This window comes from Cydia pomonella, chromosome 10 (assembly GCF_033807575.1).
Source record: "Cydia pomonella isolate Wapato2018A chromosome 10, ilCydPomo1, whole genome shotgun sequence".
Taxonomy (NCBI): domain Eukaryota; kingdom Metazoa; phylum Arthropoda; class Insecta; order Lepidoptera; family Tortricidae; genus Cydia; species Cydia pomonella.
The window spans coordinates 21,112,936-21,185,024 of record NC_084712.1 but is presented as its reverse complement, the minus strand read 5'-3'; the positions used below and the strand labels follow the sequence as shown (position 1 = coordinate 21,185,024).

Genomic DNA, 72,089 nt, shown 5'->3' with positions numbered 1-72,089 from the left:
ACTTGTTTTTTTCTACTGCAAGAGAATTTTAAATCAATGTCATCACTTACCATTAGGTGTGATCGTGGTCAAACGCCTGCCTATCCTCTATAAAAAAAAGAAAAAAAATGTCATATTTTAAAAATAGTACCTAGGCGACCGAGGTTTGCTCGGTTATAACTATTTATTGTAATATGGTGGTGTATAGGTGATAAGCTTAACTAATTTTTTTTACTAAATTAAATTGTCTAAAATAATAAAAATATTTTTTTGGATATATCACCATACGATAAATGACTTAGTGTTAAAAAAATTTTTTATGGTTGTGGAGGCAAACGAGCAGATGGATCACCTGATGGTAAGCGACTACCGCCGCCCATGGACACCTGCAACACCAGAGGGGTTGTAAGTGCGTTGCCGGCCTTTAAGATGGGAGTACGCTCTTTTCTTGAAGGTTTGAAGGTCGTATCGGTCCGGAAATACCGCAGGCGACAGTTCATTTCGAGACACGAGGACGCAACTAATTGAAGCTAGGGGTTATAGTCCAAGATCCCAGAGCCGCCAGACCTTACTTATTTTCTCACTAAGTACCTGGGCGACCGAGCATTGCTCGGTTATAACTATTTATTGTAATATGGTGGTGTATAGGTGATAATCTTATCTTATATCTTATATATTTTTTTACTACATTAAACTTGTCTAAAACAATAAAAATTAAAAAATTATATATAAACTTGAACATATAAAAAAAAAGTTAGTCACCGGGCGAGATTCGAACCCGTAACACTCGTTTAGCAGTCCGCGTCTTAACCCGCTGGACCAGACGGACAGTGGCCGGCAACACGAAATTAGCGACCATATTCTGCATCGAAAGAAAAACGCATGAAAACTCGAAAACACGCGTTTTCCCAAACATAAGACTAATCTAGAATATCTAGATCGATTGTTTACCCCCAAAAACCTACATATACCAAATTTCAGCAAAATCGTTAGAGCCGTTTCCGAGATCCCGGAAATATATATACATATATATATACAAGAATTGCTCGTTTAAAGGTATAAGATAAAATGTATGGGGTCCTTGCTATATTGGCCTGACGGCCATTTGTCCGGTACAAGGTGCTAAAGGTTGGTAAAAATATTACTAACTTTTCTCAATATTTTATGTATGTTTTAGAAAACATTGTTAATCTATCATTATAATTTTTTTGAAACTGCAACTTTCACGTCTGTGATTCCGGTTGGCTCTGCGTCTAGTATTTTCACAAAGAGACAACCATCAGACAAAACAACTGAAAACAGCGCAGCTCTGACTGTGCAACCGCTTCTTGAGAATTTATACGTAACGAAGTACCTCAAAGTGGGTCATATTTTATCGTGCGGGAGACCGCATACGCTACATTGGAGTAACCGAAGTAGTTTAGGCAAGGTGGTGTAAGGCTGTTTAATGTGCTGTACGGAACGGAGCACAGTCTCGGGGATCCGATTTACGCTAAGAGTTACTAATAATTTTTAATAAAAAAAATGACTTCACGAATCAGTTTGAATTGCCATTTAAATCGCTATAAGTAAGCTTATAAGAGTTATACGATTGTATATGCAGATGTCAATCACAATTATCAACTCTGGCCTCTGGCCAATTGGGGACGTTTTTTTTATTGTGATTGACATCTAAATATACAATTTATAGATTGGAGTGTGGTACATCCCACAATAAAAAAGGAAAACATTAACAACATCAGCTTAAAAGAGGTGAGAAGTTCCCTCAATAAGTTTCAAAACTCGCTTACAACTTATTATAATTGGGTGTCTATCTAATATCTATGTTGGAGTGAGCACTCTAAGCTTATTTCTCTATGGTATACCTAGTGTGTGTGGGGACATATATACATACTTAAACATATACATCGACCGACGTCGTGTCCGTTATAGAAACAGTGAAATTGTTCTGATAAGAACAGTTTATAGATCGATCGATTGACACTCTGCGGTTAAGCAGAGAAACGGTGACGTTTGCTCTAACAAGAGCAGTTTTATGTTGCCCTGACAAGGGCAGTTTATGCATATGCGGAGCCTGCAGCGTCCTCTTCGTGTCTTCTACCAGCGAGTATCAAGCAGCGGAGCAGGACACGGCGCACCGACGACACGATGTGCACCCTACGGAGGCCGGCCGAGAAAAGGACGGGATCCTTGCTTCTTTCACACCAAAGTACTTTGGTGTGAGTGGCCTTTCCATCCTTTTTGGATTCTTGGCGGTATCTAGTCGCCGCCCGTAACAACGGGCGGGTCTTTCTTGTGCCCTTTTCAAGGGCGAGGGCTTCTGGGCCATGGCCGACCGGTGGCCGATCATGGCTTTGTTGTTGTTATTTTTCTTCTCTTCTTCTAAAAAGGCTGCCGGGGCCATTCCGGGCTGCCCAGGAGCTCGATCAGAGCGTCGACCTCTTGTTCAGCGGGGGACGGCGTGGTTCTGGTGGCTGGAGCCGGCGTTGGCGGCGAAGGAGGAGGTGCAGCGGAGGGTAGAGCTGGCGCTGCCTGTATTGCGGTGGCTGAGGGCACTGGCTTCTTTTTCGTCGGAGACCCGGGCTCTCTCGCCTGCCGCGGTCTTGACACCCCCCTTTGGGTGGGGGGGTTTGCCGGCGCCATCAGGGTTGATGGCGCCGACTCTTCCACCGTGGGCTTCTCGATCGCGGCGTTGGTTAGAGGTCCCGGGCGGGACGGGGCCGGGAAATAGGATTTCCCGGCTTTCCATAGTCTGTAGGCCTTCTTGTACGCTGGGCAATTCTTGTGGTTCCCAGGGTGGGGGCCCCTGCAGTTTTTGCAGGTGGCCTTCATGTCGCGGGGCCTGGTGCACTGCTCCGCGCGGTGGGGCTCGGCGCAGCGAACGCAGGCAGCTTCTTGGTGACAGCCGTGGGAGGAGTGGCCAAAGCCCTGGCAGCGGTGGCATTGTGCGGGACCCCTCTTCCCGCGCCATGCCTCCACTTTCACTCCTCGGATGTGGAGCAGCTCTGACACCCCGTAGATGCTCGCGTGGTCCCGGGCGGTCCCCGCGAGCTGCACGAAGTATAATGAGCCCGGGCGTCCCGCTCTCGCGCAGATCTCCTTGGCATATTCCACGGGGTGTCCATGCTTCTCCAAGGCGCCCATTAGGTCGGTTATCGGTGTCTTTGCGGGGAGGCCTCTGACGGCAACTTTAAGCCGCTTCTCCATCTCCAGCCCGTAGATGTTGAAGAGCGGCTTGATGACGTCTGTGGTCTCCCCTTTCTTCTTTGCTTCTTCGATGGAGGCGATCGCTGCGTCCTCCATCTTCGTCAGGTGTCGTATGATGAGGCGGTATTCCGCCTCCGAGCGGGGTTCGAAGCGGATGCCCTCCCCTTTCGGCTTAGTGAAGGGCGGTTCCCCGAGCTCCTGCGTGAGGTCCTCCAGGACCCTCGGCCAGCTCGGTAGTATGTCGGCAACGATGGCGGGGTATCTGAGTTTTTTCTTTTTTTGTGTACCCTCTCCATCGTTGCCGCAAGGCTGCTCGCTACTATTGCTCTTTTTAGTAGTCATTGTATTATTTTTTTTGGGTGCAGTTTCTATTTTTTTTGTTTGTTTTTTGGCAGCCTTGCTGCCGGAGGTTGCGGTGCTCGGGACTGTTGAGCCCGAGGGGAGGGCTACGGCGTCCGAGTAGCTGGTGCTGGGCCTAGGTCCTGGGGCCTGGGGATCCGTCACTGAGGCTTCGGTGCGAGTTGCGTCGCAATCGGTGGCCTTTTTAGGGCCGGGTGCAGGCTGCGGGGCGGCTCCTGGTCGGGCGCGGAGTCGCGGGTCTGTGGGCGGCGAGATTTTCTGGCAGACCCTCTTCGGGTCTTGCTTTTCAGGTGGGCTGCTCTCCGGCTTCCTCTTCACTGCCGAAGGTGTTAGGACAGTCGGGTTCTCCTCCAGGAAGCGGAGGAATGCGGCGTCTTCTGGAAGCAGCTCTACGCGTTGTCCCAGAGCGTGCCCTTGCAGCCTGATGTAGGCTGCCATCCACGCCTCCATGCCTGGAGACATGTTACCGACTTGCGCCAGTCGAGCGACTAGGATGCGATCCCGATCCAGTAGCTCGAGAGGGGCAAGTCGGAGCTGAGCTTCCCGCGGGACCGGCGAGAAGGTGCGTCCAGGGGCTGCGTCGGCCGAGTGCCACGGCTTTGGGGAGCCGTCGGCGGGAGCGGTTGTTGGGGCGTCCGTGATTTCGGCGATCTCGTCGTCGAAATCGGCGTCTGGCTGCGACGTCGTTGGTGTAGGTGGGTGCGAAAACCCGCTTTCCGTACTACCTACCGACCCCGCGCGAGCGGGGGGGTTGGTTTCCGTAGGCGGGTTTCGTGCGGGTGTGCGGAGAAACTCGCGTTTCGAACTACCCACCCTATCCGAGGGGACGGGGGGGGGTCGCGAGTTTCCTCGTTGCGGCTGCGGGTGGGATTGAAAATCCACTTCGTCGAGTACCCGCCCGACCCGGAGGGGTGGGGGGGTGCCTCGACCCTTCGTGCATCTTCGGTGTCAATCGGGTGTGGAGATCCACTTGCGACGCATCACCGGCCGTGGTCCAAGCTGCAGTTCCTCTCCGGGCAGGGTCTGGTTCCGCAGTTTGGGCGACCGGTTTCAGGCTTCAATGGGCAGCAGGCTATCTTCTCCGGCGAACCGGGCGCATTCCGACGAGACTTTTCCTCAGGAAAAGCGCGTACGAGTGGCAAGAGGGCTGTGCAGGTGCGTCCGAACAAGGTGGCTCCGGTGGCGTTCCAAAAGGACGGGAACGTTGGCTCGCTTTATTTTATAGGCGCGCGCGAATGCCGCAGCCACGCGCCGCAACCTCGCGCCCGCGCACCTCACCCCGCGCGTCCCGCGCGGCTACTATTATTTATCACGCTCTTTCCTGTATATAGATCTCTTTCTTACATTTCTCTAATTTTGTATAAATTACGCGCATTTTGTAAATAAATTCATTCAATCTTGTACATAGCTAAAAACGTCTTTCACTCCAAGAACCTTCTGATACCTGCCTACATGGTACCTACATCACCATAGTGGTGACCACCGACTGAGCAGAAGAAATCAAGCAAGAAGCGTTCCAGATCAAAACTACGCTCGAGGACCTCGCGCTGCTCGCCGACAAAATGATGGAGCACACGCCATCATCATCGAACCAAATCGCCGCAGTCGCTCCTCCCGCCGTCATACCACCTTCGTTACCACCGCCACTACCTCAACCAACTGCGTCAGCTCTCGACACGCAATACCTCATCGGCGAAATAAGAAGACTCTCACTCGAAGTCGCCGAGCTTCGCTCGAGACCGCGTGAAAACTACAATCAACGCTACAGCCGCTCAAGCAGACGATTTCCATCACGTACCCGTAACAACTCTCAATCGCAAGATCGAAGACCGCGTAGCCCAAGAAACTCACCACTGCCGTACTGCCATTACCATCGACGTTTCGGCATGGACGCACAGAAATGCGCACAACCGTGCAGCTTCAAGCCGATCCCGCCATCATCACCAGCGTCGGAAAACTAAATGTAACGCTGGCTGCGGCGGAAACCGGCGTTACCACCAAATCCCACCGCCTCTTCGTACGAGACCGAACCAGCAAACTCGTCTTCTTGGTAGACACCGGCGCGAACATCTCCGTTCTACCAAGGACACCCGGCACGAAGGCGCAACCACTTCCATTTCAACTCTACGCCGCTAATAACACCGTCATTCCTACCTATGGCGAGAAGACGCTAGAACTCGATCTCAACCTACGCCGACCATTCCGGTGGAAATTCATCATCGCTGCAGTTTCGAAACCCATCATCGGCGCAGATCTCCTGGACTACCACCACATCGTCGTGGACATCACCAAGAGAAGATTGATCGACGGCAAGACCCTACTGTACACTAACGCACAGCTCTGTACTGACGCTAACATACCTACCGTGCGCAGTATAGACGTGCAACAGTCGTACCACAACATTCTTGCCGACTACCCTGGTACCACTCGCCTAACATCCATGAAACTCAGCCCGAAACACAACGTCGAACACTTCATTGAAACAACTGGACCACCACTTCACTGCAGACCACGTCCAATCGCACCGCACCGCTACGAACTCGTGAAGAAGGAATTTGCCAACATGATGGAGCAGGGCCTATGCAGACCAAGCAAAAGCCCTTGGGCATCACCTCTTCACGTGGTACCTAAGAAGAACGGCGAATTACGTGTGTGTGGAGATTACCGACGGCTTAACGCAATCACTAAGCCCGACCGCTACCCAATCCCACGCATACGTGATTTTACCTACCAACTCGCCGGCAAACAAATATTCTCAACATTGGACCTCAACCGCGCATACCAGCAACTACCAATAGCAGAGCAAGATGTCGAGAAGAGCGCCATCATAACACCATTCGGCCTATTCGAATTTCCGAGAATGTGCCCCGGACTCAAAAACTGCGGACAGACGTTTCAACGCTTTATTCACGAAGTACTACGCGACCTTGACTTCGTGTTCCCATTCGTCGACGACCTACTTGTTGCATCGGCCGACGAAAAAACACACGAGCAACACCTACGCGCCGTACTACGCCGACTCGAAGACTACGGCATAACAATCAACCCGTCGAAATGCGTATTCGGTCAGCCATCGGTCAAATTCTTGGGCTACGAAGTCAGCAAAGATGGCATACGACCGCCTACCGAAAAAGTGCAAGCAATCATCGACTACCCTAAGCCGAAAAACATCGACGAACTTCGAAGATTTCTCGGCATGTTGAATTTTTACCGCGAAAACATCAAAAACGCCGCACAGATTCAAGCACCGCTCTGCAAATACCTACACAATGCGAAGAAGCGCGACAAGACAGAAATCAGCTGGGACAACGAAGCCGACGAAGCATTCAACGCGTGCAAAGTGAGCATACAAAACGCCGCCTTGCTCGCGCACCCCTCCCACCACGCACCGCTAGCAATCTTCTGTGACGCAAGCGACAAAGCCGCGGGAGCTTCGTTAAACCAATTCGTCAACGACGCTTGGCAACCACTTGGCTATTTTTCCAAGAAATTCTCCGACGCCCAGACTAGATACAGCACTTTCGACCGTGAGCTACTCGCTATCTACCTAAGTACGAAGCACTTCAGAAAAATGTTCGAAGGAAGAGAATTGATCATATTCACCGACCACAAACCGCTTACATACGCATTTACGAAAACAAGTACAAACAACGAGTCACCGCGCCGCACTCGTCAGCTGTTGTATATTAGTGAATTTACAACCGATATACGACACATTCCTGGAACCCAAAATGCCGCTGCCGACGCCCTATCTCGCATCGAAGCCATCTCCTGTCCATCTCCGATCGACTACAAACTACTGGCAGAAGCGCAAGAGCGAGATAGCAACACAATCAAAACACTCGCACAGCAAGATAACTTAATAATAAAACAAGTTGAAATTCCCGGAACTACCTACAAACTATTCTGCGAAACATCAACGCCGCACTTACGACCTTACGTACCAGAAGAGTATCGCCGTGCCGCTTTCAACGCAGTACATAACATCAGTCATCCCGGAATCAAAACGTCACGAAAACTCGTCGCACAACGCTACTTTTGGCCCGGCCTAAATGCCGATGTAGGCAAATGGGCAAAAGTATGCGTACACTGCCAAGGCGCCAAGATTCAACGACACACTTCAAGCCCTCTTTCAAGTTTCCCGCCAACCGAACTACAAGGTTCGAACATATACACATCGACCTTGTAGGACCTCTACCTACGGCCGCCAGTGGACATCGCTACTTACTCACAATGATCGATCGCGCAACTAGATGGCCCGAAGCGATACCTTTATGCGAGATCACCGCCGAAGACGTCGCCAAAGCACTATACGAAGGCTGGATTTCCCGCTTCGGCTGCCCCGCTACGATCACGACCGATCAAGGACGGCAATTCGAAAGTCGAGTATTTGCGTCACTCCACGCCTACTCGGCATCGAAAGAACCCGTTCAACGCCGTACCACCCTGAATCGAACGCTATGATAGAACGTTTCCATAGAAGTCTCAAGGCCGCACTCAAAGCTAGACTACAAAGCGAGAAGTCATGGATCGACACAATACCTAGTGTTCTACTTGGACTACGAGCCGCACTACGAACAGACACCGGTGTAAGCCCAGCCCTACTCACTTACGGCTGCAGTGTACGATTACCCGGCGAACTATTATTACCTACGCGCGATGACGTCACCATGGACTCCGAATTCGTCGAGAAACTTCGAGCGACACTACAAAGCCTAACGCCGATATCAACGATCCCACATAGCACCAAGAGGCCTATATTCGTCCACCGTGACCTTCAAACCTGCGAACAAGTATTCGTACGAGTCGACGCTGTAAAGAAGCCGTTACAAGCACCTTACGACGGACCCTACCGAGTACTAAAACGCAACGATAAAGTATTCACCCTGCAGCTACCTAACCGCCAGATGAACATTTCGATCGACCGCCTAAAACCCGCATTTATCATCGCCGACACCGAGCAAGATATACCTACATCTACGAGCGCAACAGATATACCTACAACTACAAGTTCAACGACCGCAACGAACATACCTACGACAACATCGAGTACTACGCAACCTACGCTATCACCGAGTTTACCGACATCACAAGACACCAAAAACGACAACAACAACAACCAACAACAGAAAAAAGGCATCCTGAAAAGAAGAAACGGACCCGACACAACCACGACCACTCAAGTAAGCACAAGCACAACACGCCGAGGCCGCACTATTCGCCTGCCGGTACGCTTCGCTTGAGAGGGAGCCTGTGGGGACATATATACATACTTAAACATATACATCGACCGACGTCGTGTCCGTTATAGAAACAGTGAAATTGTTCTGATAAGAACAGTTTATAGATCGATCGATTGACACTCTGCGGTTAAGCAGAGAAACGGTGACGTTTGCTCTAACAAGAGCAGTTTTATGTTGCCCTGACAAGGGCAGTTTATGCATATGCGGAGCCTGCAGCGTCCTCTTCGTGTCTTCTACCAGCGAGTATCAAGCAGCGGAGCAGGACACGGCGCACCGACGACACGATGTGCACCCTACGGAGGCCGGCCGAGAAAAGGACGGGAACGTTGGCTCGCTTTATTTTATAGGCGCGCGCGAATGCCGCAGCCACGCGCCGCAACCTCGCGCCCGCGCACCTCACCCCGCGCGTCCCGCGCGGCTACTATTATTTATCACGCTCTTTCCTGTATATAGATCTCTTTCTTACATTTCTCTAATTTTGTATAAATTACGCGCATTTTGTAAATAAATTCATTCAATCTTGTACATAGCTAAAAACGTCTTTCACTCCAAGAACCTTCTGATACCTGCCTACATGGTACCTACATCACCATATGTGCATAACATTTTGAATACATTCGCTGACGAGTAGCTACTTCGGCTGCTGACTTTACCGAAGACTCCGTCTCCTTTAAATTAGGTGTTGAAACTTTGTTTTGAGTCGCTGCAAACTTGGTTCGACGTCTTTGGCTACCTCTAAGAGGCCAATTCGAATATACAGTGATATCGGAATTATATTTAATTGGTATCCTAGCCAAGATCACAATCGTTTGCAGAAAACAAAAAGATAAACTTAAATAAGCCATCAAGATGGTGTGACCAAATATCTACCTAGAGAGACATCACACTAAGTAACGGTTTCCACAAAGCGACCGACAGGGAGAAGTGGAGAGGTGACGTAGGAAAAAGCAAGCAGAGTCACGATCCTCAGCAGTAAGGGACCGACTTAGAAGAAGAAGAAATAATGTATGGAAATATTAGCGTTTCGTTTTCTGCAAACGATTCTTAACTTCATATTTTTCAGTGACTTCTACTTATTATTATAATAAATAATAAGGGTGACAGCTGGTAACTACAGTTACCAAAAGCAAGTGAGTGGTTAGGCACCCTGATGTCATTCAGGTATCGTGCATTTCGCTCGTAGGTACTTGTTTGTACTTGTATGTGTTGGCGCGGGCGAGAGACATGATAACTGAATAACACGATGGAGCTTGGGACGGATGTTAGTGTGGGACTGGCACCGTACCAACTCTAATGGACTAATGTATGTTAATCCTTCTTAAAACTTTCCGGGATCAGGGAAAACCAATCATACACGAAAACGCGATTAACTCTGCTTTTACCTAATTCCAATTACCACAAGAACCATCAATGTCTAACACCACAATTTATTTTAAAGGTGTTCACAGCTCGAGTGCTCATAACGGAATGATTCCGAACGAACGACAACTAAAAACAAAAGGCGCCACTCGACCGATGAACCAATAGAAATCGACCATTGAAACGTCACTCGAGCAATGACCGATGACAATCGTACAAAAATAATAAATATTTTAGTTTAGGTTTTACTAAAAAAAAAGTATTATGTTGTATTGTATATTGTAATTACATAAATAAATATATTATAAACTAGTAAAAAAAAAAAATGGACTTAAATGTCAACGGGAATGCATTTTTAATCATATCGTACCGTTTTGCAATTTATATAATTAATTTAATTACAAGCAAAACATTAATATAGTTAATTATTACTAAAAATATCGTAAATGCTTACATGTTAAAGCGAGCGGAACGGCGGAATGCGTCGAAATATTGAAACGTAATAAATATAAAAGCCGTGTTAGACAGTACTATTTTGTACCATTTGGCGTTGAAACTCCAAGTCCATGGGGTCCCAGCGCGCATAAGCTTTTTGCAGAAATCGTGATGCATCTGGTTGACGTAACTGGTGAACGAAGAGCTGGCGGCTTTCTCGCACAACATATCAGCATTGGTACAATGCCTCAAGGGCCTATTTTAGATTTAAGCTAGTCATTTGTTTATATTTTATGTATATATAGTTATTGTTAATAAAAGTTCGTTTTATTAATATCATTCCGATGTCAGTGTACATTCGAATTGGCCTGTTAGTTTAGTATACCTAGTTGAAATAGCTGTACTTGGATTAATTAAAATGTCTGCGCTCCCAAACTATAAGATGGAGACAATATGAGCATCTGAAGTTTATATAACGTTTGCTATTATTTAATACATACCTAAGATGTTATAGAATAGTGAAGTAGCTGGGTCAAAATTATTTTCGGTGTCTTGTTTTTTCCCCAAGAATGTGACTGAGTGTAGCTTTTTGTATGAAATGTTTTTTTTTTACTTAAATTATAAATTATAATCTACAGCTAGAAAGACATGCAATAGCTCTCGGCTTTAATTATTTATTTGATTGAAGATACAAATACAAGCGTGACAGAGTGGTCAGAAACAAGACATCGAAAACAATGTTGACCCACCTAAGTATTCCAGATGATATCTATAGTATTTTTTTAAGACAGAATTTTATATATCTATTTAAAACTTTTTTTTTCTTCAAACTTTACCTTTTTATAGAACTTTTTTGTTTTTCAATTGGAGAGATTGAAGTTTTTTTTATAAAAAATTGACTTCTACGGTTTTTACCTAATACAATTATATTTCTTTTAAGAAATGTTATTTAAACAGTAAATAAGTTTTACAGGGTGTTTATTTAGTCACCTGCAATCATTTACGGGCTGAATATATAGGTCATATTGAGGAACTTATACTATGGGGCCAATACCGAAATCGCGAAAAAAATCTACTCTCCCATAGAAAATGTCAAGGTCAGTCAGCCAAAATGTATGAAACCGCCAATTTTTTTTCGCGATTTCGAGGTTGGTCCCAAAGTAAAAGTTGCTCAGTATGACCTATATATTCAACCCGTAAATTATTGCAGGTGACTAAAACGACAAGGACGTCTATGTATATTTGTATCAATGTGTATTCAAAACGTGCATTTCATTAATTTCAGTGGTTGTACATTTTTTTTTGTGTTTGTCATTCATTCACCGTTACTTCTGTTTTACTCATTTCCTCAAAGGTTAACTGGAAGAGATTCCATACAGGGATAAGTTCGCCTTTGTTGTATTTAATTTACTCTGTAACTGTGTTTTTCGTGTTTTTATTTCTATGTACAATAAAGTATATGCATACATACATACAACCTGTACTGAGTATTACTAAAAATATGCTACCAGTTTTATTTTTATTTTTTAAATTTCCAATTTAAATTTTCAAAGTTTAATCCCACAGGTAAATACATAAGATTGACGTGCCAAGTTTCCTTAAGGTAATGGTACTCTTTCAACAGCCGGAAGGTAAAAAACCTTTTTAATTAGACTTGGGGGGAAAATAGTCCCGGCGAAGTTTGTTACGTTAGAAAGAAGGAATTGAGCAGTGGAGTCCCCTGAGTACGGAAGGGGTGAGGTGCGTTGGGGTAAATTCAGTAATTGCATATTTCTGTTAGACAAGTACTAAATACTTCTAACCTCATTCTCTGTATGGTTATAAAATTGTTTTCCACTGCCAACCGAAGGTTTTTCTTATCTTTTCAATATAATCCCGGCTTAAAATAGTTTGAATTTTAAATCTTTTTTTTTTTGTGTACGCACGTTTTGTTTTATGATAATAACAATCTATTCGTTATATTGTATATCTATTTTTATGATTAGTTGAAGTAGAAATTAAAGCTTATTTTATTTACTCCAAGTCGTAATTTTTAAATGTTTGTTTTAAACTTTGGTGTGAAATAATTTATTTTGGTTACAGTGTTTCCCCTTACTATACTATGGCGACATTAGATGTAATAAAAATATCGGAGAACGACACTTAATTTATGGCATTTGTCTCACTCAAACAGACACCACACAAAAAATAAACATCGACCTAGAGCATGTCGGGCCATGCTAGGACGTTTAAGGTTCCGTAATTACCTGTTTATTCCGATAGGCTGCCTAAAACGGGGGCTTTGAGCGGGTATCATATCATATTCTAGCACTAAGGATCACGGAGAGTTGCTTGAGACGCCGATGTGGTGAAACTATGTATAAGGTAAGGATTCCTTTTTGTCTACTTTACTATACTATTGAGCCCAATGAGATGGACAGAATAAATTCGTTCAGATCTTGATGTAACGCTCCACGATGCCCTACATTCGGCGACAGATAGAAAGAAGTGGCGGCAGATTGTCAAAGAGAAACGACCCTCAGTGGTGAGGAGGAGGATTTGTCTACGGAACTCAAAAACATCGACAAATTGATCAAACCTTTCCTTCCACATGATCTGGCGATCTTGACCAAAATGAACCACAAAAAATATTACACTTACCCCAATGCACCACCCAATCCTCTTACACGATGACGGTCCCTGATTAGGTTTTCGTCCTCCGACCGTTATTCCGTGATAAAGGCAGCATAATGAGACTCGGGTGCGAAATGGACCGCACGCTGCGAACACACTTATTTACGTTTTCCATTATGTTACATACCTGTCTCCGATCTTCAATCAAAACTAAACCTTAACTCTAAGAAATATGTTATAAATTAAATTAAAGATTTACCAGACACCCTTTTTATTGAATTTTGTGTGATATTAGATCAACGAAGTCGTTACCTGGCATTCATTAGATTCCTATTTTAAGAGCATGGAGAAGATGACAAGAAATATTGCTTGTACTTTGTAGAAGCGATGAATGAGATAAGCACCTGTATTATACGAGTGACATGTTCAAGCCCCGTTATCGTCGGGGATAGTGCAATACCGCGCAACTAACAAAGTCGTAAAGTCCCGGATAGACGTGCGAGTAAGTTCGCGAACTTACGGCTCGACGACCTTTTTCGCTCGTGTGTCAGCCTAAGTACGTGTACTTTACAAGCAAAAAAAGTCGTCAAGCCATAAGTTCGCAAACTTACTCGCCCGTCTATCACCCACTTAAGAGTTCGAAATTCAAACAATGTTCAAGGTAATTGGACCTTACTGCATTTGTTAGTTACGCGGTATTGCACTATCCCCGACGTTATGCTTCTTGCAATTCATTAAAAATAAGGGTTGGTAAAACTGTCTTCCATACGGGTCCCTAACTTCACCGTTAGTGCTCAAGTTCGCCCAAGTATTAGAATAATAATTTTACTGAGAAATAGGTATCCATTGAAATTATGTAAATTAAATTCCGCAGCTCGTAAAGCTAGTTTAAAATTAAAGATAGTACAAATATTCTAAAACAACCTAATTTTGCAACCTAATTAAGAAGAGTATAAATGACATTATCTATGAAAAGGTCGGTGGCGTTTACGCCATTATCAACGATGCTCCCATATTATAAACAAACGCCGCGTTACGCAGTGCGGCGTAAGCGTCATCGACAATAAGGTCCCTTTTCATAGATAATGTCAAAGGTTATCACATCGCTGGCTAGCTGACTGTTAGTTGGCAGTTACTTATTGGCAAGTTGCTGCGGTGTATGAGCGCGATAAAGCTATATAGCAGTGTCCCACTCGCACTCCGGAGTGGCATGCGAATCGGTATTCAGTGTGAAGACCGCGGTCGACCGGCTGAGTAGGTACAGTCACGGGCTTTAAGCATTGAGCCAGTTAGGGTTTACTTTACATTGGACATTTCATACCGTTAGTATTGTCAACCAAATTAGCTTGAACCCTAAGTGGTTCAACAATTAAAGTCCGGCACTGTACATAGGTAGTTGACGCCAAAAGGTAAAACTGGTAGACTGCGAACAAATTTCCTCTATCAGCGTTTAAAGTCAAGAAGTTTACAAACTTAGTCAGCATTCGAGATTTATAACTTGAATTCAACCTTCCTTTCGGCCATTCCTTATTCCAGGGGCCGATACTAATTGAACAATTTGATAATGGAACTAGGGATGAAAATTCCGGGAAAAATCAAATGTATTTTCCGGGAATTTTACCATGTTTCGCTTTTTTCGGTTTTTCCTGTTTTATCCCTTGGAGAGATAGGCCGTCAACTCCCGACCGATTATGTCATTAAATTTCACATTTTATAAATTGAAATAAAATCAAAATTCCAATAAGTAACTTAAAAACGACATGTGCCACTTGAAGAATTATTCAGAAAAAATAAATACGTCATACACAATGCCAGTGATGAGTGATGACAGTGTCAAATATATAAAATGCCAGAAACTAACACATTAGACGTGCAACCTTAACCGTCCTATTTAAAATCTCAGTTAAATTCTGGAAAAATACAGAAGTTTAAAAAAACTTGTTTTTTTCGGAAGTATTTTAACTGAAATTTGCAATGTTTTTTTTTCGAAAGTAACTTGAATAAAAAAGTCGTTTGGAAATTTTCCCGTATTTTTCCGGGTTTTTTCAACGCTTTATGGAACTTTGGAAAAATATAAAATTTCATATTGTATAAATCTGCCGGATCTTGGGGTGCAGAGGCGAAGGAGTTTGTATGGGAATGGGGTCGGCGACTAAGAGAAAGGGGTTGCGATCCTCGCTCCGCATTGTAACGTAACGCTGCCAGTGTCGTGGGGACTTTTGGGCCGGCTGCGGTCCGGGGTGGGGTCTTGGTCTAATTTTAGTGTTAAGCTTGACAAAGCTTGTTGCGGATTATATCATTTGTTAGTAGACGAAGCAGAACATGACAAAATTCGCAATACATTGCATATTAGAATAAACTTTAAATTGTAATAAAAATCAAAACATAAGTTATTTTTAAAAGTCACTGAACAAATGTTGGTCAGTTTGAGGAGTACAGCTTTTAGTTTTATTTATTGCTCCTGTTATAGGCAACATCCGGTATAAATTAAAAACTGAAATATTTACATGCCATATACGAAAGTAAAAGTGACCAATCCCTCCAGTGTTGGAGGCCGGGTTCGAACTCGGCGTTTTCAGCTTACTTGGCTATCGTCCTGAACCAGGTTACCGCGTCACAGATACACAGATGGGATAGCCACTGGCCCCTTTCACAGATACACAGATGGGATAGCCAGATACACAGATGGGGTAGCCACTGAGGGATGGAGGGCTTGGGCACTTTTTCGTTTGGGTATGCCATATAGGTACACCAGTTTATAATTTAATATGATTTTCACCTTATTTTGATACGACCTCGAGTCATGTCATCAGGTATCTTAAGCGCACTGGTAAGTGCGAGCGAGATGCGTTACCGGTTAGCGTTATTGTGTAAAAAAGATAAGGTTATACGATTTTTCCTGTGGACAACATAAAACAAACGGACTTTAAAGTCTAATTTTCGTAGGTACTTTATGCTTATAGGCATGTGATAATCTTTTTTTACTTAAATATTGTATGATGAAAGTCATAGAAATGTATTATAATCGTTAACTTTTGTAATGCCCACAGAAAAGTTGGCGGTTTTCCTAAACGTTATTCAACCAATTGTCTCATATCATATAGCATCCGCTCGCACATATTGGTACGCGTGAGATGCCTGATGACATAACTCAACATATCCAAATAAAATTAAAACCACATCAAAATGTTAAAACAGAATGGTGTTCACGGTCTCTAAAGCTTGGCAAATTTTGCAATTTCCGTGTTCGGAATTGGAATAAATCGTGGTCAACTGGATTACACTTGAAAATGACGAGCGACTGACAAACCTATTACGGTGAGTAGTTTAGTGATGTTGACAGATCGATATCGAATCACTACCACTATCGATTATAGAATTACTATCTAATAGGTATTTGACGACCTGTTTGGACTAGTGGGTGACCCAGGTTCAAATCCTGGTAAGGGTATTTATTCGTGTGATGAGCACGGAATTTGTCCTAAGTCGTGGAATTTTTCCATGTATTTAAGTAATTATATAAGTATTATACTATATCATCCTGTTCCTGTTTCCCTTTTAATTGTTGTTGGCCACATTGTGGTGATTTATTTATATTCGTAAATGTGTAATATATGCCATTTATTTATGTATGGTAATGTATGTAGTCTATACTATTTGCTATTTACTATTTATGTATGTAGGTATGTGTATAATAATAATATTATTATTTCTGAACTTCTCTCTCACTACATCACCTGCTCACATTGCTTGTTTTTTTTTAAATCGTCTCCAATATATCGCCCTATGGTTGTCTGGAAGAGATCGTTCTTTAGCGATAATGTTCTCTACCATAGTTTAGGTTATGTGCTTAATTTGTATGTCATGTTCATATTTATTTTCATATTAGTGAACATAGTAGGTAAGCTAAATAAGGACAATAAGGTTTGTGTTGTGGGCACTACACGACTATATAATATATAGTATATAATAATACTTATATACATAAAAAAATCATCCATAATTCAGAAACAAATATTTGTGATCAACACACAAATGCCCTTAACAGGATTCGAACTCGGGACCCACTGCTTCGTAGGCAGTCAATTATCAACTTCTTGCACAAGGGAAATTGAGATTTCTTTTTTATCTGGTGTATCATTAAGTGTGCAGATATAAGAATTAAACCACTTAAAAAAAATTGCTTTGAGTTCTTGGTTTGTTTTCTACGGACAGTGTCAGTTATTATGATATATTATTATTTGTAGTGGAAATTAATATGTAACTTACGATTGTCAAGTAGATATCTCTTGGTATAAGTAGGACAGATTATTGTTTGTAGTTTACAGTTTGTCTTTTTTAAATATTTGTCAAATCTAAGGATTGTGAAGTTCAAATGCCGAAAATTGACATTAAATTTCTATACGTAAACGGGTTAATCAATTCATTATTATCGATACATATCACGTCCCATCACTAGTCACTATAGAAAGAAACTAACAAGTCAAGTAACGATTAAAAATGGTTCGCAAGAAATTAGAGTTCGAGGAGAGACCAATATGTAACGCAGTTACTGTTTACAGATCAAGAGGGTAAGTACCCACACAGATAAAGATAAAGATAGTTTATTATTATTCAAGTAGGCATATTCCGATGCGCTTATGAACTTCAAATAAAGCTACACCGGCTCTAACCCTACACCTCTGACCCGAGAAGATTTAAGTCCCTCCTAAATTATAGAAGGGTATCCAAATATGGGACTGGCAAGAAACTCGGCGGGACGTATATTTTCAAATCATTACTATTTTTGTTCCCGATCAGTCAGTAGCGGTAGCATTAGTGACCGCTGCACAAAAGAAACAGACTTTGCTTAACAGATTAGAGCCCTAGCTAAAAAAATCATTTCATATAATTCATACAATACACTTACTTAATCCGTTGGCTCAGCAATCCAAAATGAAACTTGGTCTCCGACACAAGACAGCGCCTCTCGGACCCGCGCCACTTCGCCAATTGTTGTGTCGGAATTCGCGCAGATCCGCCTCCACCATGTCGCTCCAGCGATACCTGGGGAGCCCAACAGGACGTACACACACAGACCACACGACCAGACGTACTCGTACATAGTATAACTCTGTATCTTAAGGTATTGGTATTATAAGGTATTATAAGGCAAATAATAATAATAATTTAGCCTATATACGTCCCACTGCTGGGCACAGGCCTCCTCTCATGTGCGAGAGGGCTCGGGCTATATAGTCCCCACGCTAGCCCAATGCGGATTGAGGACTTCACATACACCTTTGAATTTCTTCGCAGATTTCCTCACGATGTTTTCCTTCACCGAAAAGCTAGTGGTAAATATCAAATGATATTTCGTACAAAAGTTTTGAAAAACTCATTGGTACGAGCCAGGATTTGAACCCGCGACCTCCGGATTGAAAGTCAGACGTCATATCCACTCGGCCACCACCGCTATTTTCGGGTAGTTATAACATTTATTGGTTAACCAACCAAATACAAAACCACCTGGATCTGTCACTGAACGGCCTGACTTTAACCAACGTTATTTGATCATGTAATGTTTTCATCTAACCTAAACTGGCTTAAGGAGCCATTTGAGGGTAGATTTTGTTTACTTTTATTAAAATACCTAAAGATACAGAGTACACAGAGAGGTTAAACACTAATTAAAACGCACCGTTCGCAGACACTACTTGCAGCGTCTGGAACTGTTCGACAAAGCGATACAAGCGTACAATGAAGCACTCCGGTGGAATGTAAGTAAAATACTAAATATTAAGCACTTACGAGAGGAGCCGGTCAACGTTGTTACCACCCTAGTCAGCACCCTAACAGCAGGTTTCCGTCCACGTACTATCAGGGGCCCATTTCTCGAACCATATGTCGTAATGCCATATACCTAAGTATAGCCTACTACTCGAAACATATTATTTATTAGTGTGTTAGTAACCCATACGATTTGATAGTTTGTGGATTAATAAAATAAATTAGTCTAAAACTGTTCGACAAACGAGTCTCTGGAAACCGTTACCATACTCAAAACGGATTCATTTAATATTTTTTTTAATTCGAGACAAAGTTTTTTTTTTTTGTTAAACGGAAAACGCAGCCCGGCTAATCCCAGCCCAAGAAATCAATGGACACCGGCCCCCTTTCGCAAGTTCCTGGGTTACAACAAGTTCGTAAATTGCCGACATTTCTCTGTCATTCTAATTAAACCTACGTATTGGGGAGAGTAAAAGAGAAAGATCCCCGCAATTTGCGAATTTCGGTTTTTGCGGTAGGCCCCCTGGCGACAGTCTAGATTATATTAGTAATAAGCACACTTATGACAAGCGAATATTCTACTAATAAGGGCCGGCACAGACAGACTAACCCCGACTGCAATTTAAATGGGAACCCCACGCTGACTGCATGCCGATTTCCGTACAAATTGCATTCGGGTTGCAGTCCGTCTATACAGGCCCTTAAAATAGCTCCGTTACATGTTTAAATAATTTACCTAACTGCGAGTAACACGCATAACAGTCGTAACAGACATTGGAAAACCAGTTTCAATTTAGACTTTGTTGCACTAGAATAAGGTAAACATTTGAATGAGATTTCCGATGGTTGTTGCTACCTTTATTGCCAAAGGGGCAGTATTTTAGTCAAATTTCCAACTAGTACTAGCAACCAGTTATTTGAGATGAAAGTTAAAATGTAAATAATTCCTGTTGCAGTTATATTCGGAATTTCACAACGCATTGTTTTTTTTGTTGAAAAGCTTTAACATTAATCCGTGAAATGTTTTGTTTCAAAACAGAGCGTGGTTTAATTATATATTTGGTTGAAATTTTAGTTCGTCGTATTATTGTTGTATTATATAAGTTATTATCTACATTTTGACAGCCAGTCTGGTCTAGTGGGTAGTGACACTACCTATGAAGCCGATGGTCCCGAGTTAGAATACCTGTAAGGGCATTTATTTGTGTGATGAACTCAGATATTTGTTCGTACACCCATGACTCAGGAACAAATATCCATGTTCATCACACAAATAAAGCCCTTACCAGGATTTGAACCCGGGACCATCGGCTGCATAGGCAGGGTCACTACCCACTAGGCCAGACCGGTTCCTGTGCACACTCCCCGAAATGTATCCGATAGAACACCGATAGGCTAGCGACTCGACGGCGATGCTCAAGGCTCTGTAATTTTGACTTGATAGATGGGTCATCGCCAAAAAGTCTATGAGCCCGGCGCTCTATCGAGTCCAGGGTAGCGGAGTATATAGTAGCGACATAATTGTCATTCGTTCGACGCGGTGTTGCGTCCTCTTCTTTTAACGGGCATAATTATTTATATTAAAACCGATGAACAATCTCTCTGCTTTACCTTCAGGTTGACTGGTAGGAAATGCATTTAGGCATTAAGTCCGCCTTTTGTACGATAAGTTTTCTAATGTGCGATAAAGTTTAAATAAATAAATAAATAAACATGAACAATATGTTAATTTTGTTGCTATGGTCGTTCCCTTACTGTAAGCAGATCGTACTGTCCCCGATTAAATTGCCTAAGCTCACGTGACCCTATTAAAGCTGAACACGTTATACTTATAAAATAATAAAATTGTGTATTATAGAAAGATGACGTCCACTCATTACTCGGCCGCAGCGTGGCGAGAGCGAAAGCGACGTATTACAGCGGTGCTATAGCGGACGCCATTCGAGCTACTGGTATCTGTCTTTAAACCTAAATAAATAATAATAATAAATGACATTATTACACAAATTAACTAAAGTCCCGCAGTAAGCTCAATAAGGCTTATGTTGTGGGTACTTAGACAACGATATATATAATATATACATATTTATAAATACTTAATACATATAAAACACCCATGACTCAGAAACAAAAACAAATATCCGGGACCATCGGCTTCATAGGCAGGGTCACTACACACTAGGCCAGACCGGTCGTCGAGGACCTAGGAATTTGGTACAGATACATAAACAATACATTCATTGCCAGCAACCCGTTATCGCTAGACAGGTTCTCTGTTCATGGGCACGTTTTCGGTTTTTCCTGTGTCATCAGATACGCTCGTAGCATGTAGCTCGCGCTGGCAGCGAATGACTGTGTTAACTATCTACGTAAATTCACTGAATTAATTAAATTTTTTGATGTTTGGAATATAACTTTGTTCACCAGTTTTTATGTGAAATTTCACTTTTCTTAAATAGGTCTCTATTATAAAATTTAACATTAGTCAATTTTGTGAACGTATTTCAGTTACTGATTGTATGGACATACCATAATCTATTTATTATTAAATTACATTAATAATCCATTGAAATCAGGTTGAAAACAAAAACAGAGGTCAATCTATGTCTCTTTGATCTAAGTGTGATGTATAATTAAATGTTGGATAATTATGTTAGAACAGTATATTGTTGTTGTTTTTTTTTGCATTTCAAACGGTGTTCACTATCGAACATATTCAACATTTAATTATACATCATACCTAGATCAGAGAGATGCGTATTGACCTCTGTTTTTGTTTTAGAGAAACACGTATGATAGCATTTTAACTTCCCCTGTTTTGTAGAATGGCCACAAACATACTAAAATAACGCCTTCTATCATCCTTTGTTTCCGATAGGCGTTAAATATATTCACTTGCTTCAGAGATCGAGCCTGAAAATGTATCAGCGCTGCACATCAGAGCTCAAACGGCGTATGAAACATGTGCCTTTGAGCGTTCTCTTGTCTTGTCACACCGCGGGCAGTTGCTGAGGAAGCTGCCGCCAGACTTCGCTGAGTGTGCCAGGAATGCCGAGGAAACTGTATGTACCGATGCATTGGCACTATCAGGGCTTGAACGGTGTAGACGCCACTGAGTGCTTGCTTGCCTCGTCACACTGCGGGTAATTGCTGAGAAAGGTGCCGCCAGACTTCGGAGAGTGTGCTAGGAACGCCGAGGATACCGTATGTACCGATGTAATGGGACTATCAGGGTTCGGACGTATGGGATGTTTGTTCCTTTTTCCTGTCACACCGCGGGCAACTACTGAGTAAGCTGCCGTAAGACTTCGGAGAGTGTGCCAGGAACACCGAGGATACCATATGTACCGATGTAATGGCACTATCAGAATCCGGACGTATTGAGGCGTTTGAACTGTTCCTTGTCCCGTCACACCGCGGGCAACTACTGAGTAAGCTGCCGTTAGACTTCAGAGAGTATGCCAGGAACACCGAGGATACCATATGTACCGATGTAATGGCACTATCAGAATCCGGACGTATTGAGACGTTTGAACTGTTCCTTGTCCCGTCACACCGCGGGCAACTACTGAGTAAGCTGCCGTTAGACTTCGGAGAGTGTGCCAGGGGACTGACAATCGTTAATAAAAACCCCAAGCAAAACTTAAATAATCTATGAAAATAGTCACGTGACTTTAAGTAGCATCTGTCATTCCCAGAGCCCGTACATTTCATGCTGTTGACAGAAAAATCACGTCACGCTACATAGAGTCTGATTCCAATTAGTATTTTCGTAATAATTAATCATTTGTCAACCTCTTTAGGTAACTGTAGGGCTAAGATGGTCGGCTCTTTATTATTTGTCACCATACCTGTCCCGTTCTAATAAGTATGTAAGTGCGAAAGTGACGGGCATAGTGACAAGTGATAAAAATGGAACCATGATGCCGCCGCTGATACATAATTATACTTAACATTGACAATCAGTATAGAAACGTCTGACTTTCATTTTATTGTCACACAAATAAATAATAGATTATTAATTTATGAAATAATACATCTTTTTGGTTTTTAATAGCGTAACAAGCTTTTATTCACGTAACAAGTATTTATTATGATACCCATCAATAAGTAAGTTATCTTTTTTTTTTTTTTTATCTTATTTTTTTTTTTTTTGATTTATTTATTATCACAAATAGTATGGTACATTTTAAACTTGTGTTAGGTTCGCCAAACTTGTGTTTAACGGCGAAATGTGGCACTCATTTTCAACGTTAGTACCTTAATCTAAATTATATGATTAACTTATAATACTAAGGTTAATACATCTTTATATCATATTAACACAGTATAAGTAGTTGTAGTATATTTACCTATCCTATTTATTTATTCAGACATGCGTTGTACCTATTAGCAACTTCTTAATTTTTGATTTAAAGATGTTTTTACTAGCACATTCGTCTTCTACTGATAACTCATTAAATATTCGCGGTGTGATATAGCTACGCGTCCTTTTACCATAGTAGTTGCTAGCGGTTGGTTCCACGTATTTACGACGCTTTAACCCTCTTGGCGCTCGGGTATATACTCGCGGAGTTTTAAATTTGGGATTATTAAATTGCTCAGCTGCTATTAAGTACTTAACTTTATCATGCACTGGCAGGATGTTCAGTTTCTTAAATAAGACCGTGTAATCGTTTCTACAGTTTGCTTTAGTTTTTTTATCAATTATATTTTTTAATAGCCGTAGTTGTAAGTTTAATATTTTGTCCAAATAAGTTTTGAAGGTGCGTCCATAAGCTATTAAACCGTATCCAATTATAGCATCCGCCAGCGCATGGTATAACATTCGTAATATTTTATTATTAACTATATTTTTTAAACTAATAATTTTACACAGTATAGATCTTAATCTATTACATACAGAATCTATGTGTATTTTCCAGTTAATGTGTTTATCTATAGTTAGGCCTAGGTATTTAAATTTATCAACTACTTCTATTGATTTACATTTACAATCTCGTTTCTCGATATGCAAACAATCGTATGTGTGACCAATAATTTTAATAGGCTCCTGGGTTGGTTTTATGTATGGTGAATGTATGAGCAGAAATTTGGTTTTTTCAGTGTTCAATATTAAACCATTATCGTGAGACCATTTAAGTATATTTTCGAAGTCCTGCTGTATATAAGTCTGTACGTTAATAAGGTCTTTATCAGCAAATAGTAAGCAAGTGTCATCCGCATCCGCATCTAAATTTGTAGTAACTCCCTGTATGTTAAATTATATGTAGGTATGTTATTTCACAATCTATAACTCCCGCGGGAATATTACATGCCTTTGTCCTTCAGTATACCTGTATGAAATAAGATCTTTATCGAGCAAGTATGATAAAAAAGCGTTTTTCATTACCTTTTCAAAACTGTACATCTGTTCCTATACGCCAGTTAAAGTCAGGGCAAAGGAGTTCATTACTCTATTTCAATGTTCCATCTGAACAAGTCATCAATAAATATACTCGTAACATAGCAACATAGGCTGGCAATCAGCGAGTTTGTGCAACTTGTAATAAAGTTAGAAGGACAACAAACATAAACTCGAACCAAGGCCCGGGGGAGTGGCGGAGTTCACACTTCTCATTTAAAAAGTATATTCACCTTGGAAACACCGTCAAATGGAACTTGTAATACAAGGAAAATCATTGCAGCTTTCGTTTAGAAAAGGAGTTTTGAGGTGCATTGAATGGTTTGCATTCATTGTACTTATATTGTAATGCATGCAATTGGGTACTTGATACATGTTGAATATTATAACAAAATTTAGTTAAATGGATAGAAAATGAGCCATCCAATATAAAAAATGGAATTTAAAAAAATATATTGAGATTATAAAAAAATACAAGGCTCCGAAGTATCAATTTTTTTTGTCTTTAAAGATAATGGTACCATTCGATTCCTTACATTTTATTAAAAAATAAATTGTATGACAACAATACACATAAACGCAATATTTCAGGGTCAAAATGGCAATTTCCTTGATCTTCCATACATTTAGGACAGACTTATATGATGTGACGTCACATCACCTTATCATTTTGTTAGAGGCGTTTCAATCGTCGAGTGTGAGCGTCAGACTTTAACTCTCATTTCTGATCTTTGTGTTGCTTAAATGCCATGAGTCCTATATAGATATTTATTTTGATCCTCAGGAAAATCAAGATCGTTTGACATTATTTACAAAAAACAGTCAAGTAGCCAATTGCAAAATAAAAAAAGTAGGTAGTAGCCAAATAACTAAAAAAAATTTATTAAGAGCTTCGCCTATATATATATATATATATATATATATATATATATATATATATATATATATTATATTCCAACTGGTGGTAGCATTACTCTTCGTTCATTGCCCTGCATACATTTAGTTATTTTACTTAGTGTACATCGGAATATCTTAATTTAAAAACAGGTTAGGTTAGATGAGCCAGTGGTACTTTTTGACATTCATTAGAGCATTGTCTTAATAATATATCCCTTCTTCTTCGTTCCTGGCCTGTCCTGTTCCTGGGTTGTCCCGGCATATTGCCACGGCCCATGGGAGCCTGGGGTCCGCTTGATAACTAATCCCAAGATTTGGCGTAGGCACTACTTTTTACGAAAGTGACTGCCATCTGACCTTCCAACCCAGAGGGTAAAACTAGGCCTTGTTAGGACTAGTCCGGCTTCGTCACGATGTTTTCCTTCACCGAAAAGCGACTGGTAAATATCAAATGATATTTCGTACATAAGATCCGAAAAACTAGTACGAGCCGAGGTTTGAACCCGCGACCTCCAGATTGCAAGTCGCACGCTCTTACCGCCAGGCCACCAGCGCTTCATATATCCCTAATAATATATTCTTAATAATATATCCCTAAATTGGGCAATAATTTTTTCGTTTACAACATGAGAAATAAAAATATTTTCTTTAATCAAGGAACTTTAGTTATTAAAAGTATTAGAACTTTAGTTATTCTTCTAGATCAGAGTATGCACCGGAGAAAGTGCAGGAAAGGTGTTGCAGTCGGCTCGTCGTCTACGTTCGGAGGTGTTTGAGGAGATGGCCAAGGACGAATTCACGCCGATCGTCATTAAACATCACAGTCGAATGTCACATCAGGCAGAGCATAAGGTAATCGGTAGTTTTTAGAAACAATAAATAAGTAATAAATATTGTAGGGACATTCTTACTCAAATTAACTAAGGCCCACGGTAAGCTCAAGAAGGCTTGTGTTGTGGGTACTCAGACAACGATATATATATAATATACGAATACTTAGATACATAGAAAACATCCGTCATGGATCAGGAACTAATATCTGTGCTCATTACACAAATAAATGTCCTTACCGATATTTGAATCCAGGACCATCGGCTTCATAGCCAGGGTCACTACCCACTAGGCCAGACCGGTCGTCGGTATGACCTACAAACCTTCAAGAAAAGAGCTTACTCGTAACTACCTAACCTACCTAAAGATCGGCAACGCAGTTGCATCCCCCCCCCCCCCCCCGGTGCTGTAGGTATCCATGGGCGACGGTACCGTCAAATGTGGCAACATTATCTTCTGTGGCACCTTTAACATATGGTATTACTTAATAGAATTATCTCATCCAAACATAAATATATTTAGGTTTCTATGAGCTATTCATATTAAGTATTACTTGAAATCGGTTATTTGTATTAGGTAATATCATATATTATGGTAAAGTTGCCACAGAAAGTAATGTTGACACGTTTTTAATTATAACATTATACGGACCTGACATTTGATATTATTTTAGGTCCAAGACATGTCACGCATCGAACAGCAGAAGAAAAATCAAATGACCCGTCTGATGGCGTCGAAGTATTTAGAAAGGATGGCCCACGACAAATACTTCCTTACAAGCTTGTGCAAGGATGAGAGGTTGGCGTCAGCTAACAAGAAGGGATCCGTGAAACTACAGGAATTAGCTACTAATGCGCTCATGGACGTAGAAAACAGACAGGTATAAGATGGCCTACGATAAATACTTTCTTACAAGCTTCACTAAGGATGAGAAGCTGGCGTCAGCTAACAAGAAGGGATTCGTGAAACTACAGGAGTTAGCTACTAATGCGCTCATGGACGGAGAAAACAGACAGGTATAAGTATTTAAAGAGAATGGCTCACGATAAATACTTCCTTATAAGCTTCAATAAGGATAACGCACTGGCGTCAGCTAACAAGATGGGATCCGCGACACTGCAGGAGTGTGCTACTAATGCACTTATGGACGTAGAAAACAGAAAGGTAGGGTATTTAGAGAGTATTTAGACAGGAGAGTAGTCATTTTTGCTCCGGATGCATCGTTTCTAGTGCAAATAAGCGTCATGTCTGTTAGCGATATATTCAATTCCGAGTAATAGCTTTTTTTCTCTAAGCATCACTATCAAAATTATGAATTTACGTAGATATTAATACATAGGTGCATAAAAATAAGCCACCGTGCCATAACCCTTTCCGTCACATCGGATTTTTGATACGAATCCTACGGGTTTTAAAAGACGTCTTACTCACGTTTCACATAAAATGTGATGTACGGAACCCTTGGAACGCGAGTCCGACTGGCACTTGGCCAGTTTTTTTATCATTAGGACAATTGAGCGTCAGGGAGGTTTGAACTCACTACCTCACCACTTTTATGATGACACTCCCTCACTTTGTTTCGTTCTAATCGGAGCAATGCTTAGACGGATTCTAGCAGATAGTTTGGCTTCATCAAACAACCCACTATAAAGCAGTTTTCTCTATGTACCTTGGGAAATAAAGTTTTCTAATCCTAATTGGATCGAATCGCACTCCGTCTTTGCAGATAGTATCAATTTATCGAGTTCGGAACCACTAACGGCATGCAACGGCTTGATGCCTCATTAGCCTAGCAAGCGAAGAATCCTAGAGCTAGTTTAAGTTAAAACTATAGAAAATTGCTCCTAGTGGATTGAAATACGTTCTTTTGATTAAAAAATCTAACAAGCTTCACCTGATACAACTTTGTCTGCTATACTTAAGAGGGGACGGTTGCTTCTCCATACTAACGTAGTTCCCATTTTCCTCGCTGGATATTGACATTATGGAAAATATTTGTACATAATTTGATGTATTGACAGCTATGCCCCTAAGTTTGATTATTGTAAAAATTAGGAGCGAAAAACTGATTTTATAGAATTGTTTAATGCTTTTAACTCTAATAATAATTAAAAATTCGAAAAAATCAAACTTAAGAGCATAACGGTGGTTGATCTACAACAATCTGTATCAAAATATTTTCAATAATGTTGATATTACAAAAAATTGTTTATTTCAGACAGAGTCCATAGATAATTAATAATAATTACATAACACTTAAGCTATGTTAGTAGTGTACAGGCCAAATAAGTAATAAATAACAATAATAATTTATTTTAAATATCTGCCACCCCCTAGAACACCCGGCGCTTGCGCATGCATTCGGACCCAGTGTCCCAGAATGGGGCAGTCCGTCTTCTCAGTTATGACCCTCAGGATGGTGGATATCCAGAGAGGAAAATGAGGACTACGTTTGTATGAAAAGGCGATTTCGCACGGGTCCTCCACTTTCCTCTTAACAGAAAATTCCTGAATGTTAATACCAAGTAAATAATACAAAAATACGTGTATACATTTAGACGCTTGCAACTCCACAGGTGTCACTGGCGATGGTTATAATTAGGACCTCAGGCTACATGCCGAATTGGCGCACTTAATTTTTTCTAAGATTAAATAGAATCTACGTAAGATATGATCTTTATGATAAAAATTTCAAAGGAAAAATTCAAATTCAGCGTGGAAATGCTGCGAGCATCATGGGCGCCTTAGCACCGGGGACGGCGGGGAGCGGTTTGTTTGTGTAAATTTTTAGTTTTAATCCTTAGTTTTACTTTTTATACAGGAAAAGTAAATCTTAAATAAAATCCGGAAAATACTGATCGCAATAACAAAATGATTATGATAAGTTTGTATATAAATAGGGCAAATCTGCCGGGATTTAAATCAGAAGGCACGGAGCCAAGCTATCTCAATAGAATAGATGCAAAATCAAAAACATTTTGGCACGGAAAGACATCCGTTTCTGCTGGCCGAGTTTACTTAATACTGGCTTTATTTGGAGGTCTATTCTCTAATAAAAATGAGACGTGTAGGTATTATATTGGTATTAGAATTATTCGTGCATAGGTACTTGTACTGCCGAGAATCTGAAGGTATCTACGCGAACATGACACACTTATGATCAGGCCGCGTAACATACAAATCGCTTACACTCCGTAGCGATCGAAACGCAATTGTCACTGTTGCACTAATATGAATATTTTTATTTCATGTAACACATGGACACATATTTTTATTAGTAGAACTTACAAACTAAGGGGTTAGTAGGTACAGCAAACATTAATTTAAAATAAGACAACACTGATGGGGGAATGCAATCCCGCACAGTGCGACAAGTAGGGACAGTCAACCCTATCCGCTATAATTCGTAGGATGCTGTTGGGAGTGTTGGGACTGCCACGCACCCTGCGCACCAGGGATGCTGCGCGTGCACGCATGGTAGTATAAAAACAGTCCACGCGCGCCGTCGCGAACATCCACGATGCGCTACAGAAACGGGGCAGCCCCATCAGCACCCGGAACGTATTATTGTTCTGGACCCTAAGGGCCCCGTATGTCTGTTGCGTATACTGTGCCCACAAATTGCAGGTGTAGAGGGAAGTGAAAAACGCTCTAAACAGTGTGACTTTAACATCTTTAGAGCACCTTGCAAATCTGCGGGCGATCATATTCGCCCGGACCGACAGGGCCCTTCGTTCCCTTTCCATATCCAGGTCGAAGTCCTTTTCATATGGAATTCTTAGAAGAGTGAGAGAGAGACAAAAAGCGTTTCGTTTTCGAAGCGATAGCGATTGTCAACTTGGCTAAGCCGTCAGGGGTGGCAGGGGCCCAACTTGATTGGAGAAAGTTTCGGAAGGGAGCATGGCTACCATAATTATGAACCCTGTGACGACAATAATTAGCTAAATTGGCTCTCCATCCGTCGTCGTAGGTCCCTTAGAATCCTGAGTATATTATTCTCCATTTTCGACGACCGGTTTGGCCTAGTGGGTAGTGACCCTGCCTACGAAGCTGATGGTCCCGGGTTCAAATCCTGGTAAGGGCATTTATTCGTGTGATGAGCATGGATATTTGTTCCTGAGTCATGGGTGTTTTCTATGTATTTAAGTATTTATAAATATTTATATATTATATATATCGTCGTCTAAGTACCCTCAACACAAGCCTTATTGAGCTTACTGTGGGACTTAGTCAATTTGTGTAATAATGTCGTATAATATTTATTTATTTATTTATTTATTTTGTTCGTGCCTTCCTCTCCTGGTTATCTTAAACGTAAATTCACTTTCATCACCCCCCGTCCAGGATGTGAACTCCGTTCCTCCCGTTCTCTCAAACTCTCGATTCCTTCTCACCGTACTGGTTTTATGTCTAACTCTTTCGCCGTTGAGGCAATCCGTCTCTGGAATTCTCTCCCTCTCTTTATTCGACAAGCCCCAAGCAAACCCTTTTTCAAACGACTACTTCGCAAGCATCTTCTGTCAGAAGAACTTAAATAAGGTTCACCATCATGTATATGTACATACTTATATGTATTAGTCTATCTTTTATACATTATATAAGTAGTAGTATTTAACTATTTATATATTTTTAATATTATTTGACTTCACGTTTAATTTTTTCCTTATTATTTGTTATTATTTTTTCCTGCACCAACATACACAAATGTCTCTGTTTGACCCAATGGTTGACTGGTAGAGAATGCCTTTTGGCATTAAGTTCGCCATTTGTACATTTTTCATAAGTGTGCAATAAAGTTTAAATAAATAAATAAAAAATAAAATAATATCGCTGCTTTGGTTATGTGTGTATGAATTTTCATTTAGACATATTGTTCTAAAGAGATTCCGGTTGTGGTTTTTTCTGATGATGTATTTATGTTGCCGCTATAACAACAAGTACTTAAAACTGAATAAAATAAATATTTAAGTGGGGCTCCCGTACAACATAGGTGATTTTTTTGCCGTTTTTTGCTTAATGGCCCTTCGTACGCGAGTCCGACTCGCACTTAGCCGGCTTTTTATTTATTAATTTAATAAAAAACGCAAATACAAGCGTGACAGATTGGTCAGAAACAAGAAAACGAAAATAATTTTGACCCATTTGTGGTTACATCACCGTGAGTAATTTTAAACTGGATGAATTAAATTGGATTAGATTTAGACAAGAAGAATTTAAGCTCTGGCTTTATTTGTCCGCAGCCGGTGCTCTTATTTATGTGTTGCATTTTGTATGTCTCGTAAAATTTCCTGAATAAGCACGGCAGTGTGCAGTAACAACATTAAATATTCATTACTAGCATAAACAAAATGGAGCCTGACAACGCGTATAGTTGTCCAAAATACAGTATACTATTTACCCACACACTTGACAGCTAATTTAAAGTAAATGATATCATGATAAATTAGTTTCCCTTTATATTTTCACAAATACCATTTGACACCAACATGCCAATCGTTAACTGTTGTCTCTCTCTATCACTGTTCCATATTAGTGCAACAGTGACAGTTGTGCTTCGTTCGCCACGGAGCGTAAACGATTAGCATGTTGGCTATGCACCCAGAAAGCCTATTTGAGGTGAAAATCGTACATCGACAAACGCCATATGAAAAAAAGGTTGGTATTACATACGGAAATTCACGTGACTACATCATTTAAGTTTCTATTGGCGTTATCTATAAACAATTGTCACCTTGGCTAGGCTGCCAGGACGTTTAACCAGCACTAGAAGTTTTAACCCTGCTGACTTTACAGGCTGTTTTACGCGAACGTCGACCCATGTACGCGACGTCGCCTGCTGAGAGCGCTGCACGCGCTCGTCTCCGACAAGCCCGTAAAGAGCAGCGGGAAAAGGCGAGGCGTCAGAACGTGACGGATGCCACTCGCCTTCTGTCTGCTGCTATAGCTGTGCAGGAACAACATGATACTAACAAGTACCTACTGTCAATTAATATAACGAAGCAAGTCATATAAGCAACGTTTCCTATAGGCTGTTCTAAGAGAACGTCGACCCATGTACGCGCGTCTCCCACAAGCCCGGAAAAAGTAGCGAGAAAAGGCGCGCTGTCAGAACGTGACACAAACAAGTACCTCCTGTCAATTGACACACCCACATGAATCAAGTCATGTACGTAACGTGTACCATTTTTGAAAAGATAAGTGTACGTGAAAATTTTACACTTTATTCATAAAGTTGAATGCTTAGACCCACTTTGTAACGATAAAACATTTCCCACACCGTGTCCATTGTCTAGATGTTTGGAGCTCGCCGAGTTCGCCATGCAACAAATAGCACGCAAGCCTGCCCACCTGCTGCCGGACAAAGAAAAGTTTCTGCAGGAGTTATACGCGACTGTTGCTCTGGCTTTCCTGGATCAGGTAATTGTTGCAATACTTAGTTATTTGTTTTCGAGGGGCAAAGTTTTTGTTTATCTCGCGTTAATATTGATACCCAAGCGAGAGAAATCTTTAAAAGGGAAATCTACTACAGGAGTTGTACGCGATTATTGCTCTGGCTTTCCTGGACCAAAATACAAACAAATACAAAATACAAAATTCTTTATCTCATAAAAGCGTACATAGTTATGATGTAGGGTATGGGTCCCAGTAAGCAAACGAATGCCTGTGTTGGGAGGCACCGCTCTTCCTTTAGGTTTAGGACTAGAGGGCCTACCGCGACCTATTGCCTCTCTGTCGCACTAGTGAATTCTTACGTAAGTGTGACAAGGAGGAAACACGTCGAATGTGGTTCGTGGTAATTATTGAAATCAAAAATCAGAAATCATCGCATTTATTCTCGCGTCGCAGTTATCATTATTGTAGTTTATTTTCTACTAGATAATATATGTTCATGTGGAATTTCATTAGATACAGTGAGTTCAATGCCATTTATAAAATCCATATCTCAGATTGGCTGTTATATTATAAATGTTGCTAGGTATACATTTTAAATGTCACTATATGATGTCAGTGTAAACGTTGTATTGACTTCTGAAAGAGCCCTTGAGGCCTAGACTAAATACATAATATTTTTTTAAATTTTGACTTTGAATTTTGTGTGAATACGTTTTTGGAGTATTAGCTTGTAAAGATGTTCAAGTAAATTCGACTTTATACAAATTATATACGAGTTAATTCTCCTAAATAAGAGTGTCCACATTGTCAATTGCTATACTAATTAATTTATTTCAGAAACGAGTCGCAGAAAGCATGAGCGAGGCGGATCGCGAAAAGAAAGCATTTCTCATGCTTGGCATTGCATTGTCGAGGGAACCAAGCAGGGATTCGTTGTGGAGGGCTAGGCCTATGGCTCCACACACTGATGTCAAGTAAGACTCTTTTTGTCATTTGAAGATGACGTCAACTTTTCTTACCTACTCTCATTCTTCAGCCAACTCTGCCATCGATATCTTCGGACACCTTCGACCATAGCCATGATCTTTTATACTAACTACTTATATCTTTCTACCCCAGTACAACTTTCTTAGAAGTGGCTAGCGCAGAGTCCCAGTTTTTATATAGAATTCTTCGGGACACGGCGGGAAGTTGATAACTGGAGATATAAAATTGAAGAAATTTGAACCTAAAATAGAAGTTCATAAGGTACGAATTGCTTCAATTTTATATCTCTAGTTATCAACTTCTTCCCGCCGTTAACGGTTTTATACGTATTAATCAAGAGTAGATGCTATTAAAAAATTCACGGAACGGAAAATGTCAGAAGCTAAGTCCAACACTAAATAGCGCTTTATTAAATAATTTTTCTTATTTATTTAAATTGTCTGTCTCGCATAATAAAAAATCATGTTGTGAGAAGCAGGGAACTTTAGACGCTTTACTTTTTCATTCAACTCTAAACGAGAGTTGTTTAGCTACAGGATGTACTCAACTTTAAAAATAAAATGAATCTTTAAACTTTAAATGAAGGAAAAGTTTTGGAATGAGAATTTAGGAAACTTTTTTATTATTTAAATAAGGAAACCTTGAATTATATTGCATTAATAGGGTTACCTATTAATGTTTGTAGATGACGATTTAAACTAAAGTTTAGACATAGATTTAGTTTATTATATTTTATTGTCTGAATATGTACAATTTTCAAGATGAAGCGGGAAGACCTAGACAACACCATCTCACATTGAGATACTGGAACCCAAAATTGCGGTGGAAATATTCATGACCCGATTTTTGTTTTGCGGTCGATGTTTTTTTGTGAATTTCGAAAAAAAAATGTGGATTGCTGGACATAATAAGCGAAATTTCGTACGGTACGGTGGTATCTATACCTAAAAAAAACTTTCACCGTTAAGAAAACGTATGGTATTTTCTTAAGTCAACGGAAAGTTACAATGGTTTATTTTGTCTTAAATTGGAATTCGTATTTATTCCGCCAAGAATGAGGAGCTCTTCAACCCAGCCAAATTGTATCCTATTATAATCCTAATCGAATGAAAGATCCAGAACAAATTATTATAAATTGGCCTTCATTGGCGCATCAGATGTTCAAGTTTTATATGACAAACATAGAGAGGTATGGGCACTGTGAATGTCATCTCGGTTTGTGTGGTAGGGCACAGCACAGCGGATGTCATTCCGGATCTAGAGCAGAGCCCAACTGGGGGAGTACCTCCACCTTACAGAAAACCGCAGCCAAATAACACTAGACCCTACTCATAGTGTTGAGATCCTGCTGGTAAGGTTGCCAGAGCTCAACAAGGGTGCGGAGTGTTAGGGTCGGCAACGCGCATGTAATTAATTCCTCTGACGCCACCAACGTAGTATAAAAAAGCAACATTTAACAAAAACGATAGTTCCAATAACTAACAAGATTACATAATTAGATACACGATACCACTATGATAATTAGACACACGATAGTGTTCCTTTAAACCGATTAAGCCTGTATAATCCACCCTGTATACGATTAACCCACGTGGTCCCCCATCGCAATGGAAGCCCGCAAAGCACTGGTCATAGATCACTTTACTAAACGGAGCAAGGATCTTTCGTATCGGCCCGTAAAGTCAAATATTAGGTCTATAAACGATATGGGTCGGATAGGTCAGTGTCTAAAGTGACGTTTTTGCTTGAAGAGGCGTCACTTTTGACACTGACATCTGATCCATATCGTATCTAATCCTAGTATTTGACGTGTCTTAAAGTTCGAATCGGGCCGTGTGTGTGGTCAAAAATCATTATTTCAAACCTCAATTGTGCTGGATAGAGTAGAAAATTATGACTAAAAATTCGGTTAAGAGATTAATTTCTAACTAGATATCCCGTTTAGTCCATTGCAAGCAGATGTAGGACCATTTCATCACAGTAATTTGCATTTTTTGCAAATTACTGTGATGAAATGGTGATGAAATGGTCGATTTTCTTGAAAATTGCTCAACATCAGTTTTTAAGGGAATATAACTTTAAAATTATTTACTTCCTAGAGATCTTACAAATAGAAACAGACAGGGATTTTAACGTGATGTTATTCAGGGTCATATTTCGCATCTCAACAGAGTGGCATCGACGAAACGTTCAGTTTCAATGTAAGGTCCTTGAAATAGAATGGCATACAAACCACTCGATGTTAGGTATCACACGTTGGCGCTCCTTTATTACTAATTCGATATGAAAGCATGAACGCTCACTTGTTCAAAAGTACGACTTTTAAACCTTGACTTCTCAGTAAGGAAAGGTAGATTGTCCTGGATGCAGGAAAACGCTGCGCTCCCGCTCCTCCACGCTTCCTCTTTTTCCTCGCGTTGTCCAGGGATCCTGGGGTATGCTTGGTAACTAATTACCAGAATTTGCGTAAGCACTAGTTTTTACGAAATCGACTGCCATCTGACTTTCCAACCCAGAGAATAAACTATGCCTTATTGGGATAAGTCCGGTTTCCTCAGGATTTTTTCCTTCACCGAAAAACGACTGGTAAATATCAAATGATATTTCGTACATAAGTTCCGAAAAACTCATTGATACGAGCCGGGGTTTGATCTCGCGGCCTCCGGATTGAAAGCCGCACGCCGCTAGGCCACCAGCGCTTCAACCTCCCGCTCCTCCGCCCCAATCAGAAAAAAACACTGCTTACTATATCGATAAGGTACCAACAATTAAGGAAACCCTTCAGTTGTAACATCAAATTTCAACAAAAATAGGATGAGCTGTTGTGCTAAAAACGTTTGTCTTCGCGGTCTTCGTGAATGTTTTACGAAGCGGAGTCTGTGTATGTTCGTCTATAATTTGGAGGTATGCTCCGCATTCCCTGCCCTCAGTGGTTCTAGCGTGAAACGAAACCAACGTTCGATGCCAGTGCTAGTAGAAATGAGGTAGGTATTTCCTTTTACCAACGGCCGACCATTTCATAGATTAGTGCACAAAGAGACACGAATATCAGCAATGACATACCTGTATCTGTTATTCTTACATCATATCACACACCGTATTATTGACAGGCGTATTGTTTTTAATATGCTTTTTTTATATTTCCATTTTTCATACTAACTCACGACGTGCAGTTTTTGAGTTCAGGGTGCCTAGCCAAAGTGACAATCGTTTAAGCTACGGCAATAAGACACTTTGTGTCTCTCTATTACTCTTCCCTAATGTTGGCTACGCAGCCTGAGCAAATAATCTGTTATTGAATGGGCATCATTCACCTGTGTAGACTTAAAATTCAAAAAATTAGTCTGCAAGTAGGCCTCAAGGGCTCTTTTACAGGTCAATACATTTATAGTGACATAAAAAATACCTAAAAACATTTTATAAATACAACAGCCAATAATGCCTACAATACAACAGAGATGTATAGTCTCTATGGTTGAATTCATTAAATATCGGGATGTAAAAGGTCCCCAATGTCAGAGTACTAATAAGATTTGGAGGTATAAAGTCTCTCCAAGTGTCAAAATAAAATGTATACTAAATAAATCAATCTCGTCTAGACTATTAAGCTAGCAGTCTCATAAACTAATGCTACAGAATAAATAACTAGTATGTATCCAAAGTCAAGTACATGATACAATATTACAGAGACGTATAGTCTCCACGGTTAATCACTCACAATACTCACTAAATTCACCTGCAATAATATGTTACTATTCGAAGGCCGCATAAACATGTGACACGCCCTTATGGCTCTACAAATTTTAATAAGATCGTGTCAGATATTTTTGCGCCTTCCTTGCAAGGTTCGGAAACCGGTTAAACCAAACCGTTTGAATGTACTTGGCGCAAAATCTTTAAATGTCGGTTTCGCTCGAAAAACCGTTATTTTACAGTTCAGAACAGTTCTTGTCAAATTAACCGGTTTAGAATAATAAAAACCTGTTTCATCATATTATTATGTCGGTGTCTGTTTACGTGGCACACCACCAGGCCGACCGGCCGTTGCGTCGCTCGTCGAACCGGTTTATTTTAGGTTACGATAAAGTTCTTAAAACGTTGGCGTTAGTTCGGAGGAAAACCGAAATAAACCGGTATTTTAAAAACCGGTTCCGAGACTATACTCTGGTCCGTGATAAGAGAAAATTGCCAGTTAAATTTGAAATAATAGGAATATGGTTGATTTCTTTCTTTAATCCAATGAATCAAAATAAATAAAATTATGTTTCTATTAAAAATGGTTTTAATTACTTTGAAGGAATTAGTAATATACGTAGAAATGTGGGATTTAGAAGGGTAATGTACAGAGAGAGCATTGTATTTCCTCTTGAGAGATTGAGTAAAGCATTGACTAATGATACCTACATATGCTTGATTAATAGGCAAGTGTTCAATGTCAAATATCCTATTGTTAAGTATGTCTATCAATATGTTATATATTAGTCGACTAATTAGTCGTTCATCATTTAGTATTAAGAATATGACATTTATGTTAGTTTATAATTTATATTAATGTTATCACAAATTATCAAAACAATTCATGAAAATTTGATAAAAGCCAAAATACCGCCTGTCACTTTCGCACTTACATACCTGTTAGAACGTGACAGGCATGGTGATAGGCGATAACAATGGAACCATGCTGCGACCGCTGGATAGATTCTCGGAGCAAGTACAGCCCGCGTAGCCAACGTGCATATCGTTTACGCTCCGTGGCGAACGAAACGCAACTGTCACAGTCGAACTTATATGGAAGAGTGATAGAGAGAGATGACTATGCTACGCCACGGAGCGTTAACGATTGTAACGTTGGCTACGCGGCCAGTTATAAAACTAAAGACTATCGGTCCGATGCGAAGAATGATTAAGACACGTTTAAGATCTTGGAAAGATAACTAAACGACATGTCAAAATTGACTTTTATTTAGATTCCGCTGTGATCCCAATATGATCTACTACAATATTTCTAACGTCAAAGAGACATTGGTTGCCCGAATCGAGCTGCTTCTGTCATTTTATTGTTATCGTATCTCATTCTTCGAATCGGGCCGTATACCTGTATCGATGTTTTGCAGGACTCGCTTGCGCACCCTCGAGCGCTCCGTAACCCTCGCCGAGCGCGCTTCCGAGCGTTGCTACATCCTGCACGAGCTAGCGCGCCTATACGCTGATACCAAGAAGGCTCAGAAAGCTAGATATTATTCCACAAAGTGCCAAGCAGGTTTGTGGTTGGCTACAACATATAAGTAATATATTAGAATATCCAGCAGGATGGCAACTGCCGTGCGATTTCACTGTCATATTCCTCATCGTTGCTGCATTATTAGAACGCTCAATCCTTCACTCATTATCAATTTATCATAGATCTAGAATGACGCTTACCTATTACATTGTAGAGCTCATGATATCAAGGCATTTGACAGTGACATCGCCGATGTCAACGCTGCACGATCGCCATCTTTAATTGCCATTTGGCTACGGAACCCTAAAAATCGTGAAAGTGTAAATAATTGTGATGAGCTTTAACTTCTTGGTAATAGAAGCATTGCTCAAATATTTACCGCTCCAATCTATCTAATGCCGACTATACCAAAAATGAAGTGTATGATATTTTTTTTTACTAAGATAAATGTATTTTATTCAGAAGCGCGATCCTCAGGCCAAAGCGTGTGGCTCCTCAACGCTACCTTCCTGCTAGCACGATGTCACATCCTACAAAACAACAGACCTGACGCCCGGGCCGCGCTACTGGAAGGTTCCTCTATGGCTCGAGCCTATGGATATGGCGATGTTTCCGAGTTCTTTGATACAGTATGTATTATGCTTCTTAAGTACTCTTAGTACCTACTTACTACTATCTTTTGGAAAGATGTTATGTATTACAAAACAGCAGACCTCACGCCCGGGCCGCGCTACTGGAAGGTTCCTCTATGGCTCGAGCCTTTGGATATGGCGATGCCGATGTTTCCGAGTTCTTTGATACAGTATGTATTATGCTTCTTAAGTACTCTTAGTACCTACTTACTACTTTCTTTTGGAAAGATGTTATGTATTACAAAACAGCAGACCTGACGCCCGGGCCGCGCTACTGGAAGGTTCCTCTATGACTCGAGCCTTTGGATATGGCGATGTTTCCGAGTTCTTTGACACAGTATGTATTATGCTTCTTAAGTACTCTTATTACCTACGTAGCTTACTACTTACTACTTTCTTTTGTAAAGACGTTATGTTTTACAAAACAGCAGACCTGACGCCCGGGCCTTGCTGCTGGAAGGCTCATCTTTGGCTTGAGCCTTTGGATACGTCGTTGTTTCTGAGTTCTTTGACACAGTACATACTTAATATGCTTCCTAATAGTAAGTACTTTCTTCTAGAAAGGGGTTTTATATTATAAGCAGCAGACCAGAGGGCCTACCGCGAACCACGTTCGACGTGTTGCCTCCCTGTCACACTTACGTACGAATTTACTAGTGCGATACAGAGCCAACACGTCGAACGTGGTTCGCGGTAGGCCCTCTGATACCCGGGCGCGCTGCTGGAAAGCTCGTCTTTGGCTCGACTCGAGCCTTTGGATATGGCGATATTTCAGTTCTTTAGCATGGTTGATAATTCGTAATTATAATAATTCAGCCTATATACGTCCCACTGCTGGGCACAGGCCTCCTCTCATGTGCAAGAGGGCAATTCGTAATTACTTTAGAAAAATCTATTTTAGTTACAAAAACCTAAGGACTACTTTTGGGTATTCTCAAATAAAATTTCTTCTTGAATCGATGCCGCGTCTAACAAAATAACAGACTTGCGGGCCACGCTGCTGGATGGCTCGTCGATGACTTGAGCCTTTGCATATGGCGATGTTTCAGAGTTCTTTGGCACAATATGTTACAACTATGATGTAAAATGCCACGTCCTACAACAGACCTGACGCCCGGCCGCATTACTGAAAGACTCTTCTTCTATTTCTTCCTTCTAGAAAAGTGCGTACTCCCATCTTTAACACCGACAATGCACTTCCAACCCTTCTGATGTTGACCATAGACGGCGGTTATTACTTATCGTCAGGCTATTTGTCTTCTCGTTTACCTCCTATACCATAAAAATTTGCTCGAACCTTTGGATATAGATTGCCTGCAAAACATATTGACACAACCAAATATTAGTGTAAATTTTGATACCTACAAGTAAGCATTGTAAATTAATGATTTAACTCAGTACTTACCTACTAAAATAAGTTTGTATAATGTATGAGTAGGTATGACACAACATTGTTAGCTTTATTCTAGAGCACACTTTCCGCCAACAAACTGTCCTCAGTTGGGCGAAAAAATATGTATATATACCTACGAAAGTTTTCTCTTGAAATAAATAAATAATTAAAAAATAAATACCCACAACCCAAGCCTTATTGAGCTTAGTCAATTTGTGTAATAATTGCCTATAAATAATAATATGGTTCTTTTTTGACGAGGATATATAAAATTTTGTACATGCGCTATAAAAGTATTCAACATTATCGTGTCGGGTTAGGGCACTATCTAGTTACCACGAAGTGGTTTTCAGTGTCAATAGCAGTAATCATTTAGTGGTAACAGATGGGAATAACCCATCATGTCCTACATTTTCTGCGATAAAGTACTGAAATAAGTTTAACCTTCTTAATAAAAGGAAAATTGGACCTTCCAAAGTACTCGTTTTAATTGCTCCTAAGTGTAGTTTCGTAGTTGAATTTCTTCGCAGTGACCTTATTAAAGCAAGTAGGCTAAGTACACTGGGAGAATAATTAAGGCCGAGACTGGAACCGTGATTACTCCTTTATTGTGCTGGAGTTGATTACTTTTAATTGAATCCCTCAATGACAGTATTTATACTCTGTATCTTTAAGTATTTAATAAAAGTAAACAAAACATTTTTGGGTAGTTATGACATTTATTGCTTAACCAACCAAATATAAAACCGCCTGAATCTCTCACTGAACGACCTGACTTCAACCTACATTATTTGATCATGCAATGTTTCCATCTACCCTCAACTGGCTTAAGGAGCTATTTGCGGGTAGATATTGTTTACTTTTATTTAAATACCTAAAAATACAGCGTATAGTTTGCATTTTTCTTTAATACCACGTCTGTGGCAAAAAAGCATACAGCCCACCTGATGGTAAGCAGTCACCTTAGCCTATGGACACCTGCAGCTCCAGACGTGTTACATGCGCGTTGTCGACTTAAAAACCTGTAGTCTGTTGGGAAAGAGAAGAGTCGTGGAATGTATTGAGCCCCGCACAGACACTACACTCCTTTTTTGAAGAACCATACTGTAGTCTTTCGAGAAAACCTCGGCATAGCTCATTCCACGGGCAGGTCCGCCTCCACGACATCACACCAGCGGTACCTGGGGCGCCCGATCGGTCGACGGCCGGTTGGTCGCCCCAAGTACGCTTCCTTGACTACGCGATCCTCCCCCATTCTGAGTAGGTGACCGAGCCAGCGAAGTCTGTGGGATTTAGTTACGCCGATGATGTTGGGCTCAGCCACCAACTCCAAAAAGAAATATATTTTTCACGCCACGCGCGAAATTCGCGCGGCGCGCCATATTTTTTATCCCCTTCAAGTTTTCTGTTTGTACGACTTGTAATAAAAGTAATCTTATTTGTAGTGTGCCAATGTCTCGACTGAAGGAGAAATCTTGCTCTCCGAGGAGCCACTGTCGAAAAGAGAGAAAGACATGGTGAGCCTGATGCAGGATGATGACATGAAATCTGCCGCCGAACATCTGTTTAGAAGGATGTCTACAGTTCCTGTCGCCAGGTAATTAGTTTACCATTTGTCCACCAAAAACATCAACTGACGTGTTAAGCTACAGCCCAATATCAACCTTATTGCATTCCGAAAAGGTTCACAATATCGCACCGCGCACTATAGTTGCCTATAGGCAATAAAGATAAAGAAAGTTTATTTTTCATGTAGGCATATTACAATGCGCTTATGAACGTCAAATAAAGCTACGCCGGCTCTAACCCTACACCTCTGACCCGAGAAGATTTAAGAGTCCTTATTCCTACAGACGAGCGTATTTTGTAAAATGCTTCCTTTTTCATTCAAGATTACGACGTAACTATTAGTATTTATTCAAAAACTGATAACGTACTTAAATAATCGTTTCCTTTAGTCGTTAGTTCAAATTTTCATTTTCTATTTTAAACCTCTTTTTTAATGAGGTTTTTTGGGAGTCTTTTCCAAATTTTGCAGTGAGATGTGGCGTTTCGGTTCTCAATTTTGCTATAAACAAGAATCATTTGGTACATGAATGACTACAATTTGATTCAACATATCTCGTACGAGGGGCTGGTTTGATTAACAATCGAAGATTCATTTGAAAAAACTGATAAAATACCTTCCGAGTTTTCTTCATTTTTTTGGCGAAAACAGGGTTTTATTATATTTTATTTCCGCAAATTGTACGCATATTTTGCTTTAAAAAGAATATTATAGCAAACTGTAACTTTATGTTAACCTATAAAAAAAAAATCGTAACTATGGGACCTACATTGCCGTAAATTTATATTTTTTTAAAACACGTATAAATCACGCAGCAGCGACGCCCCGCTCTCAGTCCGCGCGGAGCGCGCTTAGAGGACGGACCTGTGCTCGATTGTCGGGCATTCGTTGCGATCGTAATCAGCTACGGAGTTCCGAGAAGTGCTATATACTGCGATTAGAAAATCTTAATAAAAGTTCATTTTTTAGACTCGCTTATTGATGGATTTTCAGTGTTACTTTTTTTTAAATACTAAGTCGGTGGCAAACAAGCATACGGCCCGCATATGTACGCCTGCAACTCCAGAGGAGATACATGCGCGTTGCCGACCCTAACCCCCTCCCGCCCCTCGTTGAGCTCTGGCAACCTTACTCACCGGCAGGAACACAACACTATGAGTAAGGTCTAGTGTTATTTGGCTGCGATTTTCTGAAAAACGCATTTTCACTTGAAATTACGTTAGGGTTTGCATTATTATTTTTGACCCGGATGAAGTCCAAGTTCTCATGATGGAGTCAGGAGTTGGTCACCAGAACTCCTAATCTACTAATTATAATCCCATCGTGTTTGGGCTCAAAAGATTTGCCCTGACGAACACCATCGATCTAGATGAGGTCCAGGGTCTCATGATGGAGTCAGGAGTTGGTCACTAGAACTCCTAATCTACTCATTATAATTCCATCGTGTTTGGGCTCAACAGAGTTGCCCTGATGAGCACCTTCAATCTAGATGAGGTCCAGGGTCTCATGATGGAGTCAGGAGCTGGTCACCAGAACTCCTAATCTACTCATCATAACTCCATCGTGTTTGGGTTCAATAGAGTTGCCCTGACGAGCACCATCAATCTAGATGAGGTCCAGGGTCTCATGATGGAGTCAGGAGCTGGTCACCAGAACTCCTAATCTACTTATCATAACTCCATCGTGTTTGGGCTCAATAGATTTGCCCTGATGAACACCATCGATCTAGATGAGGCCCAGGGTCTCATGATGGAGTCAGGAGTTGGTCACCAGAACTCCTAAACTACTCATCATAACCTCATCGTGTTCGGGCTCAATAGATTTGCCCTGACGAGCATCATCAATCTAGATAAAGTCCAGGGTCTCATGATGGAGTCAGGAGTTGGTCACTAGAACTCCTAATCTACTCATTATAATTCCAACGTGTTTGGGCTCAAAAGATTTGCCCTGATGAGCACCATCGATCTAGATGAGGTCCAGGGTCTCATGATGGAGTCAGGAGTTGGTCACCAGAACTCCTACTCTACTCATCATAACTCCATCGTGTTTGGGCTCAATAGAGTTGCCCTGACGAGCACCTTCAATCTAGATGAGGTCCAGGGTCTCATGATGGAGTCAGGAGCTGGTCACCAGAACTCCTAATCTACTCATCATAACTCCATCGTGTTTGGGTTCAATAGAGTTGCCCTGACGAGCACCATCAATCTAGATGAGGTCCAGGGTCTCATGATGGAGTCAGGAGCTGGTTACCAGAACTCCTAATCTACTCATCATAACTCCATCGTGTTTGGGCTCAATAGATTTGCCCTGATGAACACCATCGATCTAGATGAGGCCCAGGGTCTCATGATGGAGTCAGGAGTTGGTCACCAGAACTCCTAATCTACTCATCATAACCTCATCGTGTTCGGGCTCAATAGATTTGCCCTGACGAGCATCATCAATCGAGATAAAGTCCAGGGTCTCATGATGGAGTCAGGAGTTGGTCACTAGAACTCCTAATCTACTCATTATAATTCCAACTTGTTTGGGCTCAAAAGATTTGCCCGGATGAGCACCATCGATCTAGATGAGGCTGGACCTCATCTACTCGTCAGGGCAACTCTATTGAGCCCAAACACGATGGAGTTATGATAAATAGATTACGAGTTCTGGTGACCAACTCCTGACTCCATCATGAGACCCTGGACTTCATCTAGATCGATGGTACTCGTCAGGGCAAATCTTTTGAGCCCAAACACGATGGAATTATAATGAGTAGATTAGGAGTTCTAGTGACCAACTCCTGACTCCATCATGAGACCCTGAACATCATCTAGATTGATGGTGCTCGTGAGGGCAAATCTATTGAGCCCAAACACGATGGAGTTATGATGAGTAGATTAGGAATTATGGTAACCAACTCCTGACTCCATCATGAGACCCTGGACTTCATCTAGATCGATGGTACTCGTCAGGGCAAATCTTTTGAGCCCAAACACGATGGAATTATAATGAGTAGATTAGGAGTTCTGGTGACCAACTCCTGACTCCATCATGAGACCCTGGACTTCATTTAGATCGATGGTACTCATCAGGGCAAATCTATTGAGCTCGAATACGATGGAATTATAATGAGTAGATTAGGAGTTCTAGTGACCTACTCCTGACTCCATCATGAGACCCTGGACTTCATCTAGATTGATGGTGCTCATCAGGGTAAATCTATTGAGCCCAAACTCGATGGAGTTATGATGAGTAGATTAGGAGTTCTGGGGAGTTCTGGTGACCAACTCCTGACTCCGTCATGAGACCCTGGACCTCATCTAGATCGATGGTACTCATCAGGGCAAATCTATTGAGCTCGAATACGATGGAATTATAATGAGTAGATTAGGAGTTCTAGTGACCTACTCCTGACTCCATCATGAGACCCTGGACTTCATCTAGATTGATGGTGCTCATCAGGGTAAATCTATTGAGCCCAAACTCGATGGAGTTATGATGAGTAGATTAGGAGTTCTGGGGAGTTCTAGTGACCAACTCCTGACTCCGTCATGACACCCTGGACCTCATCTAGATCGATGGTGTTCGTCAGGGCAAATCTTTTGAGCCCAAGCACGATGGAATTATAATGAGTAGATTAGGAGTTCTGGTGACCAACTCCTGACTCCATCATAAGAACCTGGATGGACTTCATTCGGGTCAAAAATAATAATACAAACCCTAACGTGATTTCAAATAACACTGAAACTCTATAGCACTAATGTGCGCAAACGACTGGCATCTTGACTACGCAGCATGGGTGCGTAGCCACCATGCCAATCGATACGACAACGAAACACTATCTGTCTCTCTCTCGTACTAATATGCACAAACGATTGGCATCTTGGCTGGGCAGCATGGGTGCGTAGCCAACATGCCAAACGTTTACGATACGACAAGGAAACACTATCTGTCTCTCTATCGCACTAATATGCGCGATCGATTGGCTTCTTGGCTAGGTATCATGGGTGCGTAGCCAACATGCCAATCGTTTACGATACGACAACGAAACACTACTCTCTCTCTATCGCACTAATATACGCAAACGATTGGTATTTTGGCTAGGCACTAAGCAAGTGTGTGGCCAACATGCCAATCGTTTACGATACGACAACGAAACACTATCTGTCTCTCTATCGCACTAATATACTTTATTTATACCTGCAGTCATTTAGTAACTTCTTCATTTTCCATTGGTGTGAAAGAGACAGAATAAAGAGCAAGGGTTATAGTACACTCTGTAGTCTGTACACTTAGTAGTAGTGTACATAAAAAAAAAAACTACTGTGCATATACAATAAAATAAAGAGTGCCCATATGATATCATATGACACTAAAATTAATGTTGCTTGAAATTATATTGAAAACTATCAAGATTATTCTAGTCTGCATTGAAATGCGCGTCGCGTTGCCGGCGCTCGCGTACCGAGCGCCAACGCCATCTATCGAGCGTTATTTCGTGAAATCGGAGAACGCTCCAAGGATTAAGGGCTCTAAATTGTTGCAACAATTTAGGAGGGACTTAAATGAAGGGTATCCAAATACGGGACCGGCAAGAAACTCGGCGTTACACATCTTTTGGAAACAATAAATCTTATAACTAACATGCATTAAATAAAAAAAATACAATTGAAAGTAATATGAAGGTAATTTCTTAAACAAATTTGATGCACCAGATTGCTAATGCAGGACGTTAGCAATGGCGTTCAAGGGCCGCTTTTATGTTGTTGTCTGATAAATAGAGTTCCCTATTCCGTACAACATGTACTCAATTTCACCGTACATCCTACAAAATCTTTCACTGACTTGCGGAAACGAAAAACAATAAAAATCATTGTGAGCGTTACCCATATAGCGTGGGGGTTTTAAAAATAATAATACCTATAATAAATATGTAGATTATAAATAACCATATTCTGCTGCTATTCGACCTACATATTTTTTTAAATATAAGTACAACAAAAGAGATAAAAATACACATAATGACTTGATTGTCTCCGCTAGTCAGCAATAAAGTAAACACGGCAGCCGAGCAAAATACCGCAAATTATCGAATCTGTTTGAGCTGTAATTTATACCGGCAATATCGGCTACAGCGTGCATATTATCGGCTGCACGATGAATATATTATTAACGAAATAATTACTGTATCGCTTTCCGTAAAAAGCTTTGGTAAAAACGACACGTAAACTTATTGCACTGTGATTTTCTATTATGGAGCTCTCACATTGTCTGGTATAATATGTTATATAACATCGTGTGACAGAGACATTATCATAATATTGATAGTAATTTATTATGTTGTCCCTGTCACACGACGTGACATAACATTTTATAACAGCTAATTTGAGAAGATAGGTGAATTTTGGACTAAAACTAGTTAAGAGGAAAGGGGGGGGCTTTCCTCTTAACTACTTTTAGTTCAAAATTCACCTTCTCCATACAAACGTAGTCCCCATTTTCCGCTTTGGATATTGACATAATGGAAAATATTTTTACATAATTTGACGTCTATTAACTATAGCTATGCCCCTTCGTTTGACTTTTTTAATTATTATAATCAGGGTCTGTATATTTCATGCCGTTGACAGAAAAATTATGTCACGCTACATAGAGTATGATTCCAATTAGTATTTTCGTAATAATTAATCATTTCTCAACCTCTTTAGTTAACTGATACATATACTTGACAATCAGTACGGAAACGTCTATCTGACGTTCATCTCATTATCACTCAAATAAATAATAGATTATTAATTTATAAAAGATTACATATTTTTAATTTTTAACAGCGTAACAAGCTTTTATTCACGTAACAATTTTTTTTTTCTACCCTTCAATAAGTAATTTATCTAAATTTGTAGTATTGTAAAAAAAACTCCTGTATGTCAAATTACGTCATTTTTGCGTCACCGGCATGAAAAATACGGGCCCTGATTATAGTTAAGAGCGAAAAATAATTTCCATACACATTTTACATGCTCATAACTTTTACAATAATTAAAAATTCGAAAAAATAAACGATATGGCATAGATGTGGTTAATAGACATCAAACTAATTTCAATAATTCATATTCAGAGAGGAAAATGAGGACTACTTTTGTATGAAAAGGCGATTTCGCACTCTCTTCCACTTTCGTCTACCGTAGTGTTTGTATAAAAGTTGGTTCAGTTCAGTTCAGTTCAAATATACTTTATTCATGTAGGCCTAGCAACAAGCACTTATGAATAGTAAGATAATATTACATATAGTTATCTTAAGTTAATTATCAGTTCTCCCTAAAGAACCGGACTAATTTGCAAACTTCTAATAATAAACTCAGACTTAAGTTTGAGATCTAAGTTCACTTTTGACACATGCCAACTAAACGCCCGTAGAACCAAATCGCGCATGACCCATTGAAATTATTAATAAAATCCTGTATAATGATTGTATTTGTCAAGTACTTAAAAACAATATTTAGTTTTTCTTAAGTATAACTTAAGTTTGTTACATTTTTAAGATCTTAGTTATTGAATAATTTACGATAGTAATTTATCACACAAACAGTTACCTATTATGTATTGGTTGTGGTCGAGTCCTTCGTTTCAATTCATATGGCATTTCCGTAAATTGATAAAAATCGATTAAAAAATTATAAAGGATACATTTAAAATAAAAACAAAATGATAATAAAATGGAATACCATGTGAAAAAAAGGTTAATTAATAATACAAATGACCATGCATGTAGGGGTGGACGAGAAGGTCTTGGGGTCGTGGATGAGGTGAGTTAAATGACAGTCGTAGTCCAATACATGCACGTATAATAATTTAACTTTTGTTATACATAGATATTAAGTTACATATATAGCTAATTGTAAGTGGACGGGCACAACCGTCCGTCGCAAGATGGCTGAGAGAAATAACAGGTTCCGGCCCCACTTCTCCGCGCCCCGCACCATGCATTGCGTTGACGACGGCTCCCGAAGATGCCCGAACAAAGACGAGGCGAGTTAAGGCAGTGAAATCAATTCGACTAATTCGTTTATAATCGCTAGATTTGTCGAAAATACTTTACAAACTCTAGTCAAATTTAAAAATAAATTTAAAAGATCCTTTGCTTCGTCTCTTGTTCATAATGATCGCTTGGTAACTTTATAAAAGTTATGGCTTCGAAGTTTTACTTGAAGCCTTTTCCGTAAAATTGTTGAAGAAAACCAATATCTTCACAATCAAGTATTTACGAGGAACTTTAAAATTCAGCTTATTGCATGCAGAATTTGTTCCACTGGGATAAAACTTTGTACAAAGTTACGGGATTTATACCTACTGAATAGTCATTATGATCATTATTTTATTGAATTCGAAACAACCATGAAAGTTGCAGTGGGAATCACTGGTGTTAGAAGCTATCTCTGTGTTATTTTTTTTAATATTATTTTTTTGTTATATCCTACCTAAGTGGGAGTGTTAGAAATAGGTAGGATTCACAATACGTTGACTATACTCTTTACATTATTATGGATAGTTACCATGGTGTTTTTATAAACAAATATGTCTATATAAAAATAAACATACAAGTGAAGTAACGTGTTTTTATTATAACGGTTAATCTTTTATCACAAATAAAAAAAATACTTGTAAACCTCCAAAGTAGACCATAATTATACTACATAGGACGGAAGCCCGTACGGATACGGATATGTAACTGTTCACGAACACATGCATACTTAGTTTCGAAATAAAATCAGAGATGGCGTTGTCAAATGAGTTAACATGAAACGCTTCAAGAGGTCTCTCTTTTTATATTATACCAAAGAGAATGTAATAGAGAGGTAAAGTCTAAAGCGAGGTTTAGATTAGCAGGAACTTGCATGCAATTTTCATTACATTGCGGGATCTGATCTAACTTTTGAATGCAGTTTACCGTAGTAATCGGTAATTTAACGTAAATTGCATGCAAGCTCTTGCTAGTCTACGCCTCGCTTAAGAAAAAAAAAAAACGTGCCCCTTAGTTTCCACATCCGAAACAGATGGCACTGTACTGCGCCATATGTTTTGCGGTCACTGAATTTTCAAACGTCAACTTTTTTGACAATCAGAGTTAGGTACCGCAAAATGTATAGAGCTGTTCAGCGCCATCTCGTTTACCTGTCAAAGTCGAAACACGAAATTGTCTTAGATTTTACGCATCTTACCCAATCAATGTATCTTTGATTATACTTACTACTTTTACGGTATTTTTCGATGACATTTGTCAATTTTGTGGTGCCGATATCATAGCAACAGCCAAAACAAGTCAGGGGGCCTACTGCGAACACCAAAGTTTTCAAAATACGGACATGCTTCTCTTTTACTCTTATTAAGCAGTAATTACACTGAAAAAGTAAGATGCCCGCAATGTGAAAACTTCGGTGTTCGTGGTAGGCCCTCAGTGGCTAGATTTCGATAGGTAAGGCTAAGCGCGCACTACGATTTTCATTTTACGACACCATTGTAGAATCGCGCTGTAATATATCGCTGAAAATTCACTGCACGCACTGCGATGAAAAAGCTGATGATTTGTTCATTCTCAACATGGATTTCGTACCAGTCACTTGTCTTGCCTTATTGCTTCTTAAGAGGAGTAGAAAAAAGAAAAAAAAATCTTCAATATGCGATCGCTGTATGACTTTGAGTATTTATCCCACAAAGGCGGTCTTCTTTCTATTTCCATAATTAAATGGTCTACATCTAGCGTCTCGTCTTGTAGCTCCATTGGAGAAGCAGACATGCTGAAATGTTGACGCTTAGAGAGCGAAATGCTGATTGAGCGCCGCCGCGGGCTCCGGGGTGCGATTTTATTAACGCAGTGCGCGCGGGGAAATGTGACAAATCACAATTTTAAAATCGCTGCGATTTTTTTCTACTTTATGCGCGCACTGACATATAAACATATATTTATAGGTTTTCCCTTTTTATTATTATTTTTAATTAGTTTTGACGATGCGGGTTGCATATGACTTATGTGTAAATAGACATTCTGAATTGACGAAACCTGAGGTGGATGAGCTTTTTGTAATGTGACGAAACCTGCGCTGTGGATCTGATGGTATAATTTTGGTTAATGAATAAATTACTGCTGTATCAATATATACGTTGCATTTCTGCGACAAAATTATCGCACGACAAAAAATCATAGTGCGCGCTTGGCCTAATTTACCGTTACTTACGATTTTAGTTCTTTATGTAACCGCTAGAGGCGTGCGATTCTACGATATAATTCTTATTCTATTTTTTACTATACTTATAAAGGGAGTGAAGTTATTAGGCACATTAGACCGTAAAGAAACAGAAATACGTGACATATGGCCCGTTTATTCAGTTTACTGCTGTAGTTAAGTAAATCGAATTTACTTTGGCAGCTCATGGTAGTGGTATAGGTCAAAAGGCGTTCTAAAAGTTTTTATCATGTGTCGAAAAATGGCAGTAAATTTACTGTGGCTACAAAGTTCACTTTGACAAAAAATCTGCATCTATTTTTATGTTTAATTACTGTGCAAATAAAATCGTTTCCACTTTACACGCTCAATATTTTGCAATTTCTATCATAGGAATTCTTGGATAAAATATTTTTCTGGCTTTATTTGATTGACGTTAATAATTCCACCGTAGGTGATTTATTTCGAGTAAATATGGAAAAATACATGCTACAAATAAAATGGAAAAATATTATATTCATTTTAAACATGGTAGTTTACAATACAGTGCTAGATTTCTCTATAAATAACTCACTTACAATGTAAAAGGTTATTTAATATAATGTATAAGAAAACATTCATCTTGGTGGATACACACCAAACCATGCAAAACCAGGCCCTACAGTACCGACCAATAATATATCACCTCCATGTTTTTACGGTAGAACTTTTTTTTTATATTGGAAGTATTTTGGACCCGGGTATGTCCTTAAACTACGTCCAAAAGAGAGGTATGGGCAATGTGAATGTCATCTCGCCTTTTGTGGTAGGGCACAGCACAGCAGATGCCATTCCAGATCTAGAGCAGAGCCCAACTGGGGAAGTACCTCCACCTTACAGAAAACCGCAGCCAAATAACACTTGACCCTACTCATAGTGTTGTGTTCCTGCCGGTGAGTAAGGTCGCCAGAGCTCAACAAGGGGGGTGGGGTTAGGGTCGGCAACGCGCATGTAACTCCTCTGGAGTTGCAGGTGTACATAGGGTACGGAGACTGTTTACCATCAGGCAGGCCGTATGCTTGTTTGCCACCGACGTAGTATAAAAAAAAAAAGTAATTTCCATCTCACTAGTCTCACTACTTACGGTAGTCTAAATAGCAGTAGTCGTTTGTGCGAGCGATGAGGGAAATGGGTCTCATGCAATGGTTTTTTCATAGAGGTTTTTTTTTCAATTAATGAATTAAAGTGTTTATAGTAAACATAGGTACAAAATAGGCCTTATAATTATATTATGTAGCGTATCACCATGTTTTGCAATTAGGTATACAAATATTTAAGTCAAGATGGATGCAATTATTGTAGCTTACATCTATAATCTATTGCAATTTATAATTATAGGGGCGGGAGGGTTGTTAGGGTCGGCAACGCGCATGTAATTCCTCTGGAGTTGCAGGCGTACATATGCTACGGAGACTGCTTACCATCAGGCGGGCCGTATGCTTGTTTGCCACCGACGTAGTATAAAAAAAAACTAACAACAATGTAACTCTACGGCAGTCAGATATTCCGTAGGTGAATAGTAAGTCAACTTAATTTTTTTAACAGAGCCTTTTTAGTATTTGCAGTATTATAATCATATATTTGTATAGAATGACTAGCAAAATATGAACTAGAATGTACGAAATAACCTATATTGTTTACTCTACTCGGAGCAAAATCATCATACTGAAGTTTCATCAGTCATTTGGTGTATAAAGGGATCTTTTTATAATAATTATTACTGTCAAATTTAGTAACTTGCGCTGCTATAAGATTATTGTCAACTTAGCTAAGGGCCACTTGCACTACAACACTTGTGTACAAGTTGCATGTTGAAAGATATTTTACATGTAGGTGTATATTTTGCATGCTGCAATTCAGCATGTGTGATACTTTTTAATTTATAATATTTAAGACCTTTTGTTAATGCAAATAAAGAACTTTACTTTACTTTACTTCCGCCAGTGGCGTGAAGAGGCGCGAGACGTCCTCTACCAGCAGTAGTCAGAGCGTCTGGCAATCCCGGGAGCTAGCCGGGACCTGGTGGCCGCTGTTCGTCCCGTTTTGAAAGAATGGGTCGAACGCAAGCATGGCGCACCCTCCTTCCATCTCACACAGCTCCTGACGGGGCACGGCTGCTTCGGCTGGTACCTGTGTGAGAGGTTGGGAAGGGAGCCGACGACAGCATGCCATCATTGCGATTGAGGAGCCGTGGACACGGCGCAACACACGCGCGAAGAGAGCCCTGTTTGGGCGGAGCCTCGCGCTATCCTGTCCTCGGCCATAGGAGGAGACCTCTCACTGCCGGCGCTAATACGCCGCATGCTCAGCAGTGAGGAAGCATGGGCGGCAGTGGCCTCCTTTAGCGTCACCGTCCTGTCGCAAAAGGAGGCTGCAGAGAGAATGCGCGAGGACGATGCGATTTCGCTCCCTCAGCGCCGTAGGAGGCCAGGTTGGCGTCAAAGGGCATACGCAGCCCGAATGATGCCGCCTTAACGGGAACCTGCGGGTGATGGACCGGGAGTTCCATCACTCGCCTAAAGAGGTTCCGAGCTGGAAGGCCCTCAAGTGTTCCGAGGCGTCTTCAGCGGAGTAGGCTGCTGCAGCAGCCACAAAAAAACGAGCCCGTAATGGCAACGCCGACGGGGTATCGGAAGTCTACAATCGCGTTCCCGAAACCCCATTCACAAAGCGCGCGGTGGAACACCCCAGGGGGTTTAGTCCGTGGGAGTCGGATATACCCACTCGGCTTCTCCCGTGCCAGTGGGATCCATAACGGATTCCCCCTGGGTCAAAAAAAAGGGTTAAATTTTTACCGTTAACTCCGGGTTTAACTAGTTAACCCCGAGTTAGTGGCTAACCTTTGATGGCGCAAGTTGCCGCTGCTTTAAAGAATACCCGCTGTCAGAAACAATTTAGTAAAAAATTAATTAGAATTAATTGCCTTGCTTTTCATAATCCAAATACTTTCAGCGTGACCCTCCTATTATGGTTCCAGGCGCTTCTCAATAATGCCCGGAGCGCGCATGGAGGCTGCGCCCGCGCCGACGGGCGGACGGCGCGCTTCGATCCTGCCGCGCGCGCAGCCCGTGCGATACTACAAGACCTCACACCCGCTCGGTTTCCAAGATTTCGACAATTAATGCTTCTTATTTTTTGTTTTTATGATTATTCTTCGAAATTTTTGTTTAAAAAAAGTAAAGTCAATAATCGTCTAATCTAATTTTGTGCACTATATTTTTCTTTCCTATGGATTTGGCGAAAATGTTAAATTAACATTTAGTTTTAAATTTAGTTTGACTGAGGTGTTAAAAGTCAAAATTTAATTTAATTTAAATTAATTTTCTTCAAGATTTGTACGGTGTGTAAATTTAATCGAGTATTTTATGTACCTATTGAAAGAAATGTCATTGTTAACCCAGACAGACAGCACTAAACTATTTTTTTTTACTCTGAAATAAAGGTACAGTATTAATTCTACAGTGTTTTTCATGCCCCGTTGTTGCACTTACCCCGCCTAACCTCAATTAAAGTCATATTAGTTTCATAATCTGTGTAACAATTCCATACCCTTTTGGCGTTATACCTCACAATAACAGGGCAACCGCAACCACAATTTGAAATTGGAACGCTAAATGCGGAATTAACCGCCACTGCCGTTGGAAGTGTCCTAAATCATACCCGATCCCTATGCTTGACGAGGAACGAGCAATTAACCTAGCATAACGGAGACAAACAAAATGTATGGACCTACATACAGTACCTGGGCGACCGAGCTTTGCTCGGTTATAGCTATTTATTGTAATATGGTGGTCTATAGGTGATAATCTTAACTACATTTTTTACTAAATTAAACTTGTCTAAAACAATAAAAATTCAAAAATTATATATAAATTAAAAAAAAAAAACAAAAGTTAATCACCGGGCGAGATTCGAACCCGTAACACTCGTTTAGCAGTCCGCGTCTTAACCCGCTGGACCAGACGGACAGTGGCCGGCAATACGAAATTAGCGACCATATTCTGCGTCGAAAGAAAAACGCATGAATACTCGAAAACACGCGTTTTCCCAAACATAAGACTAATCTAGATAGATTGTATACCCCCAAAAACCCCCATATACCAAATTTCTGCGAAATCGTTAGAGCCGTTTCCGAGATCACAGAAATATATATATACAAGAATTGCTCGTTTAAAGGTATAAGATTTATATTCTTCTATGGCCCAGAATCAACGTTTCAAATTAAAGGATAGGCAATTTTACACACAGTGTGTAGTTTCATTTAAAGTATTGTGGAGAAACAGAAACACTTTATGGAAAATAATCAGTTAGAGATACTTAAAGATATTACAAACTAAATTAAATGATAAAAAATAACATTACCTTAAAATATTTAATTTCCTTACACGGTTACTATTGCTCCAAGCCAAATGAACTATGTTTCGCCTATCCTTCCTGACCTTATTATTTTTCTACACTTCTTTCATATAAGTAAAGGGATATATCTTCCGAATCCGCACTTATCCTAAGGCTTAGTTTTCCCCTCTGGTTTAGAAGGTCAGATGGCAGTCTCTCTGGTAGAAACTGGTCACTATGCCAATTCTTGGAACTAATTGATCGGCAACTACCTCAGGGTCCTATGGCAAAAAGCGAGGACAACGCTGGGAAAAAAGCTTTGTATTTATTGCCACACATTTAAAGCATAGCGTGTTGCTTATTTATTACTAATTTTTAAAAGACCAAAACTGCCAATGTTGAAAGCGCCTATTGACAAAATACCAAAAACTATGATCTTCTGGAAAGATTACGCCATATTGTTAACCAAAGATCCGAAAGAAGGATTAAACCAAACCAACCTAAGAATCACAGAACCTCAGAAAATAGAAATATACAGGAGCAAATACCTAGGGACTCCGTGCACACTAAAGGAGGCAGTTAGCAACCTGACAACAATAGTGGTTAGAGTAGCGCTACCTCGAAATCACGCAAATGGTTGTCGACTTGCGGAAAATGTCCAGAAGCACTAACTAAGATCGAATGGCATCAACCCAACGTAAATCGCTCAAAATTCTTAAAATCAATGGCCGGCCTCAAACTTGTTTACACTGCATAATGAATGCGAATATGCATATACCGCTAGTTGGCTAGGGGAAACGAAACAGGTGGATAGGCTGGGGCAAAATGATTATGTATGCAACCTGATAGCTACCCGATAACGTGAGGCTACATAATATTTTGCATAATGCCACGCAATGCGTCACATAGTTAGTAACTAGGCCAGAACATTAGTCCAACTTGAGCGCAGAAAGTAACTTAATACGAGTACAAGATTAATCGGGACAAGTACTTGCAAAGAACTGAGCATATCTTTAGCTATTTGCTATCATAAATAATTGGTAATAGTCAGTAAAAGCTAAAGTTAAGGGCCTCTACCAGCTTAACAAAAATTACATTAGATTTATGTCACTATCATGTAGAAGACTTTTGAACATGAACTTTCGAGATTTATCGCTAATTAGAAAAACGCGTTGTTTTATTCGCTACTACTGATGGTGACTGTATCTAGGAACTACAACAATAGAGATATCTATTCAATTTCAATTCAATTCATTTATTTTTCATTTTCAATTTAATATTGCCGCACGTAGTATTGGCGAATTTTACCCAACTTAATCTTACATATCTTTTTTTTTTAATACTACGTCGGTGGCAAACAAGCATACGGCCCGCCTGATGGTAAGCAGTATCCGTAGCTTATGTACGCCTGCAACTCCAGAGGAGGTAAATGCGCGTTGCCGACCCTAACCCCCTCCCGCCCCTCGTTGAGCTCTGGCAACCTTACTCACCATACACAACTAAACAAAAACTAAACATATACAAACTAAACAAACTATTAAACTATTACGTATTTACAAACGAGACTACATCAGACAGCAAGAGTGACAGTGACAACTGCCTTTAATATTGTCAGGATCGCAACGGTACATATTGCCATCACGGTTACCACGAGTTGACTCTAGGCGTTTACGGATATGTTTATGACTGATACCAGAGCTGCCCGCGTAGTCAAGATGAACGCTCCGTAGCGTAGCGAAGTAATCTCTCTCTATCACTCTTCCATATTAGTGCGGCAGTGACAGTTGCGTTTCGTTCGCTACGGAGCGCTAACGATTGGCACGTTAGCTACGCGGGCAGCCCGGGATCAAATGTCTATATGGGACCCAATGCCTTAAAGCAATACAAAAGTCACAAATGATAGTCAGTCTGACAATCGCACTTTACTGACGAAGCGCTCCTAACAAAATATCGTGACGTCAGTATTGCTTAGAAGCCGTTACGATGTTTGTAAAAGAAGGAAATGGTGATTTTGCAGGTGAAGCGTTTATGTATATAGTTGCTATACAGTATTTTATTTAATAAAATGTAGGGAATATAATTTATTTATTTAAACATTATTGCACAAAAGAAAAACTTAATGTACAAAAGGCGAACTTAATGCCATGAGGCATAAAGAAATATGATGTGTAATGGGATCGTAATTTTTTTCCTGTTTTAAATATATATAAAAAAAAACATAAATTTTGGAATTGTGAGGTCTTATATTTTTAAGTTTTCAATTTAATTGCTCATTCTCTATCTATTTAACTAAATTTATTTATAAAATTCAACATATGTCAACAACCCTTGTCCATGTCCATATATTGGATGTCGTTGACATTCAACAATCTTCCAACAAATTAATGGCCACTGTGTTTACGTGTGGTCCGTAAGTTATTTTATTCCATTCGTTCTGTTTATCGTGACGTTCATTAGGACGAGTTGTTGGACTGTTTTGTTTACTCCGGTTCTACTATTTGAAATACGTGTAACGGATATTGTCTAAAAGGGTTCATGACTAATTTGGAGAAATGGGTCATGTAGGTATGTTCTAGAGAAGGTTACATTTGTGGATTTACAATAATAGTCAACGCCTCTGATACATTCTTATATTATATCCCGTTTTTCTTATTTTGATTTCAAGTACAAAAAATAAACAACGGGTTGCACTCCAGGAGTGCCGGCAGAAGTGAAAACTTGAATATTAACGTTGTGCATTTTTTGATATTTTGGAATTGTTAGGGAATAATTTTGCACGAATTGTTTTAATTATCAGTATAAAAGTACTTACTATCATTTATGTGGTAATATACAATATTCATTTATTGCGGTCTACTGACTTCAATGACATTATAACAGTTTTTCGATCGGATCACGTGTCCGTCTTACGAATTTTCAATCTGTTGAATCTGTCGGTCACGTGACCTGTCGCGAGTTTAACATTTTTTTCCATCACAAAAAGTGCACAGCGCCGCTAAAGAAGTTTTCACTTCAAAAATGTATCCTTCCTATAAGGGAGGCGTAAAAATGTACTTATGAAGCCCTTAATTTTGCGATGTCTGCAGAAAAGATACGAACGAGTTAAGCATTAAGCATACTATAAAATATGTATGATCCGAATGATATAGTTTGTGGTCGCATTTTTATCGCCTGTCACGTTCTAACAAGACACACATACATCTGCGAAAGTGATAGGCGATAATTAGCCGCCGCAGGAGTAGTACTCGTATTCGTACTATTCATATTTTACAATTTGTTAAAGCTTTTGATATTGTTATAACTGTTATGATACGCTAATAGCCTCTCTTGCATCTAGTTGTAGCTAACGTATAAATGCATTAATAAAAGCTGTCTTATAAATATAAGTTGACAAAGAATTTGAACAAATATTTTTCTTACTTATACATATTTTACAGAATGTTATTAAATATTAAAACTACAATCTTTTAACTGATACAAAACATACCGTCAAAATATTATCATTTGGATTTTATACACAAACGAAATCTAATATTAAAATTATTCAACAATATGTCGTAAATATTAAAAAATCTTGTCAACGTGTCCCAATTTCCACCACGTTCCAAACAAGACAGACAACACAGGTTCAAGAACTTCAAGACTAGCAACAAGGTTCTAGCTATTTATGTTTTCTTGCTAAGATAGAATTTAAATAATATATGCGTCACTCAATAATCCAGCGGTGGCAATATTGTTGCATTTTTATCGCTTGTCACTATGCCTGTCACTTTCGCACTTACATACTTGTTAGAACATGACAGGCATGGTGACACGCGATTAAAATGCGACCGTGCTACCGCCGCACGTCGAGTCGAACGTTTGAATGTTCGCAGTGGAAACGGCATTTCATCAGAGCTATTAAGGAAGGATGCTGGCTGACATAAAAGGAAGCCGATTCGAATTACATATTGATGTTAATTTGATCTTGGCAACACTATCACTCGTACCGTAAAGCCACGCAACTATAACTTGTCCAAAATGCCTTCTTCTTCCTCGCGTTGTCCCGGCATTTTGCCACGGCTCATGGGAGCCTGGGGTCCGCTTGACAACTAATCCCAAGATTTGGCGTAGGCACTAATTTTTACGAAAGCGACTGCCATCTGACCTTCCAACCCAGAGGGTAAACTAGGCCTTGTTAGGATTAGTCCGGTTTCCTCACGATGTTTTCCTTCACCGAAAAGCGACTGGTAAATATCAAATTATATTTCGTACTTAAGTTCCGAAAAACTCATTGGTACGAGCCGGGGTTTGAACCCGCGACCTCCGGATTGCAAGTCGCACGCTCTTACCGCTAGGCCACCAGCGCTTTTTTAACTTGTCCAAAATGCCAACTAAAATTAAGTAAGTAAGTAAGTAAATATTCTTTATTGCACCAACAATTTATACATTTTACATACATGTAAAACTACAAATGAATTTTAAAAGAAAATAGAACCAGGTAACAACAGGCGGTCTTATCGCTAAAAAGCGATCTCTTCCAGACAACCTTAAGTATGGAGAATTAAATTTCCCATTAATTTAGATGTGACTGTTACGCGATGCAAATAATTTTACCAAACGGGAAAAACCCTAGACAAAACCCAGAAGAACTTTAAATCGTTTATAAATAAGAAATTAAACCATAATTTTACTAAGGTAGACATCCGAGGTGTCACTGTCCCATTATCCACGTTTCAACTTCATCTTAAGCAATGGAGGTGATAGAAGGGTGCCATCTATTGAGAATTAGTATACCGAGTACCTACTAGGAAGTTTACCGTTGTGGATATATAATTGGCTGATTTTACAGTATTATGATATGAGTTATATTCGAAGTCACTAATATCAAATCAATAACATATTTTCAAAGTCCGAATTCCGCTCCCGTACGGAGCTAATTTTACGAGCCAGGAGACAATTTTAGGGGCTATTCGGGCAATTTATAGATACTAAAGCATTGAATGGGATAGTTTTTCAATAAATTAAATTGGTAAAGGTACAAAGCTGATGAAAATTTTGTGTCTAGAGTATTTAAATAAGTATATAATCCTTTGTTGCGGAACTTGCGGCCTTTCCAAAAAGCCCATAGTAGCTATCTACTTATTTCAAAGTACACGAGACAGGTTATTTTAAGGTTATCATGGAAAATGTTCATTAAATATATGTAGTTGTGATATGCTCCAAATGAACAGTCAAAAATATCTTGTCAAGATAAAAGAGCACAATTCTGTTCGATTCGATTTTACTGACAGAAATGTTTACACATTATTTTTATTGTTATTAAATACATGGAAAACCTTTCTTCGTAACATTCGGCATCGGCAGGTCGGCATAACATTCTTCTCTATCTTTCGTCACCTCAGCACTCACGCCTTTCTTTCTCATATCTTCTTTCACGCAATCCATCCATCGTTTTTTGGGTCTACCACCCACTCTCCATCCATCAACATTCATTCCTAATATTCTTTTACCTAAATGGCATTCATCCCTAATTATAACATGCCCATACCACGCTAATGCTAATAATAAGATAGCATAGGCTACTCTTTATCTTCTCCGTTACCGGTGCTAATAACCAAGAGCTTTAAATATTTCTATAAGAGCCAATTACAGGTACAGAATCAATTATAAAAATTAAATAGTATAACAAAGATCAAATATAATTACAATTCAGATACACACACAAGTACCTCCACCACAAACCAAGGTTAGTGTGTACAGCAAGCTAAAAAACTGCATAGACGCATTAGGAATGGAATTCGTTCATAAAGTGGCATGCACTTCCACCGCTGACTGTACAAAAATGCACTTTAGTAATTTGTAGTCCAAGACTGACAGACAAAAAAAAAACTCTAAGGCAATGAAAATATTGCGCAAGCTTTAACTCATAAAGTTATATGCCTTGTGATATATCGCATAGCTTCTAAAAATAACTTTGTTGTATTACAATAATAGAGGCAGTAACAACAAGGTAAATGTCCCTGAGCGTGTCAAGTGTGACGTGGAGCGGGACGTAATTGGTCGTTTGTGTGACGTAGACAATAAATAGGTAGCCGTAGCCCAGTGCTCGTGACGCCTTCAGACGTCAAATATCGCTGCAATGTAGGCTGCCATAGTGTATTAAGGGCTGTAAACAAGAATTTACGAAAAAGTTTTAATTTTAAACCCGAAACCGAAGGCAAACTTAAAACCCGAAGCCGAAGCTGAACAAATAAAAAGCCTTATTCGAATTCGGGATCTCGTAGGCTGGTGTACAACCGACTAGGCTGGATAATGTTTATGCCTACAAAATATCAAAAAGAGTGTGTCAAGTGTGACGTGGAGCGCGACGTAATTGGTCGTTTGTGTGACGTAAGCGATAAATGGCCGTAGCGCAGTTGCTCGTGACACCCACATACGTCATATGTAGTCTCTGTCTAGGCTGCTATTTGTAGTTGTTTTACGACTTTGGTGGTCACTTCGAAGACTTTTTAGTTAAGTCAAACTTAAACATACCTAAAACCTTTTGAGCAAGATGAATGGGAAATGCTGGGTTTCATTAACGACGTAATTTGTCGTTTGTATGTCATCTGGTCAGTCCCCCTAAGTAAAAAAAAAAAACACTTAGAAAAAAAAATGTGTGTATTTCTAATAATAATTTTGCTTACCTACATTATCACAGACGGCAATGTCTCTAAGCGTGTCAAGTGTGACGTGGAGCGCGACGTAATTGGTCGTTTGTGTGACGTAAGATGTAAGCGATAAATATCCGTGGCCCCGTGCTTGTGACACCTTCAGATGTCAAATAGAACCACCGTCGAGTGGTCGCGGTTATTTATGGGACCAATTCAGTAGCCACTACAGCGAAAGAAACCTTTTTAGTGTGACCGTAAAGTAACAGGACAATTCGAACGTATACTGACATATAATCATATTTGAATAATGTTATTTTGTTATCGTGCATTACACTCGTACTGGTGAAGACTAGGGAATGCAACCGAGTAATGAAAAAACCGAGTATGCCTTAGTTTAGTAATCCTTTTGTTCATTTCATAAACCTACGCTCACGTTTAAATGTCTTTTATTATGTAGCAGTCACATAAACTACTATTAAATGTCTTTCTCTAATGGTTTAGTGTCATCAATGTATACGTACGAGCCATTTAGTTAGTGGTTCTAGCTAAATTGGTCATTCCATAGCGTAAGTATTACACAGCCAGTTTAGCTAGGTCCCTAAAGATTACTCGGTTTTTAACCGATTTTCGGTTTCGAGTTCGAGTTTAACCGAGAGCAAAACCGATACTCGGTTATCGGTTATTTTGCATTCCCAAGTAAAGACGCAGCCCTATGGGCCAAGACATTGGATATAGTATCTCTTTATTATACTTTCTAATACCTTACGCGACTCAAATCTTGCCATACGATTAAATAAATAAACACTCGTACTTGTGTGTACGGAACATTTATTGGCGCGGGCGAGACGCACGAACACAAGAGTCCACTAGAGCACAAACTAGAGTACAGAATGTGGAAGTGTTATTTTTAAAGTCATGATTAAATAGAAGTTTGATATTTATGATAACACTTTCAGAATCCGTGCATCCAACAAGGTGCAATGCAGCCCTAAATAACATGATTCAAATACAATTTTGATCTCCGTGGTACATTTGAATTGGCCTACTAACAGGCCAACGAACATAAAGTTGGCAGACTGCACTGTACAAGGTGTAGGTAACAAAAATAGTAGGTATCCATTTAAGGGCATATTAGGTATCGTGATCTAATCTAACTAGTAAAAAAAAAGAAGATAACAAAATTTGTAGCTAAAAATTTTTTGCCTCTGTTTGGAGGGTTGGCCGACTTGGACAAAAGTTAATAAAAGGGCTATGAGTCAAAATGGTTCAAAAACCAACAGAGTTGAGAATTAGGTCGTTAAATAGGTATTTCTATGTTCTTCATTTCGTCCTATGGGCACCAAGTGGAATTCCATTGCAGTATTGAGATATTTTAGTCGATTGCTTATTACCTAGTCAATAGAGTCCAAGTAAGTAAATAAATTGCTGCAGGGTAGATGTTCGCGTACCGCTGCAAGCATACAAAATTGCCCATGGTCCTTTGTCTTCTACCTTCTACCCTTAAACGGATCCCCTACTATTTTTGCTACATCTTGTATAACATATTCTATAGTGCCTGCTAGTATTTGAAGCGAGGTATAAAACCGTAGTTTACCGTACCGAAAAGTTCAGATCGATACGATACTAAAATTAACGATGGCGATAAAATTTTGATTTAAACCCCCGATGGACACAGTTTATTATGATCGTAAACTCAGTCCGCTTTTGGGTGTAAAGTATCACCGTAAAGAGTTAAGTCTCTGTAGAAAGAGAAAAATCATGGAATGTCCATATATTCTAAAACATTCCCCCCATAGCCCATGGCCCAATGGCCCAATAAATTCCACGACTCTTCTCTTCCCGAACAGACACTAACCTATTCTCTGGGTAACCACTCTACGCCTAGCCCTGCATCGCTACGCTAAGGTTCGTAGATCCATAATCAATACTCTTGGCAGATACGCATTTAAATATTAGTAGAAATTACATTTTCTTAAATATAAAGTTTAAAAAGAACCTTCAAGGATGACTCACGCTAGACCGGCTCGATCGAACCCGATCCGAGGCGTCCGGCACGTCATTTTCTATGACGGCTGATCGGTGATCGCGTGGTGCTTTCCATAGAAAACGAAGAGCCGGAAGCTTCGGCCTGGCCCCGGCCCGGTTTCCCTATCCTCGGAAGTCTCCCACCAGTCTCTGTCAAACGACCAGCTCGTCTCGCCATCTCCGACGAGGTCTCCCGTGACGCCTTACAATTCGTGGAACCCAACGCGTGGCTGTTTTGAGCCGCAGGTCATCCGGTATACGGCAGACGTGTCCTGCCCAGTCCCATTTATTTATTTTTATTTATTTATTAATAAAACTTAAATCTATCATTACAGGTTTAGCCTAATGCGATAGATAAGCGACAAACCAATAATCAGAGTTATTGACTATATAATTATAAACTTAACCTAATGTTATCATTGCAGCCTTTGTGAGATCATTCAGAGAGCACGTAAATATGTCCAATTTCAACGCAAGTTTATTGATAGTGCGAATGGCCCTCGTTAGCGGGGCTTCCCTCAGCAGTTTTGTGCGAGCAAGGGGTACGGCCAGCAGCGGCGGGCGGCGGCGACGCCACACGTGCCGGTCCGGCACGTACAGCGCCAGGGCGTGCAGGACCCCGGGGTTACACAACTCGCCTCTCATCACCCTAACTACATATGAAGCGAGGGCAAGTTCCCGCCTCACCTCTAGCTTGCTATACCCTATCATTCCCAGCACGAACAGCGTGGGATACAGCAAGGGATACCCCGGATATACGCCATATAGCTTTAAGTAAAGGAGCCTAACATATTTATTTTGAATGCGTTCCATCATGATTTTGTATTTAGCTTCGCGTGGACTCCAAATTACCGCGTTACATTCAAGGTGGCTTCTCACGAGGGCATCATACACTGCTCGGATCGCTGCGATGTTTGTGAAGTCCTTTGCTTGTCGCATCAAGAAACCGAGGTTACGAAATGCTTTCTTGCAGACACCAATAACGTGATCACGAATTGACAAATCGGCAGCTAAGCGGACCCCGAGATCGCGCACCTCCGACACTCGCTGCATTGGCTTTCCACCGATATCGTAGAGATAGTTAATTGGCCTATGTGCACGACTAAATGAAATTACCGTGCACTTGTCTTCATTAAAGTATAATTTACTGTCTACACTCCAGTGGACAACATTGTCAATGTCCTCCTGCAATTTACGACAATCCGAGATATCCCTAACCACTCGGACCAGTTTTAAGTCGTCAGCAAATAAGAGGCAGGTACAATCCATCACTACGTCAGGAAGATCGTTAATCATTAGGATAAATCCCAACGGCCCCAAATTACTGCCTTGACTTACACCTGACCTTACGTAATACGGCCGAGATTTGCTGCCAGAGCAATCCACATACTGTTGTCTATCGCGCAAATAGCTAGCAAAAAACTTTAGGGTATGTGGCGTACAGCCGGCCCTCGCAAACTTCGTCAACAAGATATCGTTGTCTACCGTGTCGAATGCTTTACGGAAATCGAAGTATGCTACGTCTACCTGGTGACCTGCATCCACTGCCGGAACTATTAGGGTCATTAGATGCAAAAGGTTTCCTGTAGTGCTGCGCGCTGCTCGGAACCCATATTGAGCCTCTGAAAGTTGAGAACTCACTTGCGAATAAAGGGTCTTGTGTAATGCAGACTCGAAGACTTTGGCTGGTGCATTCAGTACCGCTACCGGCCGGTAGTTACTGGCCTCGGGTCCACCACCTCCCTTCGGAACAGGTACCACCCTAGTCACTTTCCATATTTCAGGGCATCTTTTATTTACACGGCTACATACATAGCCTGATTATTATTTATTATTAAAATCGTAACCGGTTACGTTATTCAACTTTTGTGTAAGGTAAACGTTTATTTCACAGACAAAAACATAACTTATGAAGAAAATTATGATGATCATAAACTTCGTTCTGCCAGACAAGGGATGCTTATCTTCTGCCGCTATAAAAGCGACCATTAAAGTCTTGATTCTAGACTAATATATTGCTAGCTATTATACCTAGGTACTTTGTCGTGATACCACAGATCACCACAACTAATAGACGGGGCAAAGACAATCGAGGTAACCTAACCTACACACTAACATAAGCGCTCCCGTAAAAAAAATATGGTAGCGCGTTAAGTTGCGCCCACAGTTACTACCAGCTCGTGTAAATTAAAAATAAAGTGCTTAATTCGTAGCATTTTACAAGTAAAACTGCACCTTTATGTGTCTACCGCATGCTCTTACTCGTAGTAAACGCTACGCTGTGATTTAATCTGTCGCACAGGTATGAGGATCTGCGTCGCGGTTGTACAAATTCTTCATGGTGTGAAGTAACGCGATCCTAACATAATCGCAAACCGTGTGTACAAGGCACGGATTGCACAGATACCGCATTGAGGTGATGTTCGGATATCGGATTGACAGATACAGCGGCAACAACGACGCCGCAACAGTAATGCAGCTGCAGTTGACATCCGTACGGTACGCTAGGTTCACCAGCAGAGTTTTTGATAAATGGTAGCACTTTTAGATCACAATACAACCGCAAAATTTTAATTAGCAAGGCCTTTCTCTAAAAACTTTTTTGGTTCGAAACATGATAACTTGACTTTCGCTCGATAGAAGAAAAAACGATTGGTCTAAAACGCACCTTAAAATTTTGTAACAATATTTGCACAAAAGCTAAAAATATGAAATTTGCTTCTATAAAATCAAAATTTTATTTTTTATCGAACTCTTTGATTACTTTATTTTGTTAAGGCTTACAAAAAAATAAAATTCCAGGAACACAGTAATCTCGTTCTTTCTACCGCTCAGGAAGTGCGAGAGAAGAACCTGAAACCACGGGCGTTATGGCCGTATTCGAATAGAATAGAATAGAATAGAATAGAATAACTTTATTTGCATAGAATAAGTACATATTTTGGTGTCCACAGATGTAATTTTGACAATTTGTTGCTTATTCTGCTATATGTATATAATAATACTAGCATGCAAAAACTTTACACAATTTAATTTTTAATTACTATTGAATAACAATTTTAATCATCAATTTTATTTCACTCCTGGATGTTTTGGGAGAGAAAATCTTTGAGGCAATAATAATTTTTATCCAATAAGTAACAAACAAGACTTCTTTTAAATTTATTAATAGGTAGCTCCCTCATGCGTTGCGGTAGCTTGTTATACACTTTAATGCACATTGCAAAACACTGTCTGTTATATAATGAAGTCTTAGGAATACTTTCATGTACAAGACGACCTTCATTTCTCGTGCCTCTCGGAAACACAGTTTTGGCCGTCGTGAAAAGTTCCATATGGTTCTTGACGAAAATGCACGACTCCAATATATACAAAGACGGAAGCGTCAGGATCTTTAAATTTTTGAACATTTCTCTACATGACTTATAAGGGCGTGAATCACAGATTGCTCGGATACATTTTTTCTGTGCAATAAATGCTCTATCCAGACTTGTACTGGCCCCCCAAAGGATAAGGCCGTACCTCAAATTTGAACTAATATAGCCGTGATAAGCGGCTAAAGAGGCTTGTAAACCGGACGTGCGTCTCAGTCTCCTCAAAACATAAACAAACCTATTTATTTTGGAACAAACTTTTTCAATCCGTTCATTCCAGTCCAGATATTTATCTAATTTTAAACCTAAAAATGTTACGTTATCCATTTCGGCTATAGTTTTATTTTTATAGTGTATATTTAATTCTTCACTTTTGCCGAGTTTTGTATTAAATTGTACATAGTTCGTTTTCTCAACATTTATTTGCAAATTATGTTTACCTAGCCAATCGATTACAAAGATCAACATTTCATTTATTTTTTCCACGTGCTTTTTGATGCTCTCATATTTATTTGATGTAACAACAACTGAAATGTCGTCCGCAAATAAAATGGATTTATACTTAATTGCATCGCATATATCGTTTACATAGATGATAAACATTAAAGGACCTAGTACACTACCTTGAGGTACACCAAAGTTATTTTGTAGAGTTTCAGATTGGTAGTGGATTTCCTCATTTTGGTCATTTAATGTGGAAATATCTACATATTGATTTCTTCCAGACAAGTACGTTTGAATCCAATTCAAAGCAGGTCCTCGTATGCCATATTTGTCTAATTTTTGAAGAAGCAAAGAATGGTCTACAAAATCGAACGCTTTAGACATGTCTAAGAATATTGCTGTTGTGTGTTTTTTTTCATCTACGCTTTTTGTTACGTAGTGAACTAAGTTAAAACCAGCAAGTGTGGTGGATTTGTTTTTTTGAAATCCGTTTTGTTCCTGTTTTATGACATTATATTTTTCGAAAAATTCCATTATTCGTTTATGCATGCACTTTTCAAAAATTTTTGATAAGATGGGTATCAGGGTTATGGGGCGGTAATTTCCCATGTCCATTTTATTTTTATTTTTGAATAGTGGCTTTACTAGAGACGTCTTAAGTAAGTCTGGGAAGCAACCAGCTTCAAAAGAAAAATTTATCAAATAAGCAAGAATTGTAACTAGATCAGCTTTACAGTTTTTAATAACCTTGGTACTGATTTCATCAAAGCCTACAGCATTTGTGTTATTCAGTGACATGATTATGTTTCCGATCTCTAGTTCCGTAAATGGCTTTAAGAATATACTATTTTGCATTGCATTGATTTGACAATATGTTCTACTACTAGTGCATGTTGGCGTTTTATTTGTTAACTCGATATAATATTTATTAAAACGCGTTGCTATCTCTAAAGGGTCCGTGATAAACTCGTTATTCACTTCTATTTTGTCAATGTACTGCGGTAACTTTGAGCTTTCTGTTTCAGCTTTTATCACGTTCCATGATGCCATACATTTATTTTTGCATCTTTGTATGTATTTAGTATTTGTAATATGTCTCGATTTATAAATGCATCTTTTCAGAAGTTTAGTATAGTTATAGTATTCATGTTTCTTTTGTTCACTTTGTTTATTTTTATAGTAATTTATTCTTAGCTGTCTTTTTGTATTACAACTGACCTTAATCCCTTTTGAAATCCATTTAGGAGTTTGCTGCAACACATAGTTAACCTTGATTCGCCGAATGGGAAAACAGAGTTTGTAAAATACTGATAACAACTCGTGGAATTTTTGAAACGCGGTATTAAAGTCACTTTCAATGTATACCTCGGAAAACGATAGCTTTGCTAGACATTCTTGGAATAAGGCCATGTTTTCTTGACAGTAGTCCCGTTTGAACTTATAATAATGTTTTGGCTTTTTTATTTTTGAATTTACTTTGAAGCTTAACATTTGAGCAGTATCATGATCGGACAAACCTAAAGGTAGAACTGCAGCAGAAGCATTTTTAATATTGCTCAGTATATTATCTATGCAAGTTTGTCCTCTAGTTGGACATGTAATATGTAATGTTAAATTATAATTTTGTGCGATATCTAAAAATTCAGTACTAATTTTACTACTTACAAGAATATTAATGTTGAAATCTCCGCATATGACAATTTGGTTAAACTTTTTACTCAAATCATGAAGCATCATATTGAGTTTTAGGAAAAAGTTGTGTGGGTTTGAGTTTGGTGTTCTATAAAGACAGATAATGACCAAATCAAGTTCAGATATTTGTATTCCACAACACTCAAAAACTCTTTCCGTTGTAATTTTTTTTAAGTCCCTCTAAAACACAAAAGATTATACCTTTTTGTACAAAAATGCAGACTCCACCTCTCTTAGTTTCTCGCGAAAAAACTGCAGCTAAAACGTAATTTTGCAGCTGTATATTATTTTCACTTCCGGATTTAATAAATGTTTCAGTTAGACAAATAACATTAGGATCTTTATATTCTCTTGCCAAACTGTTTATAGATACTTCTAAGATATCTTTTTTTGCTAATACACTTGCAATGTTTTGATGCATTATTCTAAACTGGTATATTTGATTCTTGGTTTGAGCGAAAAAGAGAGTTTTCATTTTCTGTGTGTTGTATAAGCTTTGAACCGGTTTTAGGAGTTTTGTCATACTGTTCAACATTATCTAGTATTATATCTTTCTTTTTAAAGTAGAATGTAATCTTTCTTTGATTACTATTAAGGGCAGTTAGTTTTGGGGACACAACAGGAGTTTCCTTCGGAACAAAATTGTAATAGCTTTCCTTATAATCCTGTTGATCTATTACATTACTAATTTTTGTGCATAGTTCGTTTAGATATTTTATTTTGCTTTTGTCATTGTGTTTGGATACGTCAATGAATGTGCAATTTGATTTAGTAGAACAGCATTGATTAATTAAATAATTCATTACATCAGAATATACCTTTTCACTCCTTCTTATGCTTAAGACTAAAACTGTATATTTTTCTAAATAAGTTAAAGCATTATTAAGTTCATATATAGTGTCTATAACATTTTCATCACATTCACTTACTGATAGTACTATTTTGTCGCCTTCAACAAAATCATACTTGACTATTTCTTCCATTATTGATTGTGTAGTCGACCCTGGTTTGACGACTGAGAACACTTTATACTTTTTATATTTACTCTCTTCCCGCATAAGTGTAAGCTTTGAGGCTAGCCCGACGCACTGACGCCCGCCAAACATAAAAATTGTATCGGTAATTTTGTCGTTAGCGTTATTTTCCAGCTTCCATTGTTTTGATGGCGATGATGGGGAAGACAAAGTGTGTGAGAATGAGATACGATAACGTTAAGTTCTCATTTAGATATCGTTTGTATGTCGTATAATTAACAGAAGCAGCTCGATTTGGGTAACCAATGGCACATTGACGTTAGAAATATCGTAGATAGATCTTATTGGGATCACAGCGGAATCGAAATGATCGTCAATGTTGACATGTCGTTTAGTTATCGATCATTAAAAGATCTTTCCAAGATCTTAAACGTTGCGTTAAATGATTCTTCGAATCGGGCCGTTAATGCGGTGTCTGTGTAGTCTGCCCGTTATACACGGCGTGCGATTATGCTAGTATCGCGTTACGTCGCATCATGAAGAATTTGTACAACCACGACGCAGAACTTCATACTTATCCGACAGATTAAATAATATTAGCAGATACGCGAGAAAAACGATTATGAAATTAAATATTGAACGCGCTTCACAACTTACGCGCTTCACAAGCGTAATCTCATACGATTCGCTGCTACAACGCTTCGTATGCGGACTTGTTTGACCACGTACGTGCTCGTAGCGATCTCGTTCAACGCGCATGTTACGATACTCGATACTTACGAGTATATTACGATATCGTACATTACGACGCCGTGTGCTGAGGGTCTAAAGGATGAGTCACACTGTAACGGTCTTGGTCCGGGCCAAGGCGTCCGACACTTAGTTGTCTTTAGAAAGCATTGCCTGTTCACCGATCTCCCATCAGAGAATATAAAGTGGACTCGGAACGTTCTAAATAGCGTAAATCATCCCTAATGTTAGTAGTTTATAGTGCAGAAAGTAAGTCCCCAGCTGTCCCTCCCCTCCTTACAACTCCCCAGCTTACTAGAATAAATCATACTTATATATTTTCAAG

General features: G+C 39.9%; 1 protein-coding gene across 1 annotated transcript; it reads left to right on the top strand.

The window, feature by feature from the left end:
* The first annotated feature begins 17,481 nt into the window (after window positions 1-17,481).
* LOC133522361 (outer dynein arm-docking complex subunit 4-like) lies at window positions 17,482-54,992 on the top strand. Its single transcript, XM_061857678.1, has 13 exons — window positions 17,482-17,767; window positions 18,886-18,955; window positions 20,824-20,917; window positions 21,870-22,027; window positions 25,969-26,118; window positions 26,771-26,977; window positions 31,891-32,069; window positions 32,391-32,514; window positions 33,328-33,464; window positions 38,592-38,737; window positions 39,161-39,327; window positions 42,169-42,320; window positions 54,513-54,992. Exons 1-13 carry the CDS (start codon window positions 17,697-17,699, stop codon window positions 54,655-54,657), a joined length of 1,800 nt encoding a protein of 599 aa, XP_061713662.1. The 5' UTR covers window positions 17,482-17,696; the 3' UTR covers window positions 54,658-54,992.
* Window positions 54,993-72,089: the final 17,097 nt, after the last annotated feature.

What these genes read in the sequence shown, in the direction of transcription:
- LOC133522361 (XM_061857678.1), top strand. Translation starts at nt 17,697, where the DNA reads ATGGTTCGCAAGAAATTAGAGTTCGAGGAGAGACCAATATGTAACGCA. An exon ending in ATGAAGCACTCCGGTGGAAT is followed by an intron (nt 18,956 to 20,823) that starts GTAAGTAAAATA and finishes TGTGTATTATAG; the next exon opens with AAAGATGACGTCCACTCATT. An exon ending in TCTACAGTTCCTGTCGCCAG is followed by an intron (nt 42,321 to 54,512) that starts GTAATTAGTTTA and finishes TTATGGTTCCAG; the next exon opens with GCGCTTCTCAATAATGCCCG.